Below are 72,089 nucleotides of genomic sequence, written 5' to 3'. Positions count from 1 at the left end.
AGCAAGGTTTAATCCTAGAGACGTGTACCACTCTTAAGTCTTCTCCAGTGTCCTCCAGGACAATTTCATAGTTCAAAGGTCCTAATTTCTGGACTATCCTGTAGGGCCCTTGCCATTTTGGAGCAATTTTTGCTGAAAAAAACGTAATTGCCTTGGAATAAGGGTGAGTGCGCATCCAGACTCGGTCCTTCTCCTCAAACACCACTTCTCTCCGATTTTTGTCATAGTTACGTTTTTGACGTTGACAAGCTGAATGTAGTTTCTTCTCAACATATTCATTCATTTGATTTAATTCTGTCAATTTGTCATAGAGTCATCAGGTGACACATCTCGTGGTTGCAATAGCAAATCCATGGGACCTCTGAGCGAGCGATTGAAGTTCAACTCTGCTGGTGTTACTCCTGTGGACTCATGGACGGCAGAATTAAGAGCAAATCTGAACTCTGGTAGGAGCTTATCCCAATGTTTATGATTGTCACTGACGTACGAGGCCACCATCGTTTTGAGCGTACGGTTCACTCTTTCAGTGAGGTTAGTCTGTGGATGGTAGGCAGTTGTCATTTTGCGCCCGATGTTCCATTTTTTACAGAGCTCCTGGAACACGGAAGAGACAAGCTGTGATCCCTGATCAGACAAGATGTAATCTGGGACCCCCCATCGGGTAAGTATTTCTCTGTGATAAGTATCTGTGTGACAGTTTCAGCTGTGGCCTTGCGCAGACTAAAAAAGCTCAATCCAACGAGAATAATAGTCCACAAAAACTATCAGAAAAACATTCCCAGAGGAGCTCCTAGGGAATGGCCCCATCAAATCCACTCCCAGCATTTCCCATGGACGTTGTACAATGGGTTGTTGCAAGAGACCGGAAATTCGACGACATTCAGGCTTGTAACGTTGACAAATGGGACAGTTTTGTTCAAATTCTTTGACATCTTGGTTCAAGTTAGGCCAGTACACCAAAGCTTGCAACCTTTTGAATGTTTTGAATCTGCCAAGATGACCAGCAAGAGGATCTTCATGAAGAACCTGGAGTAATTGAGATCGGAGAGGTTTTGGTATGTAAACTTGGTACACAATTTTGTGTGGAAACTGGACAACTCTATAGACTGTATCCTCTAATATGGAAAATTTGCTAGAGGAATTGACAGGGATTTCTCCTGATTCGACTATTTGTTCGTACAGATGGTGAATGTCAGTATCCGTCTGCTGTGCCTTCCAGATGTCATGGTCAGAGATTGGCAGATCTTCTATTTTTTCGGATTTCACTTTTAACTTCAAAGATAGAGCAGTAGAACAAGTCAGAAGGCCTGGTTCATTAATGTCAACAGGGGCTCGAGACAAAGCATCAGGAACCGTATTATACTTCCTCTTCCTATACTCCACTGTGAAGTTGAATTCCTGGAGTAGAAGAGCCCATCGAATTAAACAAGTGTTAGGTTTCTGTGTTTTGAAGACCCACATCAAGGAAGGGTGATCAGTAACGACTGTGAAGAATTTTCCTTCCAAATAGTACCTCCATTTTTAAAGGGCCCACACGACTGCCAAACATTCTTGCTCGGTGGTCGTGTAATTTCTTTCTGCCGGATTTAAGGTACGACTGGCAAATGCCAGGACTTCCTCAGTGCCCAGTCCTGTTTGCTGCATGAGAACAGCTCCTAAGCCAACCTCACTTGCATCAGTGTAGATGACAAATGGCAGATTCAAATTAGGATGTCCCAACACCGGTGGAGACACAAGGAGCTGTTTCAGAGCGTGGAAGGAAGTCTGACATTGCGAAGTCCAAAGGAATTTGACACCTTTCCTTTTTAAGGCATTCAGGGGTTCAGCCACTTGAGAGAAGTGTGGTACAAACCTATGATACCAACCAGCCATGCCTAAAAATCTCTGGACTTCCTTGATGTTCTTTGGCACAGGAAAATCTTGGACTGCTCTGGTTTTCTCTGGATCTGCCTTTATTCCTGTAGCAGTCACAATGTGTCCAAGAAACTTCAGAGAAGTACGGAAGAAATGCGTTTTCTTCATATTAACAGTCAGGTTAGCCTCTTTTAATTTATCCAACACAGCCTGGATGTCCTGAAAGTGCTGTTCTATTGATGAAGAGTAGATGATTATATCGTCCAAATAGACAAAACAGTTCTTATGCTGTAGCTCTCCCAGGACTCTCTCCATCAATCGCTGGAAGGTCGCTGGTGCATTTTTAAGACCAAAAGCCATGACCTTAAAATTAAATAGCCCCTGACTGCAAATGAAGGCAGTTTTATCTTGACTGTCCTCTTCCATTCGAATCTGCCAATATCCACTGTTGAGGTCCAAGGTGGAAAAAACAACAGCACCACTCAAGGACTCAAGAATTTCCTGGATTGTAGGAAGTGGATAGGCATCTGATTGAGAGACTGAATTTATCTTTCGGTAGTCTACGCAGAAACGATAACCACCTGTTTTCTTGGGGATCAATACCACTGGAGAAGACCATGCTGAAGAGGAAGGCTCGATGACATCCGCAGCTAACATCTCATCAATCAGCTGTTTGATGACCTTCTGTTTCGTAGGAGAAACACGATAAGGCTTTTGTCTTATAGGAACATCTTGGTTAACATAAACTCTGTGTGTCAAAACACTTGTTTTCCCCAAAACATCTGTGCAGACATCAGAATTCTGTTTGAGTTGGATCAGAAAATGTTCCTTTCCTCTTTCCTCTAGGCAGGTGTTTTGGCACGCTACATGCAGAAGGTTTAGTTCTTCCTTTGCGGTACCAGGAGGAAGTGCAGAAAAAAGAGCAAGAGGGGAAGAATTATGCCATTCATGGAAGTGAGCTTCATCTTTCAGAAAACAATATTTTTGATCAGGATGAACCCAATAGACATTGTTCCGGATGTCCATTTGCAGGCCACTGAAGAAAAGATAGTCTAAACCCAACACAACAGGAAAAGCAAGCATCTGTGGGGCTAGGACAACCACTGGTAAGGGAACAGTTAATGTTTGTACTGCAATTTGTACTTCACCCCATCCTAATGGTTGCCGGGCTCCTCCATCAGCCAGATAAATGGGACCCTCAGTCCAGGGTCTGAGCTGTTGAGGGTGATAACCCATGGTTACCCACAATTTTTTATTTAACAGTGTATATGAAGATCCTGTGTCAACCAAAGCTTGGCCTTGCCAAGAATCAATATTTACAGGAACAATCAACTGCTGAGGTAGAGATGTGGAGAAAGGATGAGTAGGTGAGTATACAGACTCTAGGTGAGTGACAGTGCTAACAGTTGGATGATTATCATGGTTACCTTTAACAGGATTTGGACCTTGCTGACCTTTATAGTTTTTGTTCTTAGCAGGCCCACCCTGAGGACAAGAATTCGGAGCGTGAGGGCCCTTACAACGCCAACAGAAGGGAGATTTAGAGGAGTCCTGTGATACTGAAGCTGGTACAGGGTTAGCCAACTGACTTTGAGCAGGACTAGTTATTCTGAGTTTCCAAGGTTTTTTTCGTTGTTCATACTGTAATTGGTTTTCTTTGTCTTTTTCCAACTGTTGCCCAAGACGGACTAAACCATCAACAGAAGTGACTCCATTACTTCGAAGTTGACTTGCCATCTGAGGATTGATGTTCTTCAAGATCAACTTAATAACTTCATCCTCTTCAATTTGTGGCTTCCATCGTTTGCACAGAGCTCGGTACATGTAAGCAAAATCTCTTATGCTCTCACCTTCCTGCTGTACACGTGTTCTTACTCTCTCTGCTAACTCAGCCTCATAATCTTCTGACAAGAAGGCAGCAAGAATCTTTGCTTCAAACTCCTGCCAAGTGTTTGTCTCAAGTCGAGCAACATCCCACCAGTCTCTAGCGGTGCCATGGAGCACATTCCTAAGGGTTGCTATTACTTCTTCATCAGAAAGAGGGTGAAGAGCCATGAAATCATAACATTTCTCCAGAAAGATCAACGGATCATCACAGTCTTCTAGTCGGCCAAAGCATGGGAACTGGATTTTCACAGGCTGTCTACCCAAAAAACGTCCTCTACCTTCAACAGTGGTAACCACTTCACTTGGAGAATTAGGCTCAGAGTCACACAGACCACCTTGAAATGTTGAATGGAGTCGCTGTAATCTGGTACTCACCACCGGCATTTCCACAACAGTCGAAACAGAAGGTGACGTAATTGTAGGTACAGAAACATTGGCTTTCACTGAACTCTGCTGTGATGACTTGAGAGCTTCAATGTCTTTAGCTAATTGATGAAAATGTTGTGTGCACTGGTGGAGTTCATTCTGTAAATTACTATTTGAACCTGTCTGAGCAAGAAAGGTATTCATTTGTTGAGTATATTGATCAGTAGTATATTGATCCAGAGTATTAGCCATTGGTTCCATAACGGTATTGAAATCCTTTAATACCTCTGCATGATGATTCTTTAGTTGCCAATGCAGCATGTTATTAAACTCCTTCCTGAAATACTCAAACTGATTACTCATAAGCTGTTTTATTTCTGTAGTTTGTTTCACAGATGCAGTATCTACATGCAAGGTGAGTGTATCCATATTGGTTTTCAGCTCTTCAACTTCAGTAAACAAGGTGTCTTTTAGATTCTGGTATTGTGTTCTGGTCATTTCACTCAATTGCGGAAGAGTCAGAGTGTCCATAAATCCAGTTAATCCTAAAGAGGGCTGAGATGAAGATGATATTGGGGGTCTGAGATCAAAACTTCCTGTTAAGTCCATATCTAGCAGAGTGTGTTGAGATGAAATGGCCTGAAAACCTTCCAAGGTACTGCTAGGGAGGGTACTAGGAGGAAAGGATTGAATTCCATCTTGATCTAAAGCCATAACATCCATAAGATCCTCTTTAAAAGTCTTGGTTGGGGTTTGATTTTGCTCTCCCTCCATTTCATGGCAAGACCTGCTGGGAGAGGCAGCCGTTTTGCTTGAAGAATTGGGTGTTGTTTTTAGTCGTTTGAAATGAAGAAGGTCTGATGAGAGTGCATTTTTCTTCTCACAAGGGTGCCATTTTTATGTAACGATTTCGCACACTCTTTGGTTGGAGTTGTTTTCTTTTAGGCTGGGGTGCCAGACAGGATTTCTGTCATTAATTTAGTTCAGTTTACGAAAACGTTCAAAGGTCTTGTGCAGTCTGGTTTGTCTGTCACAAAACCCCTCACTTATATGAGAAAAGAATTGCAATGCAATAATACCCAAAAACAACTCTCTTAAATAGACCACTACTACAGTCAATATGACAAATAACTAGAATTCATTCAAATATATATATATTAGCAAATATCAACACAGTTCAAATGTCTCAAAAATGACTTTTTGATTTGAGTATGAAAAAGAAAAACAAAAAATAGTTCACAAATTGACCCGCCACAAAGCCATAAAAAAGAAACAAAATTATTCCAAGTCACAAGATCAGCAGTAATTCCAACAATTTAATACATACTGTATAGTTCCCATAGTCAATAAGGGAAAACCCATATAAATACATTTCCCCGATGAAAAAACAGTCAAAAAGTCAAAAGTCAAGTCACTTGAAAAACAGTCATCAGAACTGGCCTAGTAGTGTACTCACAACTCCGTTTACTTTTACTAGTCTGGTCCACGTTTTGCTGGAACTTCCCAGACGTGAGTGTACAGGCTGTAGGCTCCCAATCCGTTAATTCCGCCCAGGTTTTAGAACTGCTCACTCGTACTGTTAGCCCTGCAGCGTCTAAACGACCATCCGCTATTAACACAATGGCGAGGATAACATGTTTTCCTTTGAATGATCCAGAGCGCGATTGATTAGAATGCAGACAATCCACACTTTTGCCACGGATAAAACAATAAATCGCGGGAGACTTCGAGCGGAGCTCCGCGAGGTACACTCACTGGCTTAACTTCCGACAGCCACCTCAACTTCCTTGAGCAACGCACGTCATCCAGATAAAGGTGACTGGGCTGTCCCCATAGACAGTAAAAGAAATGGACACAGCGACCCCATTGGAACTCAATTGAGACAAGTGAAGCCCCTTTTTAGCGATTTTTAGAACTTCCGTTTCTGACGCGCAGACTCAAACTAAGCTTGATGACGTCAGCAACCTGTCTGACAGATGTAAATCTTCTAGTAGCTGTGCGTGCAAACTGCCATCGTTAATCTTGCAGAGACGGCGAGCTTGAGCGGGGAGTTCTTTGGCCCGAGTGAGCAGGAGTAAGTATTCTGATTAATTATTTTGTATAGTATTTTAAAATGTAACGCCAGTACGCCATATCTCTTGACGTCTCCCCGATTGCCTGCGAGCTTCTCCTCCTGTCTGTACGGTAATTTCTCTACTGTGCGACAGAGAGTCGAGTGGTTATGACGCATTCGTTAGCCTATTTTTTTAAAAACTGTTTCTACGGGGCCATAATGTAACATAGAAGGTAATGGAGCCCTTTATACATTGTCGTGTATCTTTAGAAATAAATAATGGACAAATGGAGTCTTTAAACGCCTCAGATGTAAAGTTATTCGCTGTCAAAGTGACGCCAAAATGAATGGGAGTCAATGGGATGCTAACGCAAGTGAAGTTCTGCTACAAGATGGCGGATTATCTTGTGATGACCGCAGATACACATACTATATACATTTAGATTTGTATGGATAATGACCTCAGATTATTTTACAAATGAAAAATGACTGATAATCTAGGATAAATAAACATTTAATTGCTTATTTCATGATGACATCATCACAAATTGGAAGCGTTCAGATTGATGTTTGCTGGTAAGCCACTGAGGTTTGTTCATTTTGCGCACTCTATGAGTGACTTCTGCTCGTTTTCTGTACAATGAAAGTGTTACTAGTAAATTACAATGTTTTTATTAAATTCAGGTTAAATACAAAGTTAATCGTATTAAAAATATTTTATGACATGACACCCATATGTACAGCACTTAAGTAAAAATAAAGGGTTTTATTAGGATACTTGCCCATGCATTTACGTACACTGATTTGAGAATTGAGATATATCATGAAATAGTTAACAAGTTTAGGAATATATATATATATATACAGTACAGACCAAAAGTTTGGAAACATTACTATTTTTAATGTTTTTGAAAGAAGTTTCTTCTGCTCATCAAGCCTGCATTTATTTGATCAAAAAATACAGAAAAAAAAACAGTAATATTGTGAAAATATTATTACAACTTAAAATAATAGTTTTTTCTATTTGAATATACTTTAAAAAAGATAATTTATTCCTGTGATGCAAAGCTGAATTTTCAGCATCATTACTCCAGCCTTCAGTGTCACATGTAACATCCAGTCTATCACATGATCATTTAGAAATCATTCTAATATTCTGATTTATTATGAGTGTTGGAAACAGTTCTGCTGTCTAATATATTTTATGAATAAAAGGTTAAAAAGAACCGCATTTATTAAAAAAAAAAAAAAAAAAATCTATTAATATAATATATATTCTAATAATATATTTTCTTTACTATCACTTTTTATCAATTTAACACATCCTTGCTGAATAAAAGTATTGATGTTATTTAAAAAAAAGAAAGAAAAAAAAAATACTGACCCCAAACTACTGACCAATAGTGTATATTGTTATTACAAAATAGTTATATTTTAAAAACATAGCTTCTTTTTTTTTTTTTTTTTTTTAACTTTTTATTCATCAAAGTATCCTAAAAAGTATCACATGTTCTGAAAAAATATTAAGCAGCTGAAACTGTTTCCAACTTTGATAATTAATCATCATATTAGAATGATTTCTAAAGGATCATGTGATAATGATCCTAAAAATGTCAGCTTTGCATCACAGAAATAAATGATAATTTAAAGTATAATAAATTTAAAAACAATTATTTTAAATTGTAATAATATATCACAATATTACATTTTTTTTCTGTATTTTTGATCAAATAAATGCAGGCTTGATGAGCAGACAAAACTTCTTTCAAAAACATTAAAAATAGTAATGTTTCCAAACTTTTGGTCTGTACTGTATATATATATAAAATAATAATAATAAAAATAATAAAATGGCAAAATTAAATAAGTTAGACCTAAATCAGTTATACAGCGCTATCCAGGCTACTGTGTGCAAAACTTGTGGCCCCTCAAAAATACTAAGTGCATGACACCCCTGTATGCATTCATATCTAAGTGAAGGAACAGAAAGCTTTCTAAGGATCATTAAGCACATGCAGTATGTGTTGCCTTGGTGCAGTGATACTGTAACGGAAGCTCTTATGCTCACCGATGTGTGACTGATATATCTGCATATAAACATGATGCAGACCATGGGGAAAGCTAAGCTGCTTTAGAGAGGAGATAAAAGGCATATAGTATGAAGGTCTGGCTTGTTTAAGATATTTGATTGCACTTTAATGGCCTCATTATGAATTGATCTTTATTCAGACTGTTTGAATTAACATTTGAGATCAAAGATTGCAAATAAGATTACAGTGGGTGCTCTGCACCCACACAGTCTGATAAAACACCCTGCTGTTTTACTATCTTGTATGGCTGGAAAAAGAAACTTGCAGTAGAATTAGAAAATTGGAGAACCTAGTCAAACAATCCTGAAGCAATATGTACAGGACTTACATCATAATTGTGAACAAAATAGGATAAAATATAAATCTTCTAAGAATCAATAGAGAAAAAAAAATGTAGAAAATGGAAATTCTTGCAAGTAATTTTGATGACAACTTTGGTTCCGAGATTTCAGAATGACCTGAACAATATGTTTTCTTATCCAAGCGAAAGAAAAAAAATATATATATTATAATTATAGTGTATTATAATTATGGATCCCCATTAGGGTACTTTTATGACTGGTTCCATATGGAGCATATGATAAAAAACTAGGAGAAAGTTGTCCGAGTTCCTTCACCCTCAAAAGTGTCTTTCATGTGTTAAAAAGTCCCGAATGCCGTGTGAGTGCATCAAAGAGGAAATTCGCATGTGGGCTGGAGAACTCTGAAATGGAAAGTTACCTAACCCAAAAACAGATCTTGCACCTCAAGTCTGTGTCCGAAAGCATTACCCTTAAGAGTCCCATCACTTATATTTTACCGCAAGCCATTCCTGTTATTCTTCTCTCCCGGAGGTCGTTAAAGCTTGTCATAATTCAAGGAGAAATGCTCTGTGACCTTCTGCTTTGACATTTCTGTCACTTGGCAATTGTATAGCAAGAACACCTGAGGGGAAAAGGCATGCAGGGGCTGGGTAAGACAGGGTCTTCACTGACAGTAATTTGACATTGGGCGATAAGTGTAAACACAGTAGGCTACATTATCCAGAGAATCTGAAGTAAAAGGAGGAGAAAAAACGATCACAGGCTTGATTGCAGGAGGAAGGGATGGCTTTTACGCCTCTGCGTGGTTAGCTTCCCAAGTGGTCACTTAAAGGTCTGAGCTTAATGCATCAGAAAATTAGCCAGGCACACTAGAAGAGTAATTTTGTCAAGTTGGTAACCTCAATTAGATCGCAGAGACAGGAAAATAAAATAACCAGCAATTAATGTGTTTGCGTGCAATGTGCTCTCCTTTCAGCACGTTTCTTAAATGCTCTTCCTGAGTTTCCACAGGGAGGAGATAACATGGTAAAGCATTTGATTGCTTTTGTAATTATATACAAGAGCTTCACATTCATTGTCCCTGTCACCGATACATCCATTCAAATACTCGGACAATACCCGTGAGAATGACCTGGTTTGACTGGATTTCAGCCCATCAGCTTCTCTGCAAAAAAAAATAAATAAATAAATAAAAATAAAATTATAATATTTTTAAATACTAAGATGTTTTAATAATTAAATAAATAATGACACCACTGACAAACACGTTGTGTGATTAAATGGATATAATGTAGGATATCAGAGCAAATCAGACAATTTTACGATTCAGAATGGTGTTGTGACGACACAAAGTCCCTAAATTCCACAAGGAGGCCCAACAACATGGATGACATTAAATCTGTCCCGGATTCTGAAGCAAGTCTAACTAACTAACAGATTTAAACAGTTTGCAGCATTAAAAAAAAAAAAAAAAACTTATTGATAATTCCAACTCAGGAAGGAGATTGTCAAATTAGGGGCGAGCAACCCAAGATTAATAATCAAAGAGACAACACTTTTTTTTTTTTTTTTTGTAGTAATGAAACAAGACCTAAGTGAACAATAGCCTTTAAAATTAGTTCAAATACATAATAGCAATGAGCCAATAATAATTACAGTGGGTACGGAAAGTATTCAGACCCCCTTAAATTTTTCACTCTTTGTTATATTGCAGCCATTTGCTAAAATCATTTGTTCATTTTTTTCCTCATTAATGTACACACAGCACCCCGTATTGACAGAAAAACAAAGAATTGTTGACATTTTTGCACATTTATTAAAAAAAGAAAAACTGAAATATCACATGGTCCTAAGTATTCAGACCCTTTGCTCAGTATTTAGTAGAAGCACCCTTTTGATCTAATACAGCCATGAGTCTTTTTTGGAAAGATGCAACAAGTTTTTCACACCTGGATTTGGGAATCCTCTGCCATTCCTCCTTGCAGATCCTCTCCGGTTCTGTCAGGTTGGATGGTAAACATTGGTGGACAGCCATTTTCAGGTCTCTCCAGAGTTGCTCAATTGGGTTTAAGTCAGGGCTCTGGCTGGGCCATTCAAGAACAGTCACGGAGTTGTTGTGAAGCCACTCCTTCGTTATTTTAGCTGTGTGCTTAGGGTCATTGTCTTGTTGGAAGGTGAACCTTCGGCCTAGTCTGAGGTCCTGAGCACTCTGGAGTAGGTTTTCGTCCAGGATATCCCTGTACTTGGCCGCATTCATCTTTCCCTCGATTGCAACCAGATGTCCTGTCCCTGCAGCTGAAAAACACCCCCACAGCATGATGTTGCCACCACCATGCTTCACTGTTGGGACTGTATTGGATCGGTGATGAGCAGTGCCTGGTTTTCTCCACACATAACGCTTAGAATTAAGGCCAAAAAGTTCTATCTTGGTCTCATCAGACCAGAGAATCCTTATTTCTCACCATCTTGGAGTCCTTCAGGTGTTTTTTTCATATGTCTTGCACTGAGGAGAGGCTTCCGTCGGGCCACTCTGCCATAAAGCCCTGACTGGTGGAGGGCGGCAGTGATGGTTGACTTTCTACAACTTTCTCCCATCTCCCGACTGCATCTCTGGAGCTCAGCCACAGTGATCTTTGGGTTCTTCTTTATCTCTCTCACCAAGGCTCTTCTCCCCCGATAGATCAGTTTGGCCTGACGGCCAGCTCTAGGAAGGGTTCTGGTCGTCCCAAATGTCTTCCATTTAAGGATTATGGAGGCCACTGTGCTCTTAGGAACCTTAAGTGCAGCAGAATTGTTTTTGTAACCTTGGCCAGATCTGTGCTTTGCCACAGTTCTGTCTTTGAGCTCTTCAGGCAGTTCCTTTGACCTCATGATTCTCATTTGCTCTGACATGCACTGTGAGCTGTAAGGTCTTATATAGACAGGTGTGTGGTTTTCCTAATCAAGTCCAATCAGTATAATCAAACACAGCTGGACTCAAATGAAGGTGTAGAACCATCTCAAGGATGATCAGAAGAAATGGAGAGCACCTGAGTTAAATATATGAGTGTCACAGCAAAGGGTCTGAATACTTAGGACCATGTGATATTGCAGTTTTTCTTTTTTAATAAATCTGCAAATATGTCAACAATTCTGTGTTTTTCTGTCAATATGGGGTGCTGTGTGTACATTAATGAGGAAAAAAATGAACTTAAATGATTTTAGCAAATGGCTGCAATATAACAAAGAGTGAAAAATTTAAGGGGGTCTGAATACTTTCCGTACCCACTGTAGTTCAAATACACAATGTATTATAAACAATAGCTAAAGCAAAAGTACATTAGGCTTTATAACAAATGACTACAGAGGGCGCCAACGGCATGACAGTTTTTTTTTTTTTTTTTTTTTTTTTTTTTTTTACACGTGGTGCACTTGCGTTCCCAGATAAATATAGCCCCAGTCAATACCTCCGTATTATACATTTGGATTCTGTGAATATGTAAATGTTGTATTTTTTAGTGTCTATGGAAATGTAAGGAAATGTACGTTTGGTAGACTCACACTTTACAAAAAAATACAAACAAATACTCATTAGATCAACTTGAAAATGAGCAACACTGACGAGAAGACAGTGAGTACATAACAGAATGTTTATTACTGAGTAAACTATCACTTTAACTTGGCTAATCTATGTTGGCAAGAGAGACTGATAGACGGCTACATGCAGCACATCGCACAGAATATGACTAGGTAATGAGCAACAGGGGAAATATGACTTCAGAGACATGCCTTTTTGTGTGTGTGTGTGGCATGCATATTTAATACCGTAATGCAAAAGACTCCTCATTAAAACTCAATATCCAGACAAAACAGGTACGGAAAAGACCAAAACAAGGAAATTGTGTGGAACCAGTGCATGGAAATCTCAGAGCTGACATTGCTCACTAACACACTGCAGCCTAATGTGAAAGTGGCCATATTGTATCTTAGTGCATAAGAACCTAGCAGTCCAACAGAATATGCAGGGAAGTGTATTATTATGCTCTAATGCGTATAGCGTGTATTCGTGTGTGCATATGGCATGTGAGCATAATGGTGCTCGCTGCAGCAAGGGTTTGATGTTGATGTCTGTGGGCGTTAGAAATGTAACCCTAGGGGAATGATCTACACAAGATCAAAATACATCAGAGAGATAAAGTGATAGCAGGAGAGAGAGAATAATAATAGCCATGAACAGATCTGGAGAGCCTTACATAAAATCAAATGTGCTCTAATACGCGTGGCACATACACACAAACACAGTTGCATGACCATGATATAATTACTTACTAAAGCGAGGCAGGTGGCCAGATCCAAGCTCTTAATTGAAGAATTAGTGAAGGCTGCTTGTTACCGCCATAACGATTCTGTGAGATCAAGAGAGCATGAACAGGTCATAAAAAAGGGTCCATAAATAAACTTGTGTGTAATTGATTCTCACAGCCAACGTTTGAAAGCTAATACTTTTCATACTTCTAGTTTTTGGCCTGCAGTGACTTTGAAGGCGTATCATATTTACATCAAATTACTTAAGGTCACTTACACATAGCAAGTTTTGGAAGTGAAGCACCTAAATTACCGTTCTGTGTGTGTGAACGCAACACTAGTCAAGGGACGGTCACACTTCACTTTTCATTCCATTGACTTCCATTCATATGTATGCAAATGTGAGAGAACGGAAACGCAAACTCATGCGAAGTTTTGCCAAAGCCACTAGAAGGCATGCCTGCAACCTTTAGCCAAAAAAAGTGTAATGGCTAATGCTAACACTTCCACTTCTGCTTTGGCTGTACATGGGAAAGGAGACCAGAGGCGTTTTTTTTTTTTTTTTTTTTTTTTTTTATGGATGTCAGTGGAGGAGAGGCTTCACTACGCTGAATAAACAGCTTTTTAGAAAAAAACAGCTTATCGTTTAAAGGGGTCATCGGGTGCTACATGCACTTTTACAAGTTGTTTGAACTGAAATGTGTGTTGGCAGTGTGTGTACACAACCACCCTATAATGATAAAAATCCACCCAGTGTTTTTTATTTTTTTTATTTTATATATCTACTTACATTTTTACCCCTATCTCAAATCGAGCCGATCTCAGATGCCTGTCTTTGTGATGTCACACAGACAGGCCCCTCCCATGACAGTTTGATTGACAGTAGTGTTTCAGTCCAGACTGGACTGACATCTTACCTTAGACCTGCCCTGAGTGAATGTCACCAGTCTGCCATTGTTTCACCACCGGAGCAGATGTAGACAAGAATGTCTTCCAAGCAATTGAGGTGTTTTGTTGATGAATGTAATAATGAACATAGCAGTCGTCATTTACTCCCCACATCTAAGCTACTAAGGACACAGTGGTTTTTGAAGGGAATGCGCCCCCGATCTACCTAAATGTGTCTATCTTCACGCGAATCATTCATGCTCCAGCTTCACCTACAGAAAAAGCGAGTATAAGGTTTTTTAATGAATCATTGCAAATTGCTTTTCCTAATAATGTTTCACGATGAATGCGGCTGAAGTAAACAGTCTCTCAGAGAGTGGCTCGGAAGAGAGGGGCGGGGTCAGCAGAGCTCATTTACATTTAAAGGAAAATGCTACAAAACGGCTTGCTCTGACTAGCTGTTTTTGACAGAGTATAAAAAAGGTGTTTTTACTCTACCATTGAGAAATTTTAACCAAACTATGTTACATTATTTTCATTAAGACCCTAAAGAATCATATTAACTTGTGGAAAATGGGCATCCGATGACAATAGTAAGTCATACAGACTGTGATGGGGAGACTTTAAAATTGTCTACCATAACTGTTTTCACTGTTAATGCTGGTTTGTTGTTTGTATTTCTTTGTCTTGCTAAGTGGGCGTGGCAATAGGAAGTACAAACTGAGAAAAAGCGCTCATCTTAATTAATTAGTGTATGTAAATTTTTGTGCAAATGTTTTGGTTTATCCGTTCTCTTTTTAACTGTTTTATTAATTGTATTTATCTACTTAAACTCTTGTTTCTAAATCTCATGTATATCATAAGAGTCAACAGTCAAAGGTAAGAGGTTTTTTTTATATATAAAAAAATGGTATGTTCCAATTTGGGGAGAGCGGGAAAAAAACACTAGCAGTAGAAAGGGGATGGAGAGAGTGCTTGGAACAAGATTGTAGAGCTGTGTAGCATGTGAACTCCAGCCTCAATGTCATAGAGGGGGGGTGGTACTGTTTTTAGAACTTGCAGTTCTAGTTTTAGACTGTTTTTATTACAATCTTTGTTTTAAGCTCTTAAACCTATTTATTTGCACATTTTGCACATCTGCTCTAAATAAACAACACTTTGGACCCCAGCTTCGCTACTGATCCTTCTTGTGACTGCTCGGGTTGCTATCAGACAGACCCTCTCATCTCCCAATAGTAAGACAATCTCTGGTTTCACATTTTGCTGCGTTTCAAAGCTCAAGTTTGGTGAATTCTGTCCAGCGAATTCATATCATGTGAAGATGTGTGACAAAAAGAAGATCAGAGTGAGCTCTCAGAGTGAATTAAAAGCATAATTAAAAGCAGTAAAATAAAAAGTACTTGAGTAAAAGTACAGATACGTAGAATAAAATATTACTCCAGTAAAAGTATGAGATACTCTTTTTCAATTTTACTTGAGTGAAAGTACAAAAGTACTTGATTTGTAATGTACTTAAATATAAAGTACTGATCGATAAATATTTATTTTGTAATTTTATTTAGGCTACTTATATAATTGAATTTCATATTATACATTAATATGAAACATTTATAATACATTTATAATATATATCATATAACTGTGATGTTATATATGTATATGTGTATATATATATATAAATATAAATATAAACAAAAATATAAAATGATATAGTAAATTTTTCATAACTACATTGACAAAAAGTGATGTAGAAGTATTCACAGTAAAGCTTACACTGCATGTACCTGAGAGAAAACGGATTTTACCATATGTGATCTAATTTTCAGCAGTAAGAAAAAAAAAGTTTTAAAGCTTGTTGTTTTGCAGAACATCACAGTTATATATGAAATGAGAATAAGGCCTGTTGTTAGGGACTACATTAAGGAAAATATTATTACATTTTCAGAATGCCATTTGTTTTTCAAACCTAGCCCCTGGCCACTTGAGTTAAAATGGGCATCACTTCCCACTATGATAATAACTGCAGTTACCATGTTCTGAGCATCACATCCTTTGTTTTTCCATCAAATATAATATATCTAGGAGGTTGAATAAAAATATCTTGACAATATATATATATATATATATATATATATATATATATATATATATATATATATATAAATGCCTCAAGATTGAATTTTTGTAAAAAAAAAAAAAAAAAAAAAAAAACATTTTTTTTTTTTTTCTTTATACTTGGTTTATAATTTATGCTAATGTCACTGCAAACAAAGATAACTATTCTAGACACATTTAATTTCTGATTCACAGAAAAAAAGAACAGCGGAGAAGGTCAACGTACATGTGTTATTTAATTTTTTGTTATTTTATTTTAATGTGTGTTCTTCTTTATTTTTAATTTCTTTTTTGTTTTTTGTTTTTTTCCTAAACCTACACAGACATTGATGTGAACGTGCATTTCAGTGGGCTTAAACAGATTGCACTTTACATGAAATCTAGTTCACAAACAACTGACAGCTGTGACCTTAAATATGACTTTCAGTTACAATAATTAATCCTAAAATTCGACATTAGTGACTTACTTTTCACGGCATCAGTCGCACGTGCACTCAGGGGATCCCCAGTTCTTGTCAGACTTGTGAATTCAGTTCACTGGAGACTCGCTCTGAATGGATCATTTGAATCAGTGTGTTGTTGACTCAAGAACTGCTGCAATGAATCGGACACCGAATGAATCAGACACCACTTCTGCGTCTCAGAGTGCATGATTTCTTGATTTCAAAATAAGTAGTAATGATTAAATGTAGGGAGTAAAAAGTATGATCTTACGGTTTGGAATGTAGTGAAGTAAAAGTACTCAAAATAAAACTACTCCAGTAAAGTATAGATACTTGAAAAAATTTACTTAAGTTCAGTGATGGAGTAAAAATACTTTACTGTCCACCACTGATTAAAAGCATGCAAACTTGAAATGTGCAGGATTGCAGTATTGCAGTAAAATGGCATAAGATTGAATTTTTAAAATGTTATGTTTTTTTAAAAAGACACTGCAGAGCGTTACATCATATTAAGACCATTGCTGTGACTGTAGATATTTTGCGTGCTCAAAGTGTAGAGTGACCGCAGCTTCATGCTACCATGATAGCAACGTTCAGAGTGTTGTTGCTGTGAACAAGAAATAACGGCAACAGTTTTATCCATTTAATGACCGCTATTTTTGACTAAAATCGTATAAGCGACGCATTATGCAGTGCACGATAACCAAGGCTGACATAGGCACTGTGTTGTGTTTATATTTTTAAAGCTCCGGGTTTAAACAGCACAAAGGGGTCATATGATGCTGCTAAAAAGAACATTATTTTGTGTATTTGATGTAATGCAATGTGTTTATGTGGTTTAAGGTTCAAAAAACACATTATTTTCCATATAATGTACATTATTGTTTCTCCTCTATTTGATTTTTACAAAAACACGTTTTTACAGAGCTCAAAGGTCTGAAAAGCGAGGTGTGCTATGATTGGCCAGCTATTCAGTGCGATGTGATTGGCCGAATGCCTCAAGCATGTGACGGAAATGTTATGCCCGTTAACCAGTGTTGCCTTTGTGCTAGATTTAGTGACTTTTCAGACCCCCTTAACAACTTTTTTTCCAAAAAAGCGACTAGCGACAAATCTAGCGACTTCGTTGGACAAATCTTATTTAGTCTCTGAGACGTTCTTGTACTGCTGCACGAGTGCAGGGTCTTGCTTTCCCAACGCACACGCCCCTCTCTGCATCTGCTCTGTTCAGCAAGCTCAGAGAGGAGCAGAACTTTCAGTTAAAAAAGATATTCTGTTGCTTCTAACTCTATTTTACATGCAAGTATAGCCGAAAACACAGCACAGCCATTGTCTTAATCGTATGTGTATTTGATGTCATTACACAATGTCGTTAAAAGTATTTTAGTGCAGATTAATATCTTTCAGAGCTGGTTATGTAGTCTTAATGGACCGCGTTTCAGTCATAATATTAATTCCATTTTCTGACAACAGAAACATTAAAAAATATTAATAAAAATCATTCCATTGAAAGAAGTTGGCAACACTACCCTTAACATACTATGCCGTCTCTCAGTTTCAAACGATTCAGTTCGATTTGGTGAACTGGTTCAACCGGTTCACTAAAAAGATCCGGTTAAATAGAAAGATTTGTTTGCGATCCGGACATCACTAGATGAGACAAAACAAGTAAAACCCGTTACAAACGAGGCATTTGTTGCATCCAGTGGGGACATAATTATTGATTATAATGACTTATACTGTCTTTTTACGCATTGCGTTGCGTATCGCACTGCGTAAACATAAAATCATGTCTGCATTTGTAATCGGAGAAACAACAAGCCTACTCTACTACTCAAAACTCACGTTTGAATCATCATTGGCAAATTATTTAAATATAAAAAACATACCTACAGGCTGTGAGTCAGAAGTGCCAGACTGTCCTTGCAAAGTTTGAACTGCTCAACTTTATAGAAACATAAAATGCGCAGCACACATCTGAATATTTGGGTTGGACTGTTCTGGAACGGTGTTGAAATACAACTTAACCACTGATTTCTAGTCATGTCCTCTTTTGGAAGGCCAAACAAAGTTTCACTTCAAAGAAATACACAGTGACTCCACAACAAGGCAGCTGCGGCAACAGAGAGAATAAAGGTTATGCCTTCTTTCTTTGCGTGAACATTTGGGTGGCATTATGCAAATCTTCCCACATAGTGACGTAGACATGTGGGGGCTTGTTAGAACGAGCTGTTTTGGGGAGTGTGGTTGATCCTTACCTTTTATAAAGAATATCTCTTTGGATTTGAGACTTTAGTCTTTGCAACTTTACAGATCTTCTTTATGCACCAAGAGCTTGTAACACTCCAAAGAGAAAGGAAATATTGAAATCGCATCATATGACCCCTTTAAATGGTATGTCTGGGTTTCAACAGGAATGGCTGGTGGAAGAAACTAAGGGAGAAAGAAAAAGTATTGCGACTTGTGAATGAGGAAAGACACATACCTCTGTCTGTGTGATTTGCTATGAGAATCCAGACAGCCAAAATTACTAATCTGTTCAACATCGCTGCATGTGAGTTTATTTGTGCACACCAAAAGCAAACAAAGCGATCTATTGGATCACGCAGGGGCGGTTTATGGTGGTAGTTGCACCACCTAGTGGTTGTAGCTTAGTTTCGTACATATGAACTTGTACGATGGAATTAGACAATAATTTGCCAAAACATAAAAAAGTTACAAATTGTCATGAGACTGTGTTGGCCCGATCCCACCATGCACTGATTCTCTCAAGTCTGAATGGGAGCAAACTCTCATGATCAATACCTAATGGAAAGTCTTCCCAGAAGAGTGAAAACTGTTATGGAGGACCAACTCACTCATGCACATGGTTTCAAAATTAAATGCATTTATGTATTGTATTGGCGTGTTATTCATATACATTTGGCCATATAGTGTAGTTAAACTGATCAAGCCTTTATTCCCACTGTGATTTATCTCAGCAAGAGCTGAGACCTACTTCTAATTTAATCTGTTAATTCACAAACTTATGTTTTCAAAACATTTCCCCTAGTCCACACTAAACTGAAATGGGAAATAAGATGGTGCTGAGAAATCATGTTGCTATGGCAACAGAAATGAAAACATCAAATATTGATGAAATGCAACAGGAAACAGGGCTTTCTTTACAGTTGGGCATATGTCTCATTTTGAGAGTGTGATTGTTTGATTTCATAGTTAGCACTTGAACAAATTAAGTATGTGTGGGTGGGTTGCAACCGACCTACAGCCATCTACCATGTTGTGTTTTAACCTGTAAGTGCAAAATAAGAAAATATATTATTTTCATGTATTTATTTATTATATGCCTGACTTGGAGCTTCAGGAAAACAGTAAGTAATGGCGGTATATGAAGCATCAGAATATAAAGACAAAAATTACTAAGTGCAAAGCAACAGTGTACATAATGTATGAATTACATCCTACATGGCTGTATAGCTGAATCCCTTTCATTTTCATTATGAAACTGCAATTACTGAAAGAGTGAAACAGGACATAAAGGTTCAAAGATCTGGGCTGTGCGCCTAAAAGTTGATGCTTCCAAATATGGTGAGGAAATTACTGTGGGGAGTTACAGGGATAACAACAATTGACTGACAAATGATAACTCTCAATCAATTTTGTGAATCCTAAGGAACATGTTCACATCCAAGGTTTTGTTTTCTTTAAAGAGCACAAACTGATCTGTGAAATGAAGTCCAATGGCAGACAAATGCTGTGCAGAGTGATTGAGGTGCCACTCAATATGAATGCATCTCATTTACCCATTTTTTAGGTGTGAAATACAGTTGCAAGATGAAGTATGTGTACCCTTTGTCATAAAATTTAATTTTATATTTAGCTTATAGCCACAGTTTGCTCAAACCAATAACAAACAAACAACTATACATTTTTATGTATTTATTGATCCCACTGTGTATACATTCATAGTGCAGAGTAGAAAAAAAGAATGTGAAACACTATGTCTGGGGCTGCTTTGTTACCTAAGGGCTCAGCCAGCTTGTTATCATTGACAAAATTAATTAATTAATTCCCAGTTTATCAGGACATTTAGCAGGAGAATGTAAGCCCATCTGTCCTCCATTTGAAACTCAAGAGAACCTGGGTGATGCAACAGCAGAACGACCCAAAGCACAAGAGCAAATCAAAAACAGAATGGCTTCAGCAGAAGAAAATATGCCTACTGATGTGCCTCAGTCAGAGTCCTGATCTGAATCCGAGTGAGATGTTTTGGAATGACCTCAAGAGAGCCACCAGACATCCCAAAAATATTGCTGACCTGAAAAGTTTTGTGAACAGGAAAGGTGCAGAATTCCTCCTGACTGTTCTGATCTGCAATTGAAATTGTTTGTGAAGGTTATTGTCACCAAAGTTCAAACTGTTATTAAATCCACCCTGCACTGAGAAAGTGTACAGTGTTAAAAAAAAAAAAAAAAAAAAAAAAAGCCATTAAATTATTTTTATAGGTAATTTTTTAACCTATGTTTGTTTGTTGTGACCCAGATCAGACCAAGGCTTCAATTGCTTTTTCCTGCAACTTAAATCAACATTATCAGCTTGTTTAATACATATACACTATCTATCTATCTATATATATATATATATATATATATATATATATATATCTATATTGCCTCACGCAGTGCAACACTTCTCTTTCACAGAGTTGATCAGGTTGTTGATTGTGGCCTGTGGAATGTTGGTCCACTCCTCTTCAATGGCTGTGTGAAGTTGCTGGATATTGGCAGTAACTGGAACACGCTGTCGTATACACCGATCCAGAGCATCCCAAACATGATCAATGGGTGACATGTCCGGTAAGTATGCTGGCCATGCAAGAACTGGGATGTTTTTTGAGCTTCCTGGAATTGTGTACAGATCCTTGCATCATGGGGCTGTGCATTATCATGCTGCAACATGAGGTGATGGTCGTGGATGAATGGCAAAACAATGAGCCTCAGGATCTCATCATGGTATCTCTGTGCATTCAAAATGTCATTAATAAAATGCACCTGTGTTCGTTGTACATAACATATGCCTGCCCATACCATAACCCCACCGCCACCATAGGCCACTTGATCCACAACGCCGACATTAGCAAACCGCTCACCCGCACATTGCCATACACGCTGTCTGCCATCTGCCCTGTGCAGTGAAAACCGGGATTCATCCGTGAAGAGAACACCTCTCCAAAGTGCCAGACGCCATCGAATGTGGGCATTTGCCCACTCAAGTCGGTTATGACGACAAACTGCAGTCAGGTCAAGACCCCGATGAGGACGATGAGCATGCAGATGAGCTTCTCTGAGACGGTTTCTGACAGTTTGTGCAGAAATTCTTTGGTTATGCAAACCGATTGTTGCACCAGCTGTCCAGGTGGCTGGTCTCAGATGATCTTGGAGGTGAAGATGCTGGATGTGGAGGTCCTGGGCTGGTGTGGTTACACCTGTCTGTGGTTGTGAGGCCGGTTGGATGTACTGCCAAATTTTCTGAAACGCCTTTGGAGACGGCTTATGGTAGAGAAATTAACATTCAATTCACGGGCAACAACTCTGGTGGACATTCCTGCAATCAGCATGTCAACAGCAAACTCCCACAAAACTTGCACATTTTAGAGTGGCCTTTTATTGTGGCCAGCCTAAGGCACACCTGTGCAATAATCATGCTGTCGAATTAACATCTTGATATACCACACCTGTGAGGTGGATGGATTATCTCGGCGAAGGACCAGTGCTCACTAACACAGATTTAGACAGATTTGTGAAAAATATTTGAGAGAAATAGGCCTTTTGTGTAAATAGAAAAAGTCTTAGATATTTGAGTTCAGCTCATGAAAAATGGGGGCAAAAGTGTTGTGTTTATAATTTTGTTCAGTGTATATACATATATATATTTATATATATATATATATATATATATATATATATATATATATATATATATATATATATATATATATATACACATACATACATACATACATCATACATACACACACACACGCACCTATATATATATATATATATATATGTGTGTATGTATGTATACATATACATATACATACATATATACATATACATATATATACATACATACACATATATACATATATATATATATATATATCATAGCTGTCTCTCAAAATAACATGCTGCAGGAATGTTTAATCATAGACATAGTGCTTTACAGACATAGCAAGCCATAGAAGTGCCTTTCAATAACTGCTCTTTAATAAGTATGCAGAAAAGAAAAAAAGATTTCCCATATAGGCTGTTTAAATGTCCATAGCACTAGCTGGCATTTAATTTCAGTCCATCAGAATATGGTCCCACCAGTCAATAAATATGCAAGTAGATGAACAGCCAGTCAATGCAGCAAGTAAACAAACAATCACAATATCAAGTTAAAGTTTACAGGAATAAGCATTGGGTGTACAATAGTTTTATATTCCACTGACACTTTATATATATATATATATATATATATATATATATATATATATATATATATATATATATATATATATATATATATATATATATTTGGAGTAAATAGTCTTTTTCACATTCAGTGGTCTGTGATGTAAACCCATGACAGTGCTGGCTCTTTGTTGTCTGTCTCATTGAGAAGAACACGTTATGTAGTAACAAAGCAAGATACAGAGCGAAGCAGAAAACATTCAAAAAATATTCAAGGTGATACTGACTGACTGACTTCGATTAACTTCATTTTATGCACATATATTATAGAACACTACAGTAACTGTTTTGCGATATGTATTCATTTCTTTACAAGTATTTTTAAAGTTCAATCTGTGCTACCAAACATACATGAATATAAAATATTTTTGCTTATTGTACAGTCAAACCAGGAAAAATATCAACTATTTTTTTTTTTTTTTTATAACAATCAGGCTTTAAAAGTCTTTGTAGTTTCAGATTCAGTGTCATAACTGTATATAGTTATATAATATTTAGTAAAGTCCAACACTTGGCAATACCACAAAAGGGACTGATACACGTAATCCATAGGTTCAGATGTATGTTTAAGGCCATGAAATTCTACAGTCTTAAATTTCAAGAGAAACATTGATTGTTGTAAAGAGAGACATGAAAAGCATCTGCACAAGGTTGCAACACTAAATGACAAAGTGTAATAATTCTCAGTTAAGAACAAAATTGTAGACAATAACGTCCAAATCCAATTAAGACACTGTAAAGTGAGCCCCTTTGTCCCTAAAAGGGCGTGTCATTTAGCTTGACTCCGCCCTCACTCCTAGCCCAACCCTTTCCCCCGCCCACCTGGCGGAGGTTACTGTGGTGCTAGAGTGTTGTAATCTGAGTCAACTCAGAGTTTGAGCTTCCTGTCCCTGGATTGGGTTGAGGCTCAGGGCTGACCAGGGGCAGCTCCACGCCTAGTCATGCGGGGTTACTGTTCCCGTCCACAGTCTTGCAGTTGTAGGCCACCTCGCGTGCAATGTTGCGCATGCGGCCCGACTGCTGCGCATTAAGGCCAAACGGTGAAGGGTGGCAGAACTCACGGAAGCAGCGCTTGAAGTTTTCGTCAAGGAACGCGTAGAGGACGGGGTTCAGGCTGCTGTTGACATAACCCAGGGCGATGCAGAAGTGCATGAACACCACCGTCTGGACGCTGCCCAGGTTGAAGCCCAGCGACTGTGCCAAAGCCATGATTTGGATGGGCGTCCAACACACAACGAAGACCGCGACTACCACCAGAACCATGCGTGTGATGCGCCGAAGGTTGCGATCTTTCTCCTTGGACCCTGATAGGATTCGGACACTGCGGAGGCGCTTCACCATGAGGCTGTAGCACACACTGATGATCGCCACAGGAATGAGAAAGGAGAGCAGGAAAACACACGTCCCGAACACTGGGTCCCAATAACTGCGAGGATCCGGGAGAACCAAGATGCACTCAATGCCTGTGTGGAAAAAAATATATATATTTGTCACAATTCTGTTCCTGAATTGAAATTGAATTTGAACTGAGGTAGCAAACAGGATGCAAAATTTGAATTTGAATATAAAACAAGAAGAATTATATTGAAATTTAATGAAAGTCATACAGCTGTAATGTAACTATGGTAAAGTATAGTATTTTTTTGTTTGAAAAGAAAACTTTGAATGCTGGCTTGGTTGCAAAAAGATATAAAGACTTTTTAAAAACTAAATGTTTTGAACAGACAAACATATTTGAACTGCTATTCAGTAACTTCCTCTTCATGTCTTTTCAATTCAAATTCAAAGTCAGCTGTATGTTGTGGCCAAAGCAAATTCACACTTTGAATTTAAATTAAAAAGAAAGAAAGAAAGAAAGAAAGAAAGAAAATATCTAAAACATCACAATATTTTTCATCTTAAATTAATAAGTAAATAGTGCCCCTCATTAATATTGAATTCTTTACAGTTTCAACATGCCCTTTTCAGAAAATGATGTTTTCCCACATTTTCTCCTTGTCACTCCTCTTGACATTTTTGACAGCCTTCCTCTGAGAGCATTAAAAGCCTCTCCATTCCTGAGACATGTGAATTCAGACTTACTGTGAGCTGCATTCTCACTCCCATGAAACAACTGTCAATTATTAATGCCAAGAGGTAGTCTTTTACCCATCTTGGCTGAACTGTGGAATAATATCTGATCTAACTTATTTTGGCCTTGAACTGCCCACTTAGACAAGAATAAAACATCTGACCAACATGTAAAGTGACCAAAATTAGTTGGTTTTGTTTTAAATGCTGTTTAGCATGGATAAATCTGGATTAGATCATACCACAATAATCGAGCAACACAGAAAATAAAACTCTTCAAATAGGAGTTTCCATGAACAGCCTTACAAAAGATGGAGCCCTTTAAACCTCTTTAAAAAGGCTTTTTTATATATATTTTCTTAAAGAAAAATGGAGGCCTTGAAACTTCAATCCTAATTTAATTATTTAATTTATTTTTGTCTATTTATTTTTCTACTGACCTGGGCCACACACTCACATTTTAAAAGCACAATGCTCTGTAAGGGTTTATTTTTTCTTATTTTTTTTTTTCCAGCCAATATTGTGCACTAAACACAAAATGATAAAAATGCCTTTATTGATCATACCTAGTTGAAGGTTGCCTTTAGAAATGCCTTTAGAAGGCAACCTTCAACTAGGTATGATCAATAAAGACATTGATCATACCTAGTTGAAGGTTGCCTTTAGAAATGCTAGTAAAGGGTTTGCATTTTTACCATTTTGTGTTTAGTGCACAATATTGGCTGCAAGAAAAAATCATAAAAGATACGAAATGTTACAAATGTAAATAGCAGTGTACATTTATATAACAGTTTAGGGGTATAATGCATCACAAAAATCATAGATCAAATTATTTGTCAGATCAGCTTAAAGGTTTTTCAGTTAGGTCAAACAGTAGTATTCAGATACAGAAATTCAATAATCAAATGTTAACATAGCTTATATAGGTTCATTATTATTTGGTCAAATCAACCCTGGGCAAGTGCTGGGCAATCAACCCTTTTTTTGGAAGTAAATGAAGACACTATGGAAAATATATAATGATTGGTACAAGATTGGTATTATGTGGCAACAAACCATTCAATCAACCATCTTGGTCATCCCTTGGGGTGAATACATTAGGTGATATATATGATACTCAAGGTCTTTGCTCCATTCAAGATTTAAGAACATGCTTTTCCCATCCTGTGTCCTCTTATTTTGTTTACTTTCAGCTAAGATCAGCCTTAAAAACGTTTGGAGTTCCATGGAATTCTCCTCTCCCCACACATCCCATGTTACAATGGATTGCACCATTACTGGGTAGACCTTCTGTCTCTTTAATATATAGTACACTGATTCAGCATAGCGCTAAGGCTTTACCAATTGAATCCATATGGAACAGGGAGTTGGGGAGTTTAAATATAAACCTAGATTGGGAGAGAATATGGTGCAATCTAAGCATGACTTCTAAGAACCTAGCTCACCAACTAATTCACTTCAAAATCATACATAGAGCCTACATCACACCTTATAAGAGATTCCAGATGAAATTACAACCTACTCACAACTGTCATGTATGTAACACTGCTTCACCTGGAAAGTCTTTACACATGTTTTGGGAGTGTCCAGTTATCTCTAAGTTCTGGTTGAATGTAAATTCAGTTTTAGCGGATATACTTGACATTTTTATGTTCCCAATCCTGGATTCTGTCTCCTTAATGATAATTCGGATATAAATCTAAAGAAAATTCAGCTCAAAATGTTTTTTTCCGGGTTTACCTCTGCAAAGAAAACAATTTTGAAAAACTGGTTCTTTCCGGATATGTGAATGAAATCAATCTGGATCCATAGTCTTGTCAACATTGTCAACCTTGAACATACAACTGCGCGATAAGGGTGCAACCAGAGACTGTACAAGCTTGGAACTCTTTTTCATCTAAGATAATCTATTGGACCAGGGTCAACAGCTAGGCAATCATTGTTGTGAAACACCTGTCGAATATGTTTCTGTGATTTTATGTACTGTCTTACCATTGTGAGTTTTTTTTTTTTTTCATCATCATATAGTCGCATATGATTTTGGATATGTCTGTAAACCCCCCCCCCCCCCCCCCCCCCCCCCCCCCCCCCCCCCCCCCCTTCATTTGGAAAACATTAAAAATGTTGATCACAAAAAGAAAATATATAATGATAATATAAATGACCCTTTCAAAGGCCAGTGAAGGCATACTGTCAGTAAGTGATAGCCTACGCATGATGCGTTTGGACATAAAGTTACAGGTTTGGTTTGCACACTCAATTCGATATTATATAAAATATCCAGGGTTGGATTTAGTGTGCAATTTGGATTATAAATGCAATTTCGACTATTTCTGAAGTGCTTCTTGTTGGAAAGCAGTCTTACCAGAATTTTTTTCTGTTTTTATTTTTCTATTTATTTATTTTTATTTTGTTAAAAACTGTTAAATTATTGATAAGGTATAGCTAAGAGTGGTCCAGACTTACAGAAGATATAGCCTACTTAAATAAGAAGGTTTCGTGAAACATGTATTAACGATAAGGTACAGCTTAAGGTATAACTTAAGAATGACGTAGCGTTTAGAAGGTTTCAGGAAATGCAGCCCAGACCATTATCGCCCGCTCCCTTGATTTTTGGGTCCAGTGCTCCCGCTAACATTCTAATATTGCATATAATTTTCGCACATCAGGGAGCCGCCATCAATATGCAGAGCATTTAAATCTCTTTTGAATGAGCGCTCGCTGTTCACTTTCACGATTTCGCAATCATGCGCACTCTGTGTAAAGGAAGATCAGATATGTGTCAATGAGCTCAGGATCTGTTGAGCAGCAAATCCTCCAACAGGATTTCTTTTTTTTTTTTTTCATGGAATTGGGCTACTTTTAAACTGTTGCCATGGCTTGATTTTCCCCCCTGAGTAAAAGATTTGAAATGTTGCATAAATTACATTTGACTGAAATGCTTGTATTGTATGTATGTAAACATTTTCCATTCTACTGTACCTATGATACAACTGTGTTGTTAAATTTTGTGAAGGAGGGCCACTGGTAGGAAGCTTTTTAGCTGTGTTTAAGTGTGCCATGTCATGGGGCGGGGCTTATGGATGAACATTTAGTTTGAAATCTCAATCAATTAATTTTTAAATATCTGGTATAACAACTGTACAACAGTATATTATTAACCTATTTGTTATGATGACATTGTTTGAATATTTATCTTCACCCCACAATGTAGTCTTACTGTATATCTCATATATTTTTCTATGTGACAGTCTATGAGTAGATTTTCATCATACTGGTCTAAAGTTGCTCCCTATCACATCTGCACACAAGTGGCAATCTGCAATCACTCCAGAGAACAGACTCTTCCATACATATATATATATTATTTTTTTTTTCACTAAAGTCAATCATTTTGCAGGATCATTTCTAAGGCATTTCAAAATTGCTTTGTATTATTTTAATTCAAAACCAGTCACTCAAATCACATTAGTAAAACAGCAGGATTTTGACAAGCACATATCTCCATGTGTCTTCAAAGACAGATAAAAAAATATATATTTTTGTGACCGGTTGGCAATAGTTATGTCCAAATAATAGAATTACATGTAAACCATATAAATACAGAAACACTGTAGTAACACATGCATTACTGCAGTGTTTCTGTATTTATATGGTCTCACCAACATGGAATATGTAATTCAAATGCAACATTTGCCATGTTGTGACTAAGCCACTTCCGCAGAATCAAGAGCTTCCACAGTGATTTCCAAATCATTGTTGCAGACCAAATTGTTTGTTTGAAGGCTATTTTGAGATGGAACAGCTTTGCTGAGAACTTAAACACGAATTTAACAACTATACTGCTGGACATTTGTTTACAGACATTCGGCCACATCATTGAATCTCTGTCATCCTCCCTCCTTCTGCTTCTGTCTGTCTTTCCCTGCAGTGCCAAAGGCAGCAGAACGCAACTTGCATGAAGTGATGAATAAATAAATATGTTGCAGCCTGGCAGTAGAGGAGAAGAGAGAGAGTGTTATAAAAAAAAAAAAAAAAAAAACCTGTCTGAAAATTCTGCTAGAAGGAACACTAATCATCTGAGTACTGCATGTCTAAAGAGTTTTAGTTATTTTAATCAAACTCTGTATACAGTAAAGCACACTAGTGTTGATAGAAGGGTTTCCGCTACCTGTCTTTCATCTCAGCCCCCCAGGGATATGGGATTAATTCAGCCGTCAACACCCTTAAAAATCTGTGATTATGTGATCTCAACTCATGCTTGGTGAACAAAGGTGCAGTAAGCTATCAGAGCAAGTAAACGGTGCATTAAGCTACACTTTTCATCACTCTGCCACTGTCTAGAAGAAAACATAATACTTATATTAACTTTTTTTTAGTGTCATCCAAACAACAACAAAAAGGTGAAACACCAAGACAATGCTGAAAATGTTCTTCTTTAGAACTTTCTTTTCATTAAAGAATCCTAAAAATGTATGATGTCCACAAAAATATTAATACTGTTTTTTTAACATAGATAATAATAAGAAATGTTTCTTGATCAGCAAATCAGCATATTAGAATGATCTCAAAAATAACATAACACAAAAAACACCAAAATATCTTTAAAAAACACATTTTCTATAAAAAAAAAAATCTTTTATTACAACAATAACATCAACAACACTTTTTTTAGTAGTCCACTTTATTCATTCTGCTTACTATAAGTTACTTTGTTATTACATGTCAGCTACTAGTACAAGTACTGTAGACTGCTTAGCATATGCTAATAATTTGAATGGTTCCCAAGCAGAGATTTTTAATGTATACTGTATATAAAGCAACTCCCTCTAATTTATCTGCATGTAAATACTGTGTTCTATTTCTAAAGTGTTGGTTTAGTGGTGATTATTTCACTGAGAGGGAACTAGAGATCGATGAAGAGGGAACTAGAGATCAGAGAAGGTTTTTCAACACAATACAGCTAAATGGGCTTATCCACTATTATTAAGGGTCTATTAGGTTCATGAATAATGGATTATGAAAGAGAAGAGGGTGTTGAAAAGATGTCGCTGAGGGCAAAGCAGAGATTCTGGACATGTACACAAATACACAATTAGAAATGAGCAGACAAAAATAGAATGATAGTTAACAGGTCTACAGATCAATAATAATAAATAAAAAAAATCCAATATCCAATATGACATTATTTTCTGGACATTACTTTTTTTTTTGTACTTCCATTAATTCATGCTGATTAATTTCAAATAGTGTATTATAATAAAGAAACCCTAATCAGAAAGATGGAAATAATGCATAATAATAATAATAATAATAATAATAATAATAATAATAATAATAATAATAATAATAATAATAATAATAATAATAATAATCTCAAAAGTGAAACACAGTAATGAGAATTTGTAGATGAAAATAATGTCATAAAATGTCACAATTAAAAAAAAGATTACCTGTATTCACTCTTACACAGTAATTGGGGTTTGTTTTGTGTTCATGTGTACATAGGGATTCCATTTTAGTCAGTTAGGCTTGTGTATAAATAGCCCTAATGTTGCCATTGTCTTTAGTCTAGGTTTGTTCCTGTACTACTGTTGGTGAGTTAATATTCATGTCAAGTTGTCAAGTCAAGTCAAGTTAGGTCTTTGTTTGTTTCATGGATTATGTTTGTTTTGTATCTCACTTAAATTTCTGTTCAATGAATACTGCACTTGGGTTCAGTTTAGCTTGCCTCAGTAGACCTTTATTACAGAAAGCAAGATTGTTACAATGGACCCTGCAGTTTCTTTGCTTTGCCTTCATCAAGGTAATCGTGGCATAGAGGATTATGTGGCAGACTTTTGTGGACTGTGCCATTTTGTGAATTTTAATGACATGGCTCTCAAGGACATTTTTTGTTATGGGTTAAATGAGCCCGTTCATTCATGGATGCCAGCAGGAAAAATACATTTTTCTCTGGCTCAGTATATGGACTATCCCTTGTTGTTGAGTTGCTCCTCATTTACTGTGGGAGAAGCACTGGTGGACGAAGTACACAAATCAAGTACTTGAGTAAAAGTACAGATACATATAACAAAATATTACTCCAGTAAAAGTACTCCTTTTTCAATTTTACTTGAGTGAAAGTACAAAAGTACTTGATTTTTTATGTACTTAAGTAGAAAAGTACTGATAGATAGATTTATTTTGCAATTTTATATAGGCTGATTAATTTAATGTCATGTTTGTATAATCCTATTGCTCAAAATACCTGGGATTTTCCGAAAATAACCACTATATGGAGTCAAGACATATTTTGTTGTTGATATGGACTACTTTGACAAGAGTGATGTAGTAATGTTCACTGTGAAGCTTACACTGTGATGTACCTGAGAGAAAACAGATTTGACCTGATTTTCACCAGTAAGAAAAGTGTTTTAAAGCTTGTTGTTTTGCAGAACATCACAGTAATATATGACATGAGAATAAGGCCTGAAGTTAGGAAGAACGTTTTAAGGAAAATATAATGATATTTTCATAATGATTTTTTTCTTCTCAAACCTTGTCTGTGGTGTAAAAACACCCCTGGCCAAATGCCCCCAGAGGACATCACATCCCACTTTGATATTTACTGTAGTTACCATGTTCTGAACATCACATCCTTTCTTTGTCCCCTAGATGTAATCTGTCTAAGTGTTTGAATAAAAATATTAGAACTTTATATCTAAAAATTACCTCAACTTAGCACCAGCAAGCTTTTTAGCTAGACAATTAGCATCAGCTAACAATATTTACTTATTTTCAGTATGGTTATGAACAAGCATTCATATCTGTCTACCCAGCTAGTTAATACAAACAATATAAAAATGTATACTGTTGATAAACAATATAAAAACAGACGCCACATAGGGGCAAATGCGTAGCATTTTAATAAAACTGGTAACGTTATGGCAGCGGGGAATTTGAACGTGTATGAGTCATTTTATTTAATCTGTGTTATTTTAATGTTTCAGTTTATTATTATTATTATTATTATTAATTTTTTTTTTTTTTAACCTAAAATAGAGACACTGATGATGATGTGTCTGCATTCAAGCATTTCAGTGGGCTTAAATAGATCACCCTTTACAGCAGATTTAGTTCACAAACAACTGACAGCTTAGACCTAAATATGATTTTCAGTTACAATAATTAATCCTAAAATTCGACATTAGTAACTTACTTTTAGCAGCAGTCGCGCTTGCGCACTCACAGGATCTCCCGGTTCTTACTTGTGAATTTAGTTCACTGGAGACTCGAACTAAATGGTTCATTTGAATCAGTGAGTTAACGATAAGGAGTAACGATATGTTTTATGAAATGTAGTAAAGTAAAAAGTATGATCTTATGCTTTGTAATGTAGTGAAGTAAAAGTAAAAGTTACTCAAAATAAAACTACTCCAGTAAAGTACAGATACTTGAAGAATGTACTTAAATACAGTAACGAAGTAAAGCTACTCCGTTACTGCCCACCACTGGGGAGAAGCAAATGAGGAACCCTGCAATCCTGCTGTTTATGTCATGCCTGCCAAGCCAAAGCCTCTTCATGTCATGACCGCCATGCCAGAGCCTCTTCATGTCACAGCCCCCATGCAAGTTTCCCCTAAGGATTTTTTGGGGAGGGACTATAGGACACATATAGGTCCTCCCTCCATCAGCTGTACTCCCCATGATGGTGGTTACCATATTGTGTGTTTGGGCTGCACACTGCGCTCCTGTCCATGAATCTGTTCCATCTGTGCCTGCTCTAGCCCCAGAGCTCAGTCTTGTGTTGGCGCTAGCCTTTCAGTTTCCTGTCTGTCCTGTTTTGACCACAGTGGTCATACGTAAACCCTCAGCCAGTCATGTCACAGCCAAAGAGGCTGTCTCTGAACTCTCATCCTGCACGGTCACGGTCAAGGAGTCTGTCACTGAACTCACAGTCGGCCCTATATTATGGCCAATGAGGCCTTTCAAGGATTTTCTGCCTGTCATGTAATGGCTATGAAGGCCACTCACAAACTCTCTGCCTGTAATGCTACGGCCACTGAGGCCGTTCAAGGATTTTCTGCCTGTCATGTCACAACAATGGAGGCCACTTACAAACTGTCTGCCTGTTCTGTCACATCCAGATGATCCAACCACGTCTCTGCTTTGCCATGTCTTCCTGACCTGTGGTGGTCTTCTGCTCCTCAGGCTTCACCTTGGTCACCTGCTCTGCTCTGGTTGTCATCTGCTCCAACATGGGGATCTTCTGTCCCACCTGCTCCACCCTGGTAGTCTTCTGCTCTGCTTTGGTGGTCTTTGACTCCGCCCTGGCTTTCTACTCTGCCGACTCCACCCTGGTCTCTGGCTTCTCCCGGTTTCCCTAATCCTTCATGGTTGCTCCACGGTCCAGGCCCACCTCTGCTCCATGGCCCAGGTTCACCATTGCACCAAGACCCAATGCTCCATGACCCATGGTCTTGCCGTCTACTCCACGATCCATGGTCTCCATCACTGCTCCATGGTCCAGGCCCGCCACCATGCCACAATCCAAGTTAAATTCTTCTGCACGGCCTGGCCTTCCATCCCACCTCTACCATCTCCAGTCCTCCATCCTCCCAGACTCTTTGTTAGTTTTGGGCGGTTTGTTAGGGCATCGGGAGCCGCCTTTAGCGGGGGATATGTGTGGGATATTTGTTTTGTGTTCAGGTTTTCATGTCTTATTTTGTAGTTTTAGTTATGGTTATGTTTCTTGGTTTGTTGTGAGATTCCGTTGCCCTAATGTAACCTGCCATGTGCTCCCTTAGTCAGTGTGTCATGTTGTGATTGGTTGTTTTAGTCATGTGTCCTGTGTTCTCATTGTGCCTTTATCTTGATTGTCACAGGGGTTCAAGTCATTAAGTCTTGTGTATAAATAGCCCTAATGTTGCCATTGTCTTTTGTTTAGCTTTGTTCCTGTCTTTGTTTCATGGATTATGTTTGTTTTGTATCTCGCCTACATTGCTGTTCAATAAATCCTGCGCTTAGGCTCAGTTTGGCTCGCCTCAGTAGACCTTCATTACACACACTCACATGCTGAATGCACACACTTATATACTTGTGTGTATATAAAAGTGAGCTCAGCATGGTGTTAAACCTGTTTCCTGCTAATACAATTAATGGAGGAAGGTAATTTCATGCTCTTTTCTACTAAAAGGAAACCTCATTCAATTAGGAAATGTTATGATTATCAAGAGCTCAAAGCCACAGGGAGGAAAGGCCCTTCTGGGTCACCCATGGTTCTGTTTTCAGAAAAATGTGCAGAGCAATTACTGTAACCTCAATGGATCCAATAACAGCAAAATGATTAACACTGTAATGCTTTGGATGTGCTTTTTAAAGCCTCTTAACAGCACATGTATTGTTGACAAACAAACACCACACACATATACAATAATAAAACGTCTGCTCCCAACTGAATGCAGCATAAATATTTAATATGCACTGACTGGCCTGTGTGCTTCATTAAATAAATGTAGCTTTGGTTAACATAAGATACCTCTTTATACCAATATAAAACAATATACACCTCTATAAAAAAGTTAATAAAAAATACTCATACTTCTATTTATTTATATATTAAATTGAAAATGTAATGTTTATTCCTGTGATGCTAAAGCTGAATTTTCAGCATCATTACTCCTGTCTTCAGTGTCACATGTTCCTTCGGAAATCATTCTATTATGATTTTTATTTCATAGTTCAGACTTTTTTCCTTTCAATTCTGAAAATAATAATAATAAAAAAAAATGTTAACTGAAATTCTAAGTTTATATCTCGCAATACTGACTTTATATCTTGCAGTTCTGATTTTATATTTTGCCATTTTGGCTGATCTAAACTGAAATGCAAGAAAAAAGCATAAATTGCAAAACAAAATGTCAAAACTACCCTTTTTTTATTCATTTGTTTAGTTTTGTTTTGTTGTGTTTTGGTAGAAACAAGCTTCCAAGCATATTTTATTATTATCAATGTATAAAACTGTTTTTGTAGCTTAATGTCCCAGCTTTCACCAGGTGGCACACGGCCACGTATTGATCCATGCTCATCACGGTCAAGGTGAACACACTGGTGAACATGTTATAGTAGTCGATGGTGACGACTGCCTTACACAGGGCATTGCCAAAAGCCCAGAAACCAAGGAACACATCCGTGCCCTGGAAGGGAAGTGTAGCCAGAACCAGTGCATCAGCCAGTGCCAGGTTAAAGATATAGATGTTGGTTGGTCAACTCGAGAACAAGCTTTTTTTTTTTTCTTTTTTTTGTACAAGCTTTTTTTCTTTTCTTTATTTTGTAGCTTAATATTTTTGTGGAAACCATGATACACTACCAAAACGTATATATTAAAAATTAATTATTATTAATAATAATAATACTTTGTATTCAGCAAAATTGCATTAAATGTAACAAAATTCAGCTTACTTATTTTTTTATTGTATTTGTGATCAAATAGACGCAGCCTTGGTGAGCATAAGAGAATAAGAGCCAGTTAAAAAAAAACCAAAAAAAAAAACCTGTATTTATTCCAAACTTGACGATGGTGTATTTCCAAAAATGAAATTGGATATTTACAAGTTGATATGATTCTTTAGGGTCTTAATGAAAGGTCTGTAACATAGTTTGGTTGAAATTTCTCAATGGTAGTGTAAAAAACACCTTTTTTTTTACCCTGCATTTTCCTTTAAATGTTAATGAGCTCTGCTGACCCCACCCCTCTCTTCCGAGCCGCTCTCAGAGAGATGTTTACTTTAGCCGCATTCATCATGGAACTTGCTAATTAGCACTTTATTAGGAAAGGCGATTTGTAAAGATTCATTAAAAAAAACCTTATACTCACTTCTTCTGTAGGTAAAGCTGGACCATGAATGATTCGCATGAACATAGACGCATTTAGGTAGATCGGGGGAGCATTTCCTTCAGAAACAAACGTAATCCACTGCATCTTCAGCGGCTCAGATGTGGGGAGTAAATGACGACTATGTTCATTATTACATCTAACAACGAAACACCTCAATCACTTAGGAGTCATTCTTGTCTACATCTGCTCCGGCATCGAAACAATGGCAGACTGATGACAGCTCACTCAGGGCGGGTCTAAGGTAAGATGCCAGTCCAGTCTGTGCTGAAACATAACTGTCAATCAGACTATCGTGGGAGGGGCCTGTATTTGTGACATCACACAGACAGGCCTCTGAGATCGGCTCGATACAAAAAAAAAAAAAACACTGTGGATATTTATCATTAAAACACTGGGTGGATTTTTATCATTATAGGGTGGTTGTGTACACACACTGCCAACACACATATCAGTTCAAACAACTTGTAAAAGGGCATGTAGCATCGATTACCCCTTTAAGTAAGAGTAAAAAAAATAAATAGGGTCATAACTGTACACACACACTTACCGGTGTCATTTTCCACATCTCCAAGTACCATAGCCGGGACCCCTATGGCTGAAGCCAAGACCCACACGCAGATATTGACCACCTTGGCCTTGTGGGGCGTCCGCATGTCCAGGGCTTTCACCGGGTGGCACACGGCCACGTATCGATCCATGCTCATCACGGTCAAGGTGAACACACTGGTGAACATGTTATAGTAGTCGATGGAGACGACTGCCTTACACAGGGCATTGCCAAAAGGCCAGAAACCAAGGAACACATCCGTGCCCTGGAAGGGAAGCGTAGCCAGAACCAGTGCATCAGCCAGTGCCAGGTTAAAGATATAGATGTTGGTTGCCGTCTTCATCTTGGTGTATCTGGGAAAGTGACAGAGAAAGAGGCCATAAAAAGAGAGAATGAAAATATAAATCAGGATGAAGAGCAAAACATATTTATCCTGACAAAATCCAGTCTGTATTTGTAAGGAAACAGATCAGTTGTCACTCCCGTGGGCCCTTCGCAACAATGGCATTAAAATGACATTTCACATCAAATCCGCTTCACTTTTTATTGGTTTGCCGGCAATCTCTTGTTTTATTTGAAAGCTAGAACCTGTGATCCCCACTGCGGAAATGCACCAAGATTCATAAACAATTACAAATGTGAGCAAAGCACTGCCATGACAATGCACGAAAAGCAGGAATTATTTTGTTGGCAGCCGTTTTATGATGTTTGAGAAAGGTTCATAACATTTGCTCTTCTGTACCACCAATCCCATCATTCACCACAGCTCCACCTCCACTCCACTCAAAAAAAAAAAAAAAAAAAAAGAAAACTGAAAAGGATTGATAAATGGTCCCTGATAACTTAAATTCATATGATATAAATAATAAATAAATAATTTATTCAATGAAATTAGTCATTTATTTTGAGAACCAATGTTTTGTGATATGAAGTGATCCTCAGAAGATCTGCCTAGTCTAATCTAATGTTTTGCTCCTCTGTAATCAAACTGACATTTAACAGTAATGACTGGAAAAAGTGGTATTTGGACTGGTTCAGCAGGTGAGAATTTGTGTGTGATGCCTCTCTCTCTCTCTCATATATATATATATATATATATATATATATATATATATATATATATATATATATATATATATATATATGATATGAAGAGTTCTACTTCATATCATTTGAAAGAATGTGAATATATTTAGCATAATGAGATCCTGCTTCTGACATGCTCCATCAATTCCAGGCCTTTCTAAATCAGTGTTGCTGCATGTAAGCATTTATACAATGGATCAATGGACATTGAATTAGCATAAATACACACAAAACTTGACAGAAAACAGATAGAATAATACAAAATAAAGCAATAATTTTAATAAATTTGTGTATTTGCAAAATATGTATCCGCCAAGGTTCCAAATATGCATTTTCACTAGCTTATTTTCTTATGAGTTTTTGGTCAGCAGTTTATTCAGAGTAGGCAGACAGGCCAATCATATTTTCAATTTTCAGTTTTAGTGCGCTTTAATGGCATGACAATATGAAATTGTGCAATGCAAATTAAAGTATAATCCCAATAGTGCCAGTAAACAAGTAATATTAACCAATGAAACTGACAACCAGTGATGCAAATAAATAAATATATAAATAAGCAGAATAATAATAATAACACAAAAGAAACTCTCTCTTCTCTAATACAGCAACATTAGATGATGAAACAATGCTTTTTGCCTCCTCTGCTGTCCTTTTTCAGGTTGTTATGCAAGAGTGAGAGCCAAAATGAGTGAGTACGGTGAAGAAGTGAAGAGGAAAGACAGCAAGTCATATTATATATATGACTATTTCCTTTGATTATATATATATATATATATATATATATATATATATATATATATATATATATATATATATATATATATATATATATATATATATATATTTCCTTTGATTATATATATATATATATATATATATATATATATATATATATAATCAAAGGAAATAGAATCGAAACACAAGGCCTGTGGAAAACACAAGGCCTGTGGATCCAGCAGTAAGTACTGTCAAAACTTACCATTGAATATGGTAAAATTTTATTATCTTTTGAACCTCCTAGGAAGTGGAACATAAGATTTGGATTGCATTCTCACTCAGACAGTGTTTTCATATCTCCAGCTATATATGACAGTATAATACAAACACTGACAGACCTTGCTGATAATACTTTCATTGGACTTCATAATCCTAATAATGAATCTGTATGTGTGTGTAAGAGCTACAGCAGCAATGTTAGCACACCGCTTATAAGCCCCTCTGGGTTTATTGTGACAAGTTAGCCGGCAAATGAAAACAACACTCTGTTTTCACTGATATGTCATATTTAATAAGCAGTGAATAGATTTCATTGTTAGAAGTTAATTATTCTTATAACTAGCTCAGAGTATGTATTGAATATTTTGATGACAACCTGTTTGGACAAACTCAATTTCCATTCATATCTTGACTGGTCTTTGAATGGGTTTCAGAAAACATCTGTATGCCAGTAAATGATTTAAGATGTATTTACCTACACTTTGGTGCAACCTCCTGCTTCTTCTTGCATTTTCTTGAAATTTGTGTTTTTATTAATCAGTATTTGTCTGTACTGCCATGTAAACTATCATAGATTTTGACAAATCAGTTTAAAGCAAGAAAACCTGACCAGAGCCTGTGTGACTTTATTAAACTCACAGCAGGTGATATATGGAAAACGGACCTCTGGGATGAAGGCTGACTTTGACATTGCTTGATTTCATGAATATCTGATGTTGTTGACAAGAGGGACACAGTTTTGAAACCTTATAAAAGAGTTATATTTTCTGAAATGGTGCAGCAGTAATGTTTTTTTTGAAAGAGACATTTTAGTTTTTCATTAAATCAACCACATGTCGTTCCATATGACTTTTTAGATTTTTATTTACTTATTTAATTTCAAACTAAAACATTTCACAGCAGGCATGGTTGTAGCAAGAAAATCTAAAGTTGGATGAGTAAAAAGAAAATCTCACTGGACGGAGAGAGTTTGCTTTGAAATGTGAAGACTGAAGGCTGAGATTCAGTCTCTGTTAGTCTGGGATGGATAGAGAAAAGGACTCGTGAGAATTGTGGTTGATCTTGCACTGACAGTATTTCAACTCCTTGAAAACCAGACTGGGATCAGACAGTGCTGAAACTAGACCCTGAGCCTGAGAGCAGCAGAGAGGAGTGCAGAAGACAAAGATCAATGAAGTGGAGGGATGGGGAGAGAGTAATCAAGGCTGAGACATCAGGAAGGGAGAAGAGCATTCAGATCTGATGAGGCTGCTTTGAGCTTTTGGGGAAACCAGTGGGAATACATTCATACACAGCAGCTCATCTCTCTCCCTCTATGATCACGTCTCATGTTCACAATCTTGGCCTGGATGTCAACAGACAGTTTTGGGCATAAGACAAAACTATAAATTATTTGACACAATTTTAATGTAGTAACATTATAAAGTATTTGAGAATCACTATATGTGTGTGTTTCGTAAGAAACTAATATTTTTATACAGCAAGTATGCATTAAATTGGACCAAAGTGACAGTAAAGACATTTATAATGTCTTGAATTCCTGAAAAGCAACACAAAATCGAGCATACCAACTGTTTTCAACACTGATTAAAAAAAAAAAAAAAAAAAAAAAAAAAAAAAAAAAGGGGGGGAGGGGGTCGTGGCCTATTGGTTAGAGAGTTTGACTCATAACCCTAAGGTTGTGGGTTCGAGTCTCGGGCTGGCAATACCACGACTGAGGTGCCCTTGAGCAAGGCACCGAACCCCCAACTGCTCCCCGGGCGCTGCAGCATAAATGGCTGGCCACTGCTCCGGGTGTGTGTTCACGGTTTGTGTGTGTTCACTGCTGTGTGTGTGCACTTTAGATGAGTGAAATGTAGAGCACGAATTCTGAGTATGGGTCACCATACTTGGCTGTATGTCATGTCAGTTCAGTTCAAATGTTTCTTGAGCAGCAAATCAGCATAATAGAGTGATTTCTGAAAGATCATGTGACACTCAAGGCTAAAGTAATGATGCGGAAAATTCAGCTGCATCACATGAATAAATTACATTACAGTAGAAAACAGTTATTCTAAATTGCAATAATGTTTCACAATATTACTGTTTTACAGTAGTTTTGATCTTATAAATGCAGCCTTGGAAGACATAAGAGACTTTTTCAAAAACCATACCAACCCGACCCTTTTGAACGGCAATATATATCCGCTTACAGATCTTTTTTTAACATTTGATCATCATCAGATCTGAGATTGCTCACTATAAATATAAATTTGCTGATCTGTAAGAGATAAAAATGCCAGTGCTTTACTTTTTCCTGTAGCATGAGTTCATTTCTAATTTTAGTTCATGAAACAGTCTCTCCACAGCTTATATATCCATGCAGGGAAAAAGAATGAATAATCACTTAATCTGGTATAGGGTTGGGTATCGATTGGGTTTTTTACGATACCGGTGCCATATCGATACTTTTAAAATGGTACCGGTGCCTAAACGGTGCCTGAACCGATACTTCAAAAAAGAAAAAAGAAAAAAAAGGAGCCACAAAAAACTATGGATAACATTAAAGAACATTAAAAATATTTAAAATAAATCCATAGCATTCACATGCTCCTTGGATGCTCTCATTTCCCAAGTTGTGCTTCCCTTACTCTTAGGCTAGTAAATGTATTTCACGATCTGGGTCATTATTTAATACAAAACCACACATAATGTTTCTACTGTATCTCTGTCAATCACTCTGATTATTAGTGCAGTCTGTCACTGTCTTTAATCAGTTCTGTGAATGACTGTATGGTCATTCTTTATAAAGTAGCAACAATGTCATTTGTAAAGTATAGTACTGTGCAAGTCTTAGGCAAATTAGTATTTGCACCCCAAAAAAGGGTTTTAAGCCACTTATTTATATCTTTTGCTGTAGTGTGTCAGTAGGAAATATTAGTTTACATTTCCAAACATTAAGTTTGCCATTCATTTTTATAATAATCTAGTGAGATTTTTGAATGCACAAGCAGTCTGACAAAAGCCGGTGCTCCACAGGGAGATCTGATCTCACCATCATCGAATCTGTCTGTGATTACATGAAGAAACAGATGAAACTGAGACAAACTAAATGTCTCTACAGCAAACAGACACACTACAGCAAAAGATAGAAATAACTGGCCGAACACCATTCTTTGGGGTGAAAATACTAACGTGCCTAAGACTTTTGCACAGTAGTGTATGTTTAAAGTAAGTATAATTCAATTAAGTATATTTAAATAAGTATAATTAAAGTATGCATTCATATGTGTTAAGGGTTAGAGTTTCGCTGGAGGAAACAGCTGTGGTGTGATGAGCAGTGAACGGAGCGAAAACTTTACAAAAGATGGGAAACTGATTGCTCCCTCGTGACCTTTTGTTAACTGTATTTATGACAAAGAACTGCACAGATACAGATATTCTAACAATCTACCAATAAACACACCTTGTGTCCTCTGTCTGCCGATTGAAGAGCGCGCTGAAAGACGGGGAGGAGACCTGGCACCGAAATCTGCATTCTGATTCGGTTCGGTACACACCGGTTCCATAGGTACCCAACCCTAATCTGGTATGAATATTATATGACCTACCACGCTAGATGATGTATGTTAATTGTATATATATATATATATATATATATATATATATATATATATATATATATATATATATATATATATATATATATATATATATATATATATATATACTTTTTTTTCCTTTTTTTGTCTTAAGCTACTTAAGTCACAGGGGGAAGGGTTGAGATTGCTGGATTTTAATTTAATTTTGTGCAGAGTAATATCTCAAATCTTAATAAAGCAGCAGTGTTATGCAGAGCCGGTGAGAGTGTGTGTGCGTGTTGGTCATGAGAGGAAAGAGTGTTTCTGTAGAGACTCTCTCTCCGACACCTCTGGCAAAGACATTCACCGCTATAGTGAAGACCTCCTGAGCTACGAGTGTTAAATGTGAGAAGATGAAATAGTCTTTTAGAAAATGTGTGTATAATTGAGTGAGTATCACGACTTCAACATATTAACAACTGTTTCCAACAATGATAATATTAATAAATGTTTCTTGAGCAGCAAATCAACACATTAATGATTTTTAAAACGTCACATGACACTGAAGAGTGGAATAATGATTCTAAAAATTCAGCTTGCATCACAGGATGAAATTGCATATTATAATATATTAAAATAGAAAGCAGTTATTTTAAACTGTAATAATATTTCACAATATTATATATCTATATCAAATAAATGCAGCTTTGGTGAGCATAAGAGACTTTTTTAAAAAACATAAAATCTAACCAAGCCCAACTTTTATACTGTAGCCTATAGCAAGAAGCAAATGTTTCTAAAGCCTACTGGACTTTAAAAAGCATATTTCAATGTTATACATATATAAATAAATGTTTATATCTGCTTTGAAAGTGTATTTTGTTGATGTTGATTGAATACACTATAGTATGGTCATATAGTAGATAATTTCAAAGCAGACATACATAAACTAAAAGCCACAAAGCACACAAGGATATGTGTTTATGTTACCTCAGCAAACGTTTTCTTTAATAAATCTGTGTAAACTGCTATTTCCGAACACCAAATAGCAGTAATGTTGTAACAGTAAGTAAATTACAAAAGCCATATGGTGGCTATGTGTATTAATAATAGTTGGCCATCATACTGTATGTACACATGACATAAATGCCACAGTGTTCTGAATGATGCAGTTACTGGTGTGCAACCTTCCATTTGGGAGTGGTAACAATTTTTACTCTCGCTCCTCAGCAGCCAAAAGACAGCTTGATTCATGAATGATGGATGACTTGTCAACATCCAAGACAATACATATTTGATCCAAAAAAAAAAAACTTTCTAGACAAAACTTGTATACACAATATCTGATTGAAATATCAAATATTGTGCAAAAGACAAAAGTTTTTTTTATGTAGCGTTGTATCAAATGCCACTCATTCTACATGAACTCCGCCAATGAGATAAACAGATCTTCTGTTGAAGTAGATCATGCAGATGCACTTAAGTACAATTATATTTGCTCAGTCTATAGAATAACAATGGCTGTCCTATTCACAACCAAAAGTGATCAACTGATTGAAATCACAGAGTAACTGGTCCTTTAAGATGCTGTGCAAATAGTTTTATGAGATAAATTTGCAAGGACAGCTAGAAAATGAAAGAAATTGAATGTGCTTTGCCAATATGAATCGCTACACGCACATAGAAATACAGTGGCTCATCAGAGTGAGTCCTTCATTGAAAGAGATGCTTCAGAATACAAGGAATTGAAAAAGAACATAATGAACCAGAAGTAATGCAAACACACATATAAACATGTACTGTATACACTTCCGAGTTACATGAGGGAAAGACAGAAGTTATTGTTTAACCTTATCCTTGGCATGTAAAAAAAAAAAAGAAAGAAAAAAGAAAAAAAAAATGATATAATAAAAATAAAATTGTATAGTCAATGTAAACACTAAACTAAAAATCAAGCTAAAACCTCTGCCAAATCGAGGCTTTGGCAGTGAGTGGAACAAACATGTGACCAGTAATCAGCTAGCACTCACTTCCCAATGTCTGTTTCTGTTTTATATTCACAGTTTTAGGCCTAATTATTAAACTTTTATGGCAAAATAGTTGGTGACTGACATTCTTGTTATTGAGCTGATCCTAGTAATGTAGAATTGTAAATCTCTAATCAAAAGCCTGGTGGCTCCAGACGTTTGCTGCGCCGTTCTGCACATTTTGTGTCATGCTGGGTGAAGCCCATCACTGCTTGTGTGAAGCTTCTGCTTTGATTGAGTATAATCAAAAACCAAACTTCATATGTCCCTGTCTCTGCCAGCAGTTCAGATAATACCCAGCAGGCCCTGAGAGGATTACTATGCATGGAAAAGGACAAGAGAACGGAGAGACAACAAACAACTCAATTAAAACTGTGTGGGCAAAAATCAAACAAGCATAAAAAAACAAACTCTTCTGCTTTCAAATATCAATCAGTATTGTTGAGAATGCAGCACGAAAACCATTTTGGGTAGTAATATGTCAAATTTAGAATTCAACATAAACCATAAACTATGAATTATTCAGATGTTTTGTCCAAGTAAAATTAACCTATTAAAATAAATTAATTAACTGCTTGTCAGAAACAACTGATTATGCAAATGTTAAAGTCCAGCATTCTTTTAAAATTAATTGCATAGCATTTTAACTTGATATAATTCAATCAACTTGCTATAATAATACATGAAAAAGAAAAGTAAACACTGAATAAGCGCTAATAATCATTCTACTTCAACTAGTCACTGGGATTCTTTACAGCCGGGATATATAAAGATAATATGGGGATGACACAACACTGGTAACTCATAACTTCTTAAATCATTATACTGTAGGCACAAATGCTCTTAACTAGATAAATCAGATCTACTTAAGAGTCAATAAAGCATGACACATAGAACATTTTACACATTAACTAGCATTGAAAAGTATGGGGTTGGTAAGATTATTTGATGTTTTGAATTTCTTTTATACTCTTAAAGCTCCATTTATTTGATTAAAAATACAGTAAAAAGAGTAGTATTGTGAAATATTGTTAGAGTTTAAAATAACTGTTTTCTATTTTCATATTTTCAAATGAATTTAAAAGATATTATTTTAAAATGTTTTTAAAAAAAGTTTTAATATTTTTAAATGATATTCATTCCTGTGATGGCAAAATTTAAATAAATATTTAAAAAAATAAAAATTAGATTTTTGAACAGTAAGTATAGGCAGTTTTGCGCATATTTCAACACCAAATTATTAATATTATTATTATTACTATTATTATTATTATTTTACTTCCACTCTGAATTCCAAACTCCCCTACTCACATAGCTTAGTGTTCTTTAGGTTAAATCTCAATAATGTTACATTTAGGCATAGTGTTTTATTCATTTTTGATAATATCTAACTAAAATTCACACAAATCAGGGTTTTAAATTGCATTAAGACATGTCCTAAATTGTTGTTAACGGTTGCCAAAAGTGCATAAAATAAATGTAAAAAAAGGTTTATACAAAATTTAGTGCTGAGGCTGACAACTGACATTTTGTGAAAGTTTAGTGCCTTCTTTTAGCGATCATTTGCTGAAAAACAACAACAGAGTCAACAAAAGTCTTTCAGATTCTTCCTGTTCATAGTAAGTGAGAATTGCTTCTTTCACATTAACTGAGTTTAGATTTCATAACTATTACCCAGAGACTGAACACAAGCCGTCAACCTGTGGCATCTTTATTACAAACACAACACATCCAGCGACTTCAAAAAACAAACAGCCTGGAAAGGGAAGTGAATTGAATTAGCCCCTGCCTGTACATAATTAATGATTTACACATCCAAACAGAACAAGTGCATGACTGCTACTTGTTTGGCAAGAAGCTGCTGGGAATCATAATTTTCTGTCTGCCAAGTGTATTTGCGTCTGACGCATGCTTCTGAATTTTTTGCCAAACACTCTACATTATTAACTCACACACCTGTATGCAAGTGTTTACACACAGTGAGTCATATCCGTTAGCATGCTGGAGGCTGAAACAAAGTGCAGCAAAGAATAAAGGCAAAGCATTTTGCATTCAGGTATGGCATAGAGAAATTAACGTCTTGTGGAGTGAAAAGCTGTGTGTTTGCAAGAAACAAATCCATCATCCATCAAGTCATTTTAACTTCAAACTGTTGTTTCTGGCTAAAATACGAGTCCTCTATCCATAATATATCTTTCTGTTAACATGCTTGGATACAGCACTCTGTGAACAGCCAGCTTCTTTGACAATGAATGTTTGTGGCTTACCCTCCTTGTGAAGGGTGTCAAGGATTGTCTTCTGGACAACTGTCAGATCAGCAGTTTTCCCCATGATTGTGTAGCCTAGTGAACCAAACCGAGAGACCATTTTGAAGGCTCAGGAAACCTTTGCAGGTGTTTTGAGTTGATTAGCTGATTGGCATGTCACCATATTCTTATTTGTTGAGATAGTGAATTGGTGGGGTTTTGTTAAATGTGAGCCAAAATCATCACAATTAAGAAAAAACAAAGACTTAAACTACTTCAGTCTATGCACACTGAATTTAATACACAAGTTTCACAATTTGAGTTGAATTACTGAAATGAACTTTTCCATGACATTCTAATTTATTGAGATGCACCTGTTTTAGCAGGTAGAAATTGTGAGTAAACATAATTGTAAAATTTGACATCCTTAATCCAGTAACTTAAAAACAACTGGAAAAGACATGGGTCGTTTGAATATTGTTGTACACAATGGCGGGCCCTAAAGTCAACCCACCCCCCACCCGCCCAAACCACACACACAAACAAACAAGTTTAGTTTTAGTACATTTTAGTTTGATGTAATGATTAATTGCAATGACTCCTGAGACTTCACCTTCCTATACAGTACATGCCAAAAGAGGAAGGCCAAAAATATCACATTCAGTTATGTAGTCCTGACATTCCCATCTGTTAAGAGTCATGTTGTTGTTATCTCCCTTCATACGATATGCCACTTTCCCACATTTGTTCTGTCTGTTCAGTCTTCTGTTTAGGAGGATGATTCAGTAACTGAGCAGTAACTTGCCTCTTTTTTTGGCAAAATGATTTTCCAGTGCTTGGTCATTAAGTGAAATTGTTTCCACCAGGGTGAACCTTACGATTAAAACCTGCACTGTCATTATAGATTCTTCTAAATGTTCAATATCAAGCGACCGGCTTCATTTCTGAGGATCTGTGGAACATGACAAAGCCAAAGAACTAAATATGTGCGTGCCTTCTAACACTAAGATTTCAAAGGATATTGTTTTATTCAAGAGATATGATTGAAATATTTAGGCAGAATATTCTGTGTTTGATCTGAGATTTGATCTGAGCATTATGTGCCACAATTCCGGCGTTCCTTTTCAGCAATGCAGCTTTGATCACAGCTAATGAATTGTTGTGCACTGGAGCTCACGATTTAAATGCAACAATGCACTTACTCATAAAAGCCTTTTCTTTGTGCAATACACTATGAAGCAATCAAGCAAAACTAATAATGCCAATTGTAGTGAGCTTCCACCTTGTAATGAAAGGCACTAAAAGAAAGACAGTTAAGATAAAAGCATGTACATAACGACAAAGTGACCACAGATAGAGAAGAATATCTATTTATATTTTAATTAAGAGGTTGGAAATTTTGTCAACCTGTGCCTCTAATTAAGACAAAGACAATGAGGTGAATGTAGACAGAGAAAGGGGTCAGCCATAAATGATTTAATTAAATTAGATTTCATTTACACAGCACTTTGTTTGCACAAAGACTATCATAAGGTGCTGATAAGCATGCAGAACAATTTTTTTTCTACACCATAAATAAATTAATTACAAATAGACCTTCTGGTTCATCATGTAAGAAGGAACCAGTTCGCCAGTCGAAAGATCTCCTATGGTGAATTACTCAGGTAACCTGTGCAATACGCAAAATGTGAGGTCCTGATTGTTGTTTTTAGATCTTCAAGTATAGCACTTCTGTACTCAAGAGGTCCTGGCATACGTGCATGAATGTGTTTTTCAGCATTTCAAAAATAAAGTGCTGACCTAAGTGATCGCGAGGTGTTTAGGCCATATAGCATCACTGAAGCAGTAATGTCCGTGACAGAGATTGCACAAGGGGAAGGTGATATCAGCTGCTGTGGGCTCTGCTTCAACAGCTTACACTGGATTAAAGTGAAGAATAATTCCCCCAAACAAGGACATTCATACTCACCCTCATGTTCTAAACCTGTATGAAGTTTTGAAGAATATCTTTGATCTTCATTTTCCATTCAGTTATATAGTTAATATGGAATACAGTTCAAAAATTTAATACAGAAAAAATTTTCAAAAAAAAAATTAACAAAAATCTCAAAAAAAAAAATTAACAGAAGTCTCACACTCACCAAGAAAAAAAATACAGTATTATTGAAGAAAATAGTTGCATCTATTCCAATATAACAAAAATCATTTTATTCCTGTGATAGGAAAGCTGAATTTTCAGCATCATTAGTCTTCAGTGTCACATAATCCTTCAGAAATTATTCTAACATGCTGATTAGCTGTTCTTATTATTATCAATGCAGAAAACATTGTTCAAAAAAGGTTCAAAAGAACAGCATTTATTCAAATTTAAGATTTCATAACAAATCAAAGGTGTTTATTGACACTTTTGATTAATATGTCCTTTCTGATTAAAAGCTTGAAAACTCCTCTGTCCATTCTTTGTTAGTATGGAAAACAAACGAGTGATTAGTTCAAATTCACAAAAATGTATCCTTTCATTGGATAATAAGAATTTAAAATGGGGGGAAATATCATGAAATAAATGTTTTTCTCTAATACACATTGGCCACAATTAATGGCCCCCTTTTATTCAATACTTTTTGAAACCTCCATTTGCCAGTTTAACAGGTCTAAATTTCCTCCTATAATGGCTGATGAGGTAAGAGAACACCTGACAAGAGATCAGAGACCATTCCTTCATCCAGAATCACTCCAGACCCTTTAGATTCCCAGCTCCATGTTTGTGCTTCTCCTCTTCAGTTCACTCCTCTCATTTTCCGTAGGGTTCAGGTCAGAGGACTGGAATGGCTATAGCAGAAGCTTGCTTTTGAGCTCAATGACCCATTTCTGTGTTGTTTTTGAGGTTTGTGTTTGGGTTATTGTAAGATCCAAACATGGCCCATTATAAGATTTCTAACAGAGTCAGTCACTTACTGATTTTTTATCTGTTGGAATTTGATAGAATCCATGATGCCATGTATCTAAACAAGATGTCCAGGACCTCCAGCAGAAATATAGGCCCACAACATCAAAAATACAGCAGTATATTTAATTGTACACATGGGTTACATTTTTTCTCTGTGTTCACCAAACCCATCTTGAGTGTTAGCTGCTAAAAAGCTCATTTTTTAGTTTCATCTGATCATAGAAGACATTCCCATTCAAAGTTCCAGTCATGGCTGATAACTGAATATGCTTTAGTTTGTTTTTGAATGAGCTAGGAGAATTTTTCTTGTAACCCTCCCAAACAACATGTGTTAATGTAGGTTCTGTTTGACAATTTTTTTTAAAGGTTTTCTGAACCAGAGACTCAACGATTTACTGCAATTCTCCAGCTGTGACCCTTGGAGAGTCTTTAGCTACTCAAACTCTCCTTCTCACCGCAAATTAGGACGATATAGACACACATCCTCTTCCAGGCAGTTTCGTAACATTTTCTGTTGATTGGAAATTCTTAATTATTGCCCTGATGGTGGAAATGGGAATTTTCACTGCTCTAGCTCTTTTCTCAAAGCCACTTCACCAATTTGTGAAGCTCAATTATCTTTTGCTGCACATCAGAAATATATTCTTTGGTTTTTCTCATTGTGATTGATGACTAAGGGAATTTGGGCTTTGTTTTCCCTCCTCTTTATATTTCTGTGAAACAGGAAGCCAGAGCTGGATGATTTCATGTTTATAATCATGCTGGAGTGTTCGAAATTGTGAATATGAATGGGAATATACTTCAGAGATATTTTACTCATGAGAATTTATAGGTGTGCCAATAATTGTGACCAACGAGTATTTGAGAAAAACATTCATTTCATAATGATAAGTCTCTGGTCATCATGCTGAGAGTTAACTACATGTGAATGTTTACACATCTTTAGTTCTCATGGCCAGGTGCAGCATAAACCATTTGGATTGCTTTTATCTTTGGGGAGTAGGTTTGCTGAAGCTTACAGTCGGGGGTTGATTTCCCATATTGTCTTTAGATGTTTTGTTTAAGTGGTCACTTCTGAGGTTGTTAGGTCGACACCTTTAAAGACTGCCCAATGAATGCCTATAAAATAAATTGTATGCCTGCCTTATTCAGACTTTTGATGACTGCAGCGCCACAAAGCACATTCTCAATAAAGAATCCTACTGACGATACCCAAGGGTCTCCTGGTTTTCGCTTCTGAGTTTCCAACAAGTGCAAACAAAGTTTAACATTATTAATCTGGCAAACCTTGAATCCACTACAAGAATGACATGATGTTCTGAATATTCAGCCTAATTCAACTGACAGATGGCTTTTCAAGTCAAGCTTCAAAATAATTCCCTGAACTGACAAAAACTGAATTAAACTGTTTTAATGTAGATTAACATCATATTGAAATTACATAAATGTATCAAAAATGGCCGTAATAAATGTGCCATAACCCTGAAGACTGATCATAGCTCATGGGATTCTTTTGAAATCCATGGCGGTTTTATGTTTTAGTTAAGTGAGCAGACCACATGTTATGTGAGTACGTGTTGCAGTCAGAGATGTAAAAAAAAAAAACTTTTATTGAATACCTCCTGGCAGCTACTGTATATATCTCCAAGCAGCGAGAAAAAGACCTTTTCATTTTTTTTTCCCTTTATGTGTGTCAGTCTGATCATACATGAAATACACATGTATAAGTTATAATCAGTCACACTCTGCATAGTCTAATATTCCGGCTACTGTATAGTGATTCTGCAAGGCCTGCTAATTTGCTGGTATTTGCTGGTAACAATTTCATTGCATCAGCTTTAATAAGGGTAAGGGTAACTAATAGCATAAATCTGCATATAAACTCATATTTAATGAGCCAATGAAGTTAGACACCCTGAGTCAATGGTACATTGACTACACACCCATGAGTAAACAATAAAATCACTGAGTTCTTCATATAGCATAATTGCATCTTTTAGCTAATGGAGGCCAGTCATAAAGTGATATAATTACATTAAAAACATTTTACACATAAGACCCAAAATCAAAAAACAGAACCATCAGTCACAAAGCATCACAACAGCCAAACAGCATTTACTCTGAATTTAAGGCATTGCAGGGTAGTGCTAACAGTGTTATGCAGCTTCCTATTCATTCCTCCTTGTAATGTACTGTCTTCAGTACAGTGAGAGAGGATGAATTCATTACAGCTCCTGTATCGATCTGACAGGCACCAGCTAAGCCAACTGGAAGAAAACTCTCTCCAAAAGCCCATAAACACACCTTTACCTAAAAGCTCTTCAAGGGAGTTCAGAGTAAGATGATGGATTGACAGACAGATGGACAGTCAGAACGAGGATCAAGCAGACAGGTGGATGTACATACAGATGTGAATGGATAGACAGACGAACCAGTGGAAGGATGGATGAACGGATGGTAGGGATAAACAGATGCTTGGAAGGATGGACAATTTAACAGATGGATAGATGTGCACAGAGACAGACAATGCATGGATAGACAAGTACATGGATGGATGGACAAAAGAACAGCAAGGCAGACAAATGAATGGATATGCACGGATAGACAGCCAACCAATGGATGGATGGACAGATGGATAGAGGAATGGATAGACAGATGGATGGATTGATGTATGTGCCTAAATAGACAGATAACCCATGGATGGATGGATGTGATAACATGGATGAATGAATGAATGAATGAATGAATGGATGGATGGATGGATGGATGGACGATCAAACAAACAGCAAGACGGACATATTGATGGATATAGGCAGATAAATGGATGGATGGATGCACACAAATGGACAGACAACCCATGGATGGACAGATAAATGGATGGATGGAAGCAGTGTTAATTTTGGCAGGCATTTTTGATTTAGTCTTAGTCTTTATCTTGAGATGAAAATGCTTGATAGTCTTAGTCACATTTTAGTCATTTGAGTCTTTCATAGTTTTAGTCTAGTTTTAGTCGACGAAAAGTCATTGCATTTTTGTCAACTTTTAGTCATTACTTTTAGTCAATAGTTTTAGCCAAACTATAGTTACCACAATTTATTTTGGTAGCTATTTTTATATGTAGTCTTTAATCTATTATTTAATCTTATCTAAAATAATAATTAATTCTTCTCTCTTTAGACCAAATCAATTAAGCTTATGAGAAATTTGAATCAAGGACTGAATTTGGAAAAACTTGAATAAATTATGACAATTTTCCATTTTTGGGTGAAACTATCCCTTTAAAAAAACAGTAGTGAAAAGCAGCAGCAACTATATAATATATATATATATATATATATATATATATATATATATATATATAAAATAATATATATTTGAAAAAAAGAAGCACAGTAAGACAAATACAATAGAGATACAAATTAAACTCATTTTTCACATACAGTAGGTTTTACTTAACGTATACATTTATTTAACATCTTTTGTTGGTTAACATTAATGACAGATAGGTTTTTAATTTGGAATGCAGATGGAAGGCATGCATGAAATACTGACACAAGTTCAGTTTTCACCCACCTGTTCACGTTCACTTAATTCATAACCTACTGTATTTACGCGTGTGTGTATTTGAGCGCTGAGAACTGATCGTGCGCTGTATATGAGAACTGATGAAGTGGAGCATGCACGCGCGTGAGAGAGAACACTTCTATCAGCATGATTCCACCTATCCCACCTTCACTAACTTTAAGTTAATCGACAACGAATTGTGACTCCCGGGAAAAACGGGACTTCTGGTTACCTTAACCTTACCCCTTCGGGTGCTGAGGCCATTGTTTCAGATCACTAGTTTGCGTTTCATTAGCCTATCCATCCACTGCAGCTGCTATAATGACTAGATATGCAAATGCCCCTTATCCGATCGCAATCCAATGACAGGGATGCACATTTTGAAGGACAATAACCTATAGGATGCATTTTGAATGTCCGGTAGTCCTCAAATAACATTATAGTCCAATATCGTCTAGTTAACGAAGACGCGGCATAAATTTCATCATAATTTCGTAATCAGATATTTTAGTCAGAAAAAATGTTTGTTAACGAATATTTTTCGTCGTCGTCTTCCTTAACGAAATTAACACTGTCATAATCGTTAACGAAATTAACACCGGATGGAAGTACACAGATTCACATAAAACCCAAGAATAGATGGACCTATGGATCCATGAATGGAAAAATGGCTGGATTGATGGGCAGAAAGATGAATGGGTTGACAGGCATACAGACAAATGGATGAACAGACAACGAAATGGATGCATGGATGGATAGACAGTCAGGCAGAAGGATAGCCAGCCAGACAAATGGATGGATGAACAGGGTAACATCTTCCATCATTTAAATTTCATCATCCCTTACACCAAGGCACTCATGAAATAACCAGCCATCCAGTAACTTCCTCAAGGGGGAAAAACAGTCAAACATCTGACACTTCAATCTGTTTTAACTGTGAAAAGACACTAGTCAATGTCATCAGACAACCTAGACACAAACAGAGATAAAACTCAAACTTTCCCAGAATGACTACTTTCAGAGAGAGGATCGACTCAGCATTTAAACCAGTACAACACAAACTGATTAGAATGATGCATACGCTTTCATCCTGCCACTGGGTCGATGCTTCTGATTGGCTGAGATTGGTGAAAACGCTGGTCTGGCAGGAAAACTCTTCTCTTAAAGAGTCAAGAAACAGCACTGCAGCAGTAAACCGCTTACATCCACATTCCTACACGCAAACACATGATTGATTCACACAGTGGAACATGCAAGAAGGAGACAAAACAATACATTATAAGAGAGTGAAAAGAAAGAAAATGTCACAAACTTCACAGCTGAAATCATCAACAGCACTCATCCAAGAAAAAGCAATGATACATCAGACTCATATTCATACACTTTCCCTCAGTGAGGGAGGGACAGTAAACACATTTGTGGCCTCCACGCATGCTGGCAGATGGAGAAGGTGGGTGAGCTGGGCCTGAGTGGGTGATGGCCTAAAGACTCAGCACAGAACAGGAAACTGAAGCTGCCCGATGATTAGTCTCTGGTACATCACTATGCACCATGTGCAGTACAATATCATTACGGGACAACCAGATGGACAGTTCAGGCCACGTCTGTATACGAAACCAAAATGACTATGCCTTCTTGAGCAGTATAGAGGTGAAAAATGACAATTCCGTCATCATTTATTCATGATTATTTCTTATGTGGAGCACACACAAAAAAAGATACTTTGAAGAATGTTGGTGACCAAACCATTTTGATGACCACAGATTTCCACTATTCGGGGAAAAAAAATGAAAGATCCCTCAAAGTATCTTCCTATATGTTCCACAGAAGCAAGAAGTCATACAGGTTTGGAATGACATGGTGGTGAGTATGATAGTATGATTTAAGATGGCAGAAGTAACATTCTTGGGAGAACTAACCCTTAAGACAGGTCTAAATTTGGCAAAACATACTGTTCCTTCGCTGCCTAACCCACAATCCTTTGTTTGCTTGTAGTTAAAATAATAAAAATGTCATCTGATAAAGTGGTTGAAAGAGGTAAAAGAAATTTAAAACATCTATTTTTTTTTTTCAAATCTTTTCAGCACATCATTCCATTTACTCTTAAATATAAAGGTTCCAGCAGCAATGCCATAGCAGAGCCATTTTAGATTCCCCAAAATAACCTCTCAGTGAACAAGTTTTAAACCATTTTTTCTTAGTGTGACACACACACACACACATTTTCTACTATGAAGAATCTTTAGTGGAACAGAAAGTTTCTGTGGATATTAAAGATTCCTTGTGGAACCATAGATGCCAATAAGGAACCTTTATTTTTAAGAGTGTATCTGCTTTGAAATAATAATTTAGCTTATTTGAATTTGTTTTAAATCATTAGACATGACCACATTGTGCCCTGAAAGCAGATAAGAACCAGATTTCTTAAATGGTGTCTTAATACAAAAACGTTGTCTGTTAATGCACTGACTGGGCAGTGAAACAGCAAAGCAGCTGCCTTTGGTTCTGGACGCAGCCTAGAAGTCTGAAACCAAATGGTCTTAAATTGGCTACATATGTTACCTTGCCATGAAATTCAAAGGACTTTGGGTGGATCTATCTGTATTCTGTTTAGCTTGCAGTGTGTTGGCTAACATTATAAATATTGGGCTCCACATATTGAAATGATATTGTCATACAAGTACTAACATGTTGAAACCATAAAAAAAAAAATTTTCTGGCATCCACAGTATAAACATAAGCCAAAAGTGTAATAAATTGTGAAAGACTGATGCAAAAAAAGGTCTTTGTACCTCCAGATGGTTTATGAAATAAGAAATTATGGTAAACAGGAAAGCACAGAATTGGGAAAAGGAAGACAAAGTGTCATGATTAGTTATGATATAGATTTCTGACCTATGATTGTAGCTTCCACTTGTGCACTGAACATAATTTTTCTAAAACAACACAGGCATGGAGACAGAAAGGGGTGAGGGTGGGGAATGAGGGAGTGGAAAGGTAATTGAGAGAAAGCTTGTAAACAAACACAAAGTCTGAGGATGGAGGGTGAAAATTTATTTCACGTCTCTAGGCCCCACCAAGCTGTCGATAGAGATCAAAGCCTGCTGGGTGAGATGGTTGTGCATTCAGGGTCTCAGCTGTAGTACAGTGGGGGTTAAATGTTGTCTACTGACTCACAATTGCTTTAAAGGTATAGTTCACCCAAAAATTATATTTATTTACCATCAGGTCAAAAGGAGATATTTTGAGATATATTTGTCTGTTCAATGAAAGTCAGTGGGGTAGTCATTCTACAAAATATCTTCTTTGGTGCTCTGCAGAAAACAGCGCATTAGTGCTTGCCAAGTGCCCACTTTTTCAGCAGTGCTGTTTATTTTTCTTTTTTTTTTCTTTATTTCTTTCATTTATTAAAAAAAAAAATCTAAATTATAGCATTATAAAATCAAATGTATGCATGTATGTATGTGTGTGTGTGTGTGTGTGTGTGTGTGTGTGTGTGTGTGTGTGTGTGTATGTAATATATATATATACCACTAAACCAACCAGCTATGAGGTCAATCATAACATTACAAACTTTTATTTGTGGCAAAGCAAATTTGAAATTCAGACAAAAAGATACAAGACTGTGTAGTTACTGACTGTAATGAAGGAAAGAACTACAAATACATGAAGCACTGCAAATGGCATAAATTAAAAATGATGGTGAAATATAAAAAGAATTATTTAAAGTTGTTGACTATGCCGATAGAAATAATATATTTTAAGTCCATGGCAAAATATGCATATATACCGTATACACAAGTATTAAAGTATTTTGATAGCACAGAGAGCCAGATTCATTAGATCATTTGTGGTGCTTCATGGCAGTGGGTGGAGTTTTTTTTGGTGTGCTCTGATCACAGCGACTCTTGATTAACAACCTCAGCTTACAACAGGTCTGACTTACAACCGAAACTTTCATGGTTTATCAGATATTGTTAAAAATCAATTTCTACTTCAGAAACCTGGATGTTGTGCTCTGTAATGAAAGTTTTACAGGTGTACTATCCCTTTAACATCTCTTAAAGGTACAGCGCCTAATTTGTGAAATATCAGCGGCACCAAACAGAAATGCAAAAATGCTAACTGTTTCCAACTGGTTTCCTATTCAAGGAAGAAGTCCTGCCCTATATCTATGCCATTGGATGAGACAGTGTAGGAAAAAAAAATTAAAAAGAATGACCACTTTTAGTACTGAACTGTCTATCGCAGAAAATCAACTCTTCAGTCCCTGTGCCAAAGGTCATGAGCCCTTGGTCTGCTGTCAGGATGCAGAGGTTTTCCTCGTGGCTCTCAAAAAACATCCACAACGGTGCAGTGTACTATTACCATTACCGAAGCCATAACCTGTAATTCTTCATTTTTTTATAATTAATATATGAAGTTCCATCCTGTTTTGACCCGTCAGCTTACCTGATGATGACATACATGACCAAGCAGTTTCCCACCAGCCCCACCACACAGACGATCATGTAGACCACTGCTATAGTGATCTTGACACCCCTTGGGAAGAAGTTGTCAGTCCCGTTCTGGAACAAGGACTCGTTGTAAAGATGGAAGTGTCTGGGGTCAGCAAAGCCGGTGGAATCATCTGGGAATTCCATGAATACAGCTATTGCAAAGAAAGAAAGAAAGAAAGAAAGAAAGAAAGAAAGAAAGAAAGAAAGAAAGGAATGCTGAATGAGGCACACTTGCTTGCTGTCTCTCTCACATCTTCTATGATTAACAAGTTTTCAATTTTCTTTTTCACATTTTTGTGTTTAAAATAAATAAGTTTGCACTTTTACGGTGTCATTGTTATTGTGTAATTATACATCTAATACTTAGTAAATTTAATTAAAAACATGTATCTATGTATCTATGGTTGCATGTAATCATGCTTGATTACTATAATACATACATGCAGCAAGGACTCTAGTGTTACCAAAAGTAATACACAAATAAATAAACTTACGTACAAAATGATCTAGATTGTTTCCTAATCTAGTTTTCATTGTATATAACAAATATTGTTGGCTCTTTGGAATTGGTTTTGTTCCTCTTTTGTAAATTTGGATACAAGTGTCTTCTAAATGTATAAATGGAAACAAAAAAATACACATTAAAGCAATATTGTTTAAAAATATTATTAATATTTGAAAAAAAAGTTTGTTCACCAAATTTAAGTTAGTCTGGTGTAACCAATATGCAGGCAGCCATTTTGCTGTCATGTGACATAATAACAACCCACTCTCAAGGTTTAGACCATATTAAAAAAAAAAAAAAAAAAAAAAAAAAAGTTGTTAGTTCAGGTCACATGAAGTAACTCTTTATATTCATGAATCAAAAACAATAGGATTTTTTTTTTTTTTTACGTGTTTGGAAAAATGTTTACTTCAAAACAAACAAGAACACAAAGATAACATTATTAAGAACTTGAAATGTGCAGGCAACGTGTGTTTTATATTGTACATGTTTAAAGATGTTCCGTTTGTATCTCAGACAACATTCATTGCCCCAAATGGATTTAGCTACAGTTGATGGTGTCCATGTGATATGCGAGACGCATAGCGAACCTCTACTGTACTGTCAACAGTTTGCGCATGAAATACAGCACACTGTTTGGCTATACAGAAAGCAACCCAAACATGCCAAATTCCCGGTAACGTTCACACCAGTCCAAACAAGAGTCCAAACACCGGTCCAATCATTTAAATCACATCGCTTTAGTAGGGTTCAAATAGAGCAGCACATACCGCTGTTTGAAGAAATCCCGTGTGATCGCTTATGCGTCCGGGTCCTGCAAGCACGCGAGGAATTCTAGTTTCCGCTATTCTTTCTGTTTTAAGCAATCTCAGAGCTCTGTTTCCAACAGCACACAGATATTCACATCACTGTGTATCTCACATTATTTTTATGTTTTCTGTGCGAGCGCAGTGGGAGGGGGAGGTGCGCTAAAGCACTTGCTTGTTGTTGCGAATCTTCAGCAGCGACTTACATCTCCACTAGGTAGGTATCTTTCAGCCTCTCTCTCCCTCTCTCCTGGCACGCGCTAACTCAAAAGCTGATTACGCAGCGGTGGGGCGCGCGCATGCAGTGGTCAGTGGCACGCGCGCGCGTCTGAACAGGTGTCTTGTGGTGGAGAAGAGACACTGTAACTCTATGTTTTACAATATTGTAAATGTTGTATTTAATATATATATATATATATATATATATATATATATATATATATATATATATATATATATATATATATATATGATTTGAGCTTTGTGATATGGTGCATTATCCTGCTGGAAGAAGCCATCAGAAGATGGGAACACTGTAGTCATAAAGGGATGGAGATGGTCAGAAACAATACTCAAGTAGGCTGTGGCATTTAAACCATGCTCAATTGGTACTAAGGGGGCCCAAAGTGTGCAAAGAAAATATCCCCCACACCATTACACCACCAGCAGCAGCCTGAACCATTGAGACAAGGCAGGATGGATTCATGCTTTCATGCTCTTTATACTAAATTCTGACCCTACCATCTGAACGTCGCAGCAGAAATCAGACTCATCAGACCAGGCAATGTTTTTCCAATCTTCTATTGTCCAATTTTGGTGAGCCTGTGTGAATTGTAGCCTCAGTTTCCTGTTCTTAGCTGACAGGAGCGGCATATATAATATATATATATATATATATATATATATATATATCAGCTATATATAACGTAGTTAATTCAGTTAATTCATATTATATATATATTTTAGTATATTTAAAAATATATATATGTATATTCTATAACTGAACTAAAATGAAAAATAAATAATTTAATAAATACATGGAGTAACCTTGAGAAAAACTTGATAAACATGGCTCAGTAAATATACTATAAGGTATAAAACATTTTTTATACCTTAAAACATATTTGGAAAAACAACACTGCCATATAGATAACATTATTAAAAATCTATAATGCATGTTTTATTTTATTTAATGTAATAATGATAATAATAATAATAATAATAATAATAATAATAATAATAATAAAGGGAATATTTTATTTATATTTTTATATTTATATTTTCACATAGTTTTAATTGAAGTAATAAAGTGTCTAAACAAATCTATATATACAGTACGTTTCCACTATATATAAATAATAATGACAAAAACATACACAACAAAATTACTTAAAATTACTAAAACTAAAATTATTATTCACTATAAGAAAAAAAATAGATAATAGAAAAAATTAAATAAAAATAAAAATAGAAATATAAAATCTAATACAATCTAATTTCAAAATATTAACAAAGACTACAATAACATATCAATGATACTGAAATAACTTTATAATTTATGATAATGTTTTTTTTTTTTTTTTTGGAAGTTATGTACAGTTATGGCTGCTTTGTGATGCATTTTATGTTGTTTAATTTATGTTTACTGCATTGGTATAATTTAATATGTTCCTTGTACCCCCTGCTTGCTTATCAGTACATTTCACAGTACAAGCAATGTTTAAATGAGACGACCACAGGCATCATGTGGTTCTGGACCCCTTCTGGCAAGCACAGCTTCCAATTTTTACTATAAATTTAACGAAGTACAATGCAGGATAAGAAAATGATGTGGTAAAGAAAAAAAGGAAAATAAAATGCTGAAACCTTAAGATAAATGCTGACCGTTTGCAGCACCTTAAATATACACTTTGACTTGAAGGTATCTTCAAATACAATTTAACCTAAAATACTGATGCTGACAAACAATGTCACTGAAAACAATGTCACTTGTCACACTTTTACATGACATAGACTTGAAATATGATGCACCTCTCTGATCTCATGCTTTTGTATTCATTTGTCTATCAAGAATCTTTTGCTATAATTGCAACAGATTTCAATTGCAAAGTGCAATAGATTTAATGGATATTAATGCTGTTTGAACTATTTGGAGGATGCGGCCGATTTTGCATGCAGATTTGTTTCCTCAGTCGTGTGACAGAATTGAGAAGTGCACGAATGCTTTCTCAGCTGAATGTCAGTGAGGCATGTTGTGTATGCTGCCCTTAAATATTTCAGCACTGAGAACTTTAATTTGAGTATAAATGGGAGTGTTGGCTACAGGGGGAGCTCATGCTCAGGTATCAACACACTGGTGATAAATCACAGCTCCGTTACTTTGACAACATGTCACAATCATCAGTCACATAAGCCTTGGCTGATTCTTGTTTTTTTGAAGCCTGAAAGAAGCATGCGTTGGTGGCTTAGAGTACTTGGTGCATTAATGTGGTCTCATTAACATTTTGCTCCATGAATTTTATGCTTTCCTAAGCAGTTTCTTTCACTCTGGGCCTAGTTGAGTTAAAGATTATGCAAAATGCTATATATTAATAGACAGTGTTGAAATGTTACAATTTAACGTGCTTTATTCCTACACTGCAAACCTGTTTACTACATAACTGTCAGGATGATCACTGTCCTTGGTGCTGAAACCTAGAAAAGGAAATCAGACAAGCTCTCAGTTATTCACAATCCACTTAACAAAAGACAAAGGATAAAACTATAGCAATAGACTGTAATATAGGGAAGACAGTGCAAAATGTCAGTTAAGGTTTATAACTACAAGATTTTTATCCAAATGTTTCATCTAGCAGTAGATGTTGTGTAAATGTATGTTGTTACAAATAGTAAATGTATGTTGGTTACAAATAGTTAGCTTGAAATTGATCTCATACTGTACATTTTTTGTTGTTGTTCATTTTGTCAATAGTTCACCCAAAAATGAAAATTTGCTAAAAGTATAATCACCCTTAGGCCATCCAATATGTTGATGAGTTTGTTTCTACATCAGAACAGAACTGGAGAAATTAATCACTACAGTCACTCACTCACTAATAAATCTTCTGCAGTGAATGGGTGCCGTCAGAATGAGAGTCCAAACAGCTGATAAAAACATCACAATAATGCACAAGTAATCCACATGACTCTAGTCCATTAATTAATGTCTTGTAAAGTGAAAAGCTGTGCATTTGTAAGAAAAAAAATCCATCAAGATGTTTTAGCTTTAAGTCATCGCTTCTGGCCAAAATATGAGTCCATAATCCACAATAACTCTTCATTCGGTTGAAAAGTCCATCTCCTGTTGTCTTCTCACATCAACATCCACCAACATAATTGTTCAGAACTGTTTTGGGCTGTTTTTGCTTGTAAACAATGCTTGATCTCTGCATATTTCTCTCCTGATTCAGACTAGGCATCTTTTTCCCTGGAGAAACAGTACTATAATTAGAGGACTTGTGTGAAGTATTTGTTTCTTACAAACACATAGCTTTTCCTTTCACAAGATGTGATCTGATGGACTGGAGTGGTGTGGATTATTTGTGGATTATTGTGATGTTTTTATCAGCTGTTTGGACACTAAACCTGATGGCACCCATTCACTGCAGAGGATCCATTGGTGAACAAGTGATGTAATGATAAATTTCTCCAAATCTGTTCCGATGAGCAAGCGAACTTACCTACAGTACATCTTGGATGGCCAATTGGATGGTAAATCTTCAGCAAAATTAAAATTTTCACTATGTGTTTTACTTTCAATATGATCATATTTTTGCTATTTTGTTGTGTAAACAAATGTAAAACACAAGTCAATCAACTCTAGCATACATTCAGCTGTTAAATAAAGGTTGATTTTTACAAAAAAGTAAAACTATGTTCTCAGGGCAAAAGTAAGTTTTGTGCATGTGACAACTAGCCCCAGTCTTTTATTTTGGCTTGTATAAATCATTCAGACTGTATTCCTATTGCATTGCTACACACATTATTTGAATCTCTTCTGATTAAACCTGTTAGATGTGAAATGTCCTGCTGTGGATAATAAACCAGGAAATTAGCAGCATGTTCTGCTTGGATTCATTTAATCACTTGTATTGTCTTATATGTAGCAAATCTGTTTGCATTATTAATGTCACTCTGAATAAACTGTGAAAATGTTGCACCATACAAATGCTAATAAAATCCACCCTTCACTGTGTTGTAAAACCTGGCAGCATTAGACCAGGGCTGATGCAATCTCTGATGTCATGTACTATTATATATTTATATTCCTTTCTCTTATGTACACCAAGGCAACCCATTTGAATCACTTCCACTAAATACAATAATGGTTCACTTAATAGGTTTCAGATAAGCTACATGTACTTTTACACACAGCTTTTACAACATCCCAATCAATAAATTAATTTATCCACCCATTCTATAGCACAAGGCTTTTTATTATACACCAGCCATACAGCTTCACTTATACAGTACAGTATACTGTTGTTCTCCACAGGGAACAATGTTTCCTATGCCACATATGACTATTTTATATTATATGCTTTATTTTTGCATATGTAGACTACTGTTCAAAAGTTTGGGGCTGAATTTATTTGATCAGAAACACAGCATATTGTGAAATATTATTACAATCTAAAATGACTGTTTTCTATTTGAATATATTTCAAAATGTAATTTATTCCTGTGATGTAAAGCTGAATTTTCAGCATCATTACTCCAGTGTTCAGTGTCACATGATCCTTCAGAAATTATTCTAATATGCTTATTTGCTGCTCAGAAAGAACATTATTTATTTAAAACAGAATTATTTTGTAACATTATAAATGTCTGCCAACTATACTGCCAACATAATGCATCCTTCCTAATTAAATGTTACAAAAACAAGATAGCATAAGAAAATGTATTTTATAAAATGATGTAATCATGTCAACATGTAAAATTTAGTTCACATATTGCTTGAAGAGTAGCTTTAACTTCTGACATTAGGTTTTGAGTGGAATCTGAAATCGTAGACAGAGGAGAAAGAATTATGGGCTGTGCGAGGTGAAGAGAAGGTGATGGAGCACTAAAGAGCAGAAATGAGAGGTAGACAGAGGAAACCTGCAGGGGGAGGATGACTGATAACAATAATGGCTGCGAGTGACATGGTGAGAACAGAAAATGACCAATAATGGATGAGAAGAAAGAGCGGAAGTTAAGTGCTATAACATAGTGCTAAAACAAGGTGGGAAGACACTAAAAGGTGGAAGAAGGGGTACAATGAGGGACTGCTGAGAGAGTGATGGAGCATGGGTATGATGCTTCATTCAAGCGACTCAAAGCTTTTCAAATGGTGGAATGAAGAGCATATCTAAAAGATGTGTCACAGCATTCTTACAACCAATATAAAAATATGAGTGTGCTGTGAGAATTTGTTTGCTCTTTTTTCCAGCAAGACTTAAAACAAGCTTGTAATCAACAAGAAACATAATGTAATGCAATTACTGTAAAAGCTTGAAATTAATGGAGTGGTAACCTTGATACGAAAATGGGATACACCCAAGTATTTCTGTGATGCAAGGCTACATTTTCAGCAGTCATTACTTCAGTGTTCAGGGTCACATGATCCCTCAGAAATCATTCTGGCATGCTGATTATTTTAAATATCCAGTTTAAATATGCCAAAGTGTATAAAGTACAACAAAAGTTCAATATCGATTTAGATGTTACCACACATTGTTTTACGAAACCTGACAAAATATTGTTTCCAGTGAATGTAGGACAGGACTTATTCATATATCGGGAATTGTCTAGATTGTGAAACTTGGTTTCTATATCAGAGGTACTTCGAGGATAGGATCTAAAAATCAGTAAAAGGGTGTGGTGATGTCAAACGAAAAATAAAGCAATTTTGGAGGCAGAGCAAGTTATTACATTTTAATGAAAGAATTTTTTTTTTTCCTTTGGAATAACATGCACCAATAAATTGTTCATAATAACAGCAGGAACATGCATTAGTAAAAGTAAAATGGCCTTAAGGAGTCTTAGACCACTCTTCCACAAATATTTCATCTTGCAATAAGGTAATTTCAAGAGGAAGGATGTGTTTAGAATGGAGATGTGGGTGGTTGCGTCATCAATTTCTGGTTATTAGGGGGGATAAAACGTGGAATGGTGTTGTGCAGGGCTTACAGAGGCAAGTCAGGGGTAATTAGTGGTGAAATGATGACTCTGAAATAGAGATGCATCATTGTCTCCTTCAGGCATCCTTCCTTTAAGACAAAAATGCTTCATCTCAACCTTCAAACCCTCCAGCATGGCTCACTCTCCGTCCATCTTCCCACTGTTCCAACAACGCACTTGAGGAAATCTCTTCACAGCAACAAAACAATCTTTTTAGTCTTTTCAGATCTATTAGCTGATGGGGTTTCAGGATTCTCTTCATGGAAGACTGCCTAATTAACAAAGCCCTTAATATCTCTTTTATCACATTACTGATAGGAGAATAATTGAAGTGTCAGATATGAAAAGCATTATATAAGCCTATTTACTTCTCATGAGCAGATAATTGTGCCACTCACAGTCCTTCAAAATGCCATTTATTCCTCAAGAGATTTTTAAATGGGTACTAAGGTTGTCAAAGCCATTCTTGACACTTGTCTATCAACGTTATTGTAATACACGAATTTGTCAGCAGTCCGTCATGTTGTCATTGGCCACTAATCATGTCTATAAACGTCCTAAAATATGCCCTAATGATTTGTAAGAAAGTGTAACGTCCTGTGGGAAAACCCACAAACATGAAACGCACACATAAGACCTATTGATCAAAGCCAAGTGAGTATGAAGGACATCATAAAAAGAACAAGGACAATGGAGCTGCGTGACACTGATTGAGGAAGACAGAAGGAGTATGTAGACTGTATTTCTTTAGAACTGCACAATGAATTTCACAGATGGAGTTCGGAGAATATCAGCATGGGATCAATTCCATTTGAATTCAATTAACAGACCAAAGAAGTGGAAGCACAGAGAGACAGAACAAGATTAAGAGAGACGAATCATTACAACTATTCCGACTCTGTTTCCTCACAAATTATGTGTTTATTGATTTGTATCTTCATTTAAAGTTCTAAACTACCTTTTATTGATTATATAATGCTAGCCCAACAAGTTTGTACTTTTAAATAACATTTAATGGGTTAATTCACAGTCATTTATCTTAATCAAATGACATAAATTAACTTTGAAAAGCAGTTTCCCAGAATATGGTAATCACAGAAGGTGATATTCAGAAGACCACCACAGTTCAAGAAGTTTAATAAACAATTAGCTAATATTAAGTGACTTCAATTTTAGACACAATATTGCCAGTTGTCTATGTTTGCTCCAACAATGAAAATCAGTTTAAAACAAAGCCATAGCTGGACAAAGCAGTGGTGTTTCATTCCTATATTAATCAATATTTTTGAACAAGCTGGTTGAGTGAACAATTCAATAACTGATTTTGTTCCTTTTTTAAAAAAACAAATCATTTGAGCAAATGATTCAGTGACTCATTCGAGAAGCTGCATGGCTGCATCAGAGTATGTATACAGTACTTCCCTACTATATAGTAGGCAAAAAAAAAAAAACCTATGTGAGAAGAGTAGTATGTCAAAATTCAAAGTATTCAGAAAAGAGTAAGTGAAAAGTACTGAGATCAGTAATATCTGATGAGTCCTCAGGAGAGGTGTTGTGAATGGCATGAATCAGCACAACTGATGCTGGTAAGTCATGTGACAATGACAACTTGATGGTTGTACTACATCCAAATTACATTAACACTGTATAGAACACACTTTTTTTAATGGTCATGAAGCAAGTACTTATTCAAAAGAAGTACCTAACTTTCGTTCCAGAATGAATTAGTATTTTGAATTAATCGGCTAACTGAATGATTCAGTGGCTCACACAGTCAACTATGTAACCTGCAAAAAAAAAAAAAGTCACTTAAAAATCCCCACAACTACACTGCTTGGAATGCGCAAACTCACATAAGCAGAGTTATACAAACATAAATGCCTCAATGCTATTAAATATCAGCATACATGAAGCACCACTCAACCAAATCAAATAAGAGTACTGGAATAAACTAATTTGTGGACGCTCTATAGAATGTGCCGTTAGAGACATCAGAGTATAAATACAATTAAAATAATTCCTAGATATCCAGTTCAGCGTCAGGTATACATTTCTGCCATGGTCAAAGTGTATTATGACCAGAGATGTCATAATAGACAGTGATTTGGAATGTAAATAATTCATTGCTGCATTCAACTTGTTTTTAAATGTGAAATTTCCTCTATCACACCAGTCAGATGGGTTAAAATGTTAAGTTAAATGTTTCTCTCTTCCATTTCAGCTAATTACAAACACTCCTACGCAAACACGCCAGCACATCCAGAAACTAATGACAAACAAAGCAGCGAGTCTGTCAGCGGGTGGACTTTCAAAAACAAAGCAGGATTGACTCTAAACTAACGAGTCCCACCTCACCACCAGTGCTCAGTTAGCAGCCCTGAGGCTCAATTAGCACTGATCCTGTATTTACACACAAACACACCTCATAGTTTGCAAAAATAAAAATCCAGGTACTTTAGAGTAATATACTGTCCCGCTTGTGTAACACGTGAACACAAATGAGATTGACTGAAAAGCAATAACTAACTCCAGGTAACACAAATGAGAGTAACTGAAACAATAACTAACTCCCGCTTGTGTAAAATTGAATTTTTTTACCAGAACATCGTCTGTCATAAATGTTTTTTTTTTTTTTTTTTTTCAATAGATGATATGACTTTAATTGTAAAATTGCATACCACATTGGGAACATGAACCTCTGTGAACCCCTCTACACTTTCCTCATATATATTTATATAATAGCAAGCAAAACATGATTAAACCATTGTAATTCTCACATTGTGACAACTTACCCCATAGTGTTACAGCATATCCAACTTATTGTTTATGTATTCTTTATGTGTCTGTCATAAATGTTTTTTTTTTCTTTTCTTCTGTACCAATGACTTTAATGTTTTTTTTTCTTTTCTTCTGTACCAATGACTTTAATGCACGTCGATAAAGACTTTCAAAACTAAACCCACCCTGAGACATATTCATTGAGGGTGACAGCTAGCACTGATACTTCATTGCATAGGAAGAATGTGGATGCTGCTTATGTATAGCCTTTTCCAGGTACTATAGATCCCCTTTATATCACTCATTAGCCCTGGAAAAGAGGGTCAGGAAGGCTCTAGAACTAAATGTGGGTGTGTATGGGCAAGTCTGGAGAGAGTCATATAAACACTGTGATTAGAAGAATAGAAGGCTGGTAAATCAACAGATGGACACATGTAAGAGAGAGAAAGGATGACACAAAAGAGTCCTCTCGCTTCGAATGGACTAAATCCAGCCTGCGGGTGAGCAGTGGGTGTTTGCATGTGCTTATTCTATCACAATGGTACAGACACACAAACCCCCACACACTCACACACAGATCTCCAGCACGTCACACCTGTAGGCAGGTCAGCGCCTGTCCATCTGTCTGACCTACTGGAGAGCAGTGGAGGGGAGAGAGACCGCAGAGACAGGCAATTACACAGACGCAGAGCTTGACGGACAGCCATGAAGGTCAGAATGCCAATCTGCAACACAAATGAGCAAAAAAAAAAAAAAAAAAAAAAAAAAAACATACTCATCTAGAGTAAGGCTTGACAGTGTTATCTCAATCTAGGCAGGACGCTAAGATTCTTTTATTTATTTATTTATTTATTAATTTTTTGAAGCAGTGCAGCAATTTTTAACATTGATAATAATAATAAATGTTTCTTGAGCAGGAAATCAGCATATCTGAAATATTTCACAATGCATTACTATTATTATTACCATTGATATTACTATTTCTTTTACTGTATTTTGATCAAATAAATGCATCCTATTATTTATTATTAATTGATTGATTTATTTATTATTTTGTTTTTTTTTTCTGCTTGTTGTTTGGTCAAAATGCTTATGATTTTCAAAGTTCAAAATATTATTACAAAGCAGTTTTGTCTAAGAAATCATTCTTTTCAAAACATCAATTATTTTAATGAGTCTTCCCCCCATTGTGATATCACGACAGTTGTATCACTCTGGTATATGTGTGTGTGTGTGTGTGTGTGTGTATATATATATATATATATTTATATATTATTTTACTGTTATTTTTTTTTTTTTTTTTTTTTCACAAATATCAATATGAACTGTAATACAAAAATTAAAAACAGTCTTTTCATAGAAGATGTGTATTCAGGTCATTATGTACAAACTTAATTTGAATGTATTTTTGAATAAATTAATAGATGCTGACAAAAAAAAAAAAAAAATGACTGCACATCATTGATTGCAGTGATTTTTTTTGACCTGTGACTATTATTTTACTCAAGAATGCTAATGGGCCGATGAATGACAGCTACTGTTTGCCCATTTGTGTGGGCAGGTGTGAAAAATATATTTTTGTGTATATGGATCGATAGAGATTGAAGAAGAATGTTGAGCATTACAAATGGACCTGCTTTTTTCATTATTAATAACTATGATTCAATGATTCAGCAGAGTTATTCCTACGGCAATGAGGCGGACAGAGGGAAGGATGTGCCAGCTTTGAGAATGTCTAAAATTGCTATTTGGATAATTTTGCAGAAATGTGTCAGAAGTCAACAGTTTCATTCAATGAATGCTGACTGAAGGTGTAATTACCCAAAAGACTTTTGAAAGATGAAAGGGGCGCTCAATATTATATTGAATGTCATCGTAGACAAAACCAATCAAAATCAACCAGTTTTTGCCTTTCTTCTGAAATTGCACAATTGTTATTTCATATGGCATTCAGTGAGAGAGATTAATGGTGGCATACTTTTACTTTTTACTTGTCATTTAGATGAAGCATTTGATCCTTACATACATAAGGTATAGGCACTTAGAAAAAGGTCAAGGAGAAAACTCAAGTGACATTTGCACCAAACTGAAAGTCTTCTGCTGGCAAGAAAAAACACCATTAGTTGTTGTACAAAGGCAAAACCAGTAGCCTATAAATCAATATATCTCGATGAATGAACACAACAAAGTACTGTGACTAAAAGGGAATTTAAATGTGATACCAGGTAACTACTAGACTTCTACATGAATGATGCTTGCACAACCATCTTATTTCCATAATTTGACTTTTATGAAAAACAGGAAATGCAGCACAATTCAGTAAATTGGATCATTAGTTCAGGAAAAGTGGCTGGAGTCAGATGGATGGAGAGGAGAGATTGAAAATGTGTTTTTTATTTTATTTATTTTTTTCAGCTGAAAAGTAGAGTTGTAACAAGAAAATATGGATCAAATACAGCATTTTGATGAAGAATTAAGAAGTAAAACTTTTTTTTTATTATTTTGGAAAATGTGCACTGATGCACACAATATGACCATGAACGGACCAGAAATGTGTATTAAGAAATTAAATAGGGTCAACTTTGTTTTCATGGGCTTTGTTATAAACTCTTAACCCCACACAGAGATCACTGACCTTGATATGAAACAAGAGAAAAAAAAAATCTATTCAAATTACATACTGTGCCTTACTAAAGTCTTTGCACTCATTACACATTTTCTGACTCTAATTACTCTCTGTGATACTTGCATTTACCTTGTGGCTTGTGGTTGAAAAAAGTCAATGTGGCTGAAATGTCTACAGGTTTAACTGCAGTGACATAAACTACTGACCTTTCAAGTATAGTTTACTCCATTTAGACACCCCTAACCCCCACCACAATGGACCTGCACACATACCAATGTTAATTAAACAACCTCTTGAATGTCACCATACAGCTTTCTGCATCGCAATGAAGGATGTTTCAAGCCCACAGAATGACTGATGCTATCTGTCTACTTATAGTGAACTAAACATGTTCATTCTTCATTGTCTGGAATTGATTAGTGACTAATGAATTCATTGATTGACGGATTTTGTCATATAAACTATATTTAAAATAAACAATAAAACCTCATTATTCATATAAAAAAAAAAAAAACAAACTAAATCCAAAATTCCAACAATAATAAAAATAAAAATAATAAAAATACTGTCTTATAATAATAATAATAATAATAATAATAATAATAATAATAATAATAATAATAACAATAATAATAATAATAATAATAATAATAATAATAATAATAATAATTGCTGAAAAAATGCTGAATTTTCAGCATCATTATTCCAGTCTTCATTGTCAGATGCTTCAGAAATAATTTTATTTCACAATGTTTTTACTGTGTCTTTGATCAAATAAATACAGCTTAGGTGAGCATGTAAGACTGAAACACTGATCATCAAAAACAACATATAGATAGATAGAACTAAGAATGTTACATGCCCACCAACTCAAACAGAAGAGAAACTATGAGAGATGAGATGGCATTTTCTCAGTGATATGTTATGTTTTACAACCTGAGATTTCTATTTAGAAGTGTCAGCTGTGTAACATGTTTGAAATCACCACCTAAAGTAGCGTAAATGCATGAATGGAAAATAACAAGCTGAAAATTTATTTTTGTTTCTGCTTGTTTTCAGGGACATTTGGTCCCCAAAATGCTGCTAAACCTGACTCACACAAACCCACACATATACATACACTCCCTTCGCCCAGATTGAAGAAATAACATCAAATTGCGCTTTACTGCTCTGGGTTTGAGACAGACAAGATCTAATTATATGACAAGGGTCTGTGCAGAAATGTGCCTGCAGCAGTAGTGTTTCTCCATTTACTCGCTCCACCTCTGTCCCTCCATAGTCTTTTCTTCTCTCATCCTCCTTCACACATGCTTTATCGTCATTAGCTGCTCCCAAACTGTTCATTCATTCTGCTCTGACCTTTATTTAAACACCAAACCATTTATCAGTTTTTCAGCTGTCCTGTCCTCTGAACTAGCTGCATGAGCCTCTTGAAGGTCTGTAAAAGCCTAAGCTGTTACATGTTTGAAAGGTTCATACCATCTATCTATCTATCTATCTATCTATCTATCTATCTATCTATCTATCTATCTATCTATCTATCTATCTATCTATCTATCTATCTATCTATCCTGTTTGTGTACTGTATGCGTTTTATTAAGTATAACATTAATAAAAATGTGAAGACGTAGCAGATTGTTTACAACAGTTTCTTAGAAATTTCTGATAATGTTGATAATTGAAATTTGCATATCAAATATGATACAGCTTTTTAGAGTTAATATGCAGAGACAGCTATAAAAGTTAAAGACAGACCGCTAAAAGTGTAACACTTTGGCTCTGTTTATATACAATTATATTACATATAAGTGTGTGTGTGTGTGTGTATGTGTGTGTGTGCATAAGAACAACATGTATTATTATAATTTAATTGACACTTCTATTGACAATTCTAGTTGAGAGGGGACAGGACATAATGTTGTTGATTGTAATTTTATGTCACAAAAGCATAA

The 72,089-nt window shown here is 36.2% G+C and overlaps 1 protein-coding gene across 1 annotated transcript; it reads right to left on the bottom strand.

Annotated features, from left to right (window-relative positions):
- Nucleotides 1-22,855: 22,855 nt before the first annotated feature.
- LOC109045539 (delta-type opioid receptor-like) lies at nt 22,856-58,804 on the bottom strand. The gene is made up of 4 exons (XM_042753788.1): nt 58,497-58,804; nt 57,175-57,373; nt 36,297-36,649; nt 22,856-24,263 (listed from the first exon to the last, which is right to left on the bottom strand). Exons 2-4 carry the CDS (start codon nt 57,363-57,365, stop codon nt 23,740-23,742), a joined length of 1,068 nt encoding a protein of 355 aa, XP_042609722.1. The 5' UTR covers nt 57,366-57,373; nt 58,497-58,804; the 3' UTR covers nt 22,856-23,739.
- Nucleotides 58,805-72,089: the final 13,285 nt, after the last annotated feature.

Source organism: Cyprinus carpio, unplaced genomic scaffold (genome assembly GCF_018340385.1).
Source record: "Cyprinus carpio isolate SPL01 unplaced genomic scaffold, ASM1834038v1 S000000006, whole genome shotgun sequence".
Classification (NCBI taxonomy): domain Eukaryota; kingdom Metazoa; phylum Chordata; class Actinopteri; order Cypriniformes; family Cyprinidae; genus Cyprinus; species Cyprinus carpio.
This window is presented reverse-complemented; position numbering and strand designations above follow the sequence as displayed.

What these genes read in the sequence shown, in the direction of transcription:
- LOC109045539 (XM_042753788.1), bottom strand. Translation starts at nt 57,365, where the DNA reads ATGGAATTCCCAGATGATTCCACCGGCTTTGCTGACCCCAGACACTTC. An exon ending in GTCATGTATGTCATCATCAG is followed by an intron (nt 36,650 to 57,174) that starts GTAAGCTGACGG and finishes TCACTTTCCCAG; the next exon opens with ATACACCAAGATGAAGACGG. An exon ending in AGATGTGGAAAATGACACCG is followed by an intron (nt 24,264 to 36,296) that starts GTAAGTGTGTGT and finishes TTTTCCACACAG; the next exon opens with GCATTGAGTGCATCTTGGTT.